The 56,130-nt window shown below is 32.2% G+C and overlaps 3 protein-coding genes and 1 pseudogene across 4 annotated transcripts; 1 reads left to right on the top strand and 3 right to left on the bottom strand.

Moving 5' to 3' along the window:
* The first annotated feature begins 21,242 nt into the window (after positions 1-21,242).
* On the top strand, positions 21,243-22,008 carry LOC131630888 (copper transporter 5.1-like). Its single transcript, XM_058901631.1, has one exon. The coding sequence runs from the start codon at positions 21,441-21,443 to the stop codon at positions 21,867-21,869; it is 429 nt and encodes a 142-aa protein (XP_058757614.1). The 5' UTR covers positions 21,243-21,440; the 3' UTR covers positions 21,870-22,008.
* A 6,232-nt stretch (positions 22,009-28,240) lies between these two features.
* LOC131630916 (G-protein coupled receptor 1-like) lies at positions 28,241-34,641 on the bottom strand. Of its 2 annotated transcripts, XR_009292553.1 has the most exons (10): positions 34,304-34,641; positions 33,023-33,054; positions 32,757-32,926; positions 32,380-32,481; positions 31,498-31,595; positions 31,350-31,406; positions 30,637-30,780; positions 29,720-29,790; positions 28,636-28,829; positions 28,241-28,529 (listed from the first exon to the last, which is right to left on the bottom strand). XR_009292553.1 is itself a non-coding variant. In XM_058901661.1 (9 exons), exons 1-9 carry the CDS (start codon positions 34,484-34,486, stop codon positions 28,724-28,726), a joined length of 963 nt encoding a protein of 320 aa, XP_058757644.1. In that variant the 5' UTR covers positions 34,487-34,640; the 3' UTR covers positions 28,241-28,723. The 2 variants fall into 2 exon arrangements, 1 of the variants encoding a protein (XP_058757644.1); XM_058901661.1 differs by having other exon boundaries at positions 28,241-28,829; positions 34,304-34,640.
* Positions 34,642-37,627: 2,986 nt separating this feature from the next.
* LOC131630915 (serine/threonine-protein kinase RIPK-like) lies at positions 37,628-40,082 on the bottom strand (annotated as a pseudogene).
* A 10,665-nt stretch (positions 40,083-50,747) lies between these two features.
* Positions 50,748-51,618, bottom strand: LOC131630887 (extensin-like). The gene has a single exon (XM_058901630.1). It carries the CDS (start codon positions 51,514-51,516, stop codon positions 50,848-50,850), a length of 669 nt encoding a protein of 222 aa, XP_058757613.1. The 5' UTR covers positions 51,517-51,618; the 3' UTR covers positions 50,748-50,847.
* Between the last annotated feature and the right edge of the window lie 4,512 nt (positions 51,619-56,130).

Below are 56,130 nucleotides of genomic sequence, written 5' to 3'. Positions count from 1 at the left end.
ATCATATTTTTAAATATAATATATATATATATATATATATATATATATATATATATATATATATATATATATTGTTCAAAATAATACACAATTATTCAATTTAACTAAAATTAATAAAATATGAGAAAGTTCTGAAGTGAAACGTAAAATAGTTAAATATTAATTTGATTATATTAATATATAATATTTAATATAAAAAAAATTTAGTGAAGTGAGACAACTCAAATTGTTATTTTTGAGTGAAACAACAAAAATATTAGTAAAATTTTAAAATGTTTAGTTATGCAAATCAAACGAGCTATTTGGAGTAGTATACTTTATTGAGTTAGGTCGGAGAGACGACCTTAAGAAAATCAATCTCTATTTTAAGATATATTTTACCAAGTTTAGGAGTGAGACTCATACAGAATAACTCATTTTGATGACTCTAATTATTAGGGGTGTTCAAATCTGAAACGATTCAAATAAAAACCACAATCCACACACATTTTAATTTCATTTTCTAAAAATCATTTGGATTGGATCAAATTTTGGATTATATTTTCAAAATCAAATTAATAGCTTATATATATTTTAACAATTTTTAATCTTTTAATTACTATTACATACTCTCTCTAGTCCTTAATATAAGAAAAAAAATTGATTTTTAGAATTGTTGAATACTCAATATATCTAGTATATATAATAAGTCAAACACATTCATTATTTAACGAATCTAAATAAATAATTTTTTTCTTATATTAAGGATAAGAAGGATTATTACATTAATCTATTTAAAAATATTTAGATAATTGAATCACTATGCACATGGACAATATGAAGACTAGATATATTATCTATTTAATGAATCTAGAAAGTAAATTTTCTCTTATGAATAGGATCACAAGAGTAATTATTTACTCATTTATTTGTTTAAAATGTCTAGGTGTAAAAATGTCAAACTTGAAAAAGATAGTATAAAGAAGCAAATAAATAGACTTAGAAGACCGTCACTACTAAAAAAATTCACTTTTAGTGATCGAATTGGAGACCTAAAAAGCTTTAAAATAACCTAGGAATCAAACTCATGACCTCCACATATTTTAATAAGACCTTGCCATTACACCACTTAACATCTATTATTATATTTTATATTTAAATATATATATATATATATATATATATATATATATATATATATATATATATACTTATATTTTTATATAAATATATTATTTTTTAAAATAATACAAATGATGAAATTTTTAGTAAAAATTAAAAATTGAAAGATAATTACAATCTTTAAATAAAATGGTAAGGAAATAGTTGGATTAAAAATAGAAAAAGAAAATAAAAAATATTAGTGACCGAAATTTTGGTCTTTAATTTTGATATATAAATTAAATTGTATATACAAATAATTTTTCGTGACCGAATAGGCGGTCACAAAATTTTGGTCTCTAAATCGGTGGCTAATTTTATTTTAGTGACCTCTTAAAATTGGCTCATAAATATCAAACTTTTGTGGCTAATTCGATCACTAAAAACAAATTTTCTAGTAGCGAGTGAGTGAAGAAAGAACCCCTAGGTTTTAACAAATTATACCAACCTCTATGAACCAATTAGGGGGAAATTTTTTTATATATAAGCTTGCTAACGAAAGAGAAAGAAAGACAAGAGATTTGGATCAAGTGAAATTTGTTAAAGATGAATAAGATAAAATTCAAGAAAATGATATAAAGGTTAAGTGAAAAAAGTATTTCAACAATTTATTTAATGAAACATATGATATCACATTGGACTTTAATAGGCTTGACTAGTGAAAAAGATCAAAACCATAATTACTACCGTCAGATTCAAAAATAAAAGGTAATAGAAGTGTAGAAAAAGATGAGTAACAGTAAGACAGTTAGGCTAGAAAATACACTTATTAAAGTGTGAAAAAATTTTAGAGATAAAAAGCATTGAGTAGCTCGCCAGCATCTTTAACGAAATTATGAGATCAAATTAAATATTGGATGAATGGAAAAAGTACTTCAACTCCAATCTATAAGAACAATGAGGATATATGAAATTGTGCAAATTATAGGAGGTTTAAACTTATGAGTCATACCATGAAGTTATGAGAAATAATGATTGAACAGAGATTAAGAAAAGAAACTTTTGTTACTGAGAATCAATTTGGTTTTATGTTTGAGAGGTTGATCATGGAAGCAATCTATCTACTATGACGTGTGATGCATCAATAACAAATGGATAAAAAAACACTTGCTCTTAATTTTCATTGTCATGGAGAAAACATGTGATAGAGTGCCTATAGATATTTTGTGTAATGTAAAAAGAAAAAGGTTGATTGTCTATACTTGAACTGTCCAATATATGTATGAAGGGGTATCGACTAATGTGAAGACACAAAATGGAGAGACGGGCAATTTTCCAATCATTAGGATTGTACCAAGGTTCAACCATAAGCTCTTACCTCGTTACTTTAATTTTGGATGTACTCACATAACACATCTAAGAGTTAGCATCAAGAAGTATTCTTTTGGCATATCATATAGTCTACTTGGAAAGTTGAATGCATGTTTAAATGAGAGGTTGAAGACTTAGAGACGAGTCTTATAAACACATAGTTTTTGCATAAGAAGAAGTAAGACGAAATATATGAAATGTAAGTTCAGTAAAAAAAGAAGTAATTCTAACATAGATGTAAAAGTTGGGGACCATAATATCCCATATGTGACATGGTTTAAATATCTTGGGTCTGTTATATAGAAGGATGGAGAAATAGAAGGAGATGTAAACCATTAAATTCAAGTTGGGTGACTGAAATAGATGATGATCTCAGGGGTTTTATGTGACACCAAAGAACCACTCAAGGTGAAGACTTTTTTTATCGGACATCGTTAAAACTTGTGATGTTGTATGATTCAAAATATTGGACAGCTAAAAATAAACAAGAGAATAAAATAAATGTAATAAAGATGAAGATATTATGTGGGATTTATCGTAAGACTATAGTAAAAATTGATTACCAACTATAGTAAAAAAGATGGTAGACAAGGACTTAAATGATTTCGACGTGTAGAGAGAAAATCTATAAATACAATTAAGTAGAGAATATCATATGGAGAGGTGTCAATCAACTAGGCATGACAACAAAACCCGTATCCGTGGGTACCCACCCGAACATGCCCCGAAGTTGACGGAAAAAACCCGCTTTGACTGAGTTTGAGTTTGGGTTTGGATTTTCCCCGATTATAAAATATGAGGACGAGTCAGGTAATGGGGACACTAGTACCCATCCAAACCCGAACCCGTTTGGATCAGGTTTGGATTTTAATTCTCCATCCCCGTTTGGGTTTGGGGGCGGAGAACAGAGATTGTTTGAGAATTCAAATTTGAATTTGGAGAAGGTGATAATCGTCCTCGACCCGCTTGTTGTCATCCCTACGAGCAACCAATATTGTTATTATTGTCATTATTGTTGAGTGTTGTAGTGTTTATATGTTTCAAATACAATATGTTATTTTATAATATTGGATTTTAATATATTATAAGTTATATTTTATTTCTAACCTATTTTTTCACACTTAAAATGTATGAAGTCTATTTTTTAAATATTATGTCAATTGTGAAATGTAAGAAATCATCCGATAAAAATTATTATAAAAATAAAAAGATAAAAAATATAAATGGCATATCATAAAAAAATGTGAAAAATAAAAATAAAAAACTGTTTGAATTTAAAATAAAAAGACTTGTTTTATAAAGAAGATAAACTAGAATTAAAATTAAAATTAAAGTTTTTTTTTAACCAAAAAAATACTACTTTATAAAAATATGAATATGTACATACGAAGAGTTAAAGCTGAACCAGAGAAAATAACAACAACAAAAAAAAGAGAAACATAAATAAAACCTAGCCCAACTCATAAGAGGGTTTACATTCTATTCTAGCATGTTCGTGTGTCCTCTGATTCTTAAAGACTAAAATCAAACAGATCGTAAATTAGATAAATCCAATTTATTTTAAAAAATTCCTCCATAATAAAATGAGGAAGCAAATCTCACTGCAAAAACTTAAATAGTGTGTTTGGATTCCCGGTGAATAAAATTGATTCTGGTAGAATTGAGTTTGATAGAGTTAATTTTAACAGAATTGAGTTTAGTAAAATTGATTTATATTTGGATACATTTATGTAAAAGTGAGTTGAATAATAAATTTTAGTCTAAAAATCATCCAGAATTAATTTTTGGAGGTAGAAGTTACAAATTCTAGCCTCAAGTAGAATCAATTTTGAAGAGAGAATCAATTCTACTTTTGATAAAGCAAACATCTTAAAATTACTCAGAATTAATTCTACTTCTCTAAAATTGATTTTGGATCTTCGAAAAACAATGCTAAAAATTCGATGACGATAATAAAAAGTTTATCCATGCACATGTTTCCCTCTCTTTATAGATGAGAAATTTTTTTTATTCAAATGAAAATCATTAAAATTAAATCATGTGTTACATTTAGAGATATTCCACATGATTGGTGTCTACTTCTTAATACATTAGAAAGAAAAAAAAATATTCTAAAATGAAATTTAGTCCCTAACAAATTTTATTTGTTGAAATGACATTTATGGTTAAAGAGGTAAAAAAAATTATATTTTCAATTTTTAATTTTTTAATATTATTTAAATAGTAAATTCATTTATTAAATGATATCCATCTTTTCAATATCTTAAGATCTGAGAATTATAACGTGTGCTTTAAGACGTTATTTAAAACATAAGAAAGATTATTTTTGTAATAAAAAAAGACTTAATTATAATTTTAGTCTCTTTATTTTGTCTTTTTCTTAATTTTGATTTCTTTATTTTAAAAATTATTATTTTAGTTTTTTTTTTTAATTTTCAGTGTAATTTTCTTCTTCCTATTTTATTTTTTTACAAAATTAATTTCTATTTTTGTCTATTTTTTAATAAAAAATTCAAAGAGAGACAAAAAATCATTTTTTAGAAAATGGGAAAAAAAATAAAGAGACCAAAATTGTAATTAAAACTAAAAAAAAATATTGCTAGGATAATTTTTACATAATATTCTAAAATATCTATAAAAAAAAAGTGCAACATTGATTTTTTTTTTTACTAAAACCCTTCCACAATATTATAATATATTCCTCAATTATTATTAAATGTAAGAAAAATATTATACGTATATAGGGTCTATTTGATAAAAATAACGGTTGACTGATAAGATAGTTGATAGCTTATAGCTTATAGCTTATGACCGATGACTGATGATTGATGGCTTATAGCTTATAGCGGATGATTGAGACTGATAGCTTATAAGCTAATTGAAATGTTTGGTAAAATTAACGGTTCAATTAACTTATAAATGTAAAATGACATAAAAGATATTTAATATATAATTATTTTATTTTAAATTAAAATAAATGATTAGGGTTAAAAATGAATTTTAATTAAAATAATAAGGATAAAAAAGGAAGAAAAAATAATAAGCTATAAGACATAAGCTAAAATGCTATTTGAAATAGCGTCTGGAAAATAGGCTATAAGCTAATAAAATAAGCTATAAGCTCGTGATGAAAAGACCATTACTAAACGAGTCTAAATTATCATATGAGCTTATAAGACATAAGGCATAAACTATAAGCTCGAAAACATGTCTTACCAGACAGAGCCTTAGTTTTAGAAAAATGTAATGCATTTTTTAAATAAATTTAAGTTCAAAAAAAGTATATGAATTATATTCTCTCTATTTCATATTATTTTTTATTTAAAATAATTTGAGTTTTATTTTATTAATTCAATTCATTTGATAGTTATGTAAATATTTAATTTTAAATATATTAATTTAAAATTAGGACACTGATTGTTAAATTATTCATTATTAATGAACTTTAAATCAAATAATTAAATTTTTAAAAACTAATCAATAAGCCATAAAATTATTTTTGCTTTAATATATTATTCTACAATACAAAATAGTATATGTAATTTATTTATTTTATTTAATAACTTACCTATGGAGGTAAGTTCTTATAGTAGTACAAAATGAGATTTATCATACTAGGTGCAGTGCCAACTGCTAGAAAAAAAAAGTGTATAGTTGATATAGACATATAAAAAAGAGGCTAGATTTGTTTCTGAATCTATGGATCTGTGAAAGAGATTTCTAGATAAATACAAAATTCTTTTGTACTATACCCACGTTATATGTTGCCCGAAATAATAACTAACTAGTTTTATTTATTTATTAGATATCAGTTTTTTAAAATATGTAATGATTAAATTGTAGAAAGAAAAATAAAATAGATGGGAAAAATCAAAGAATTAAAATGAAGAAAAAAAAAACAGAGAAATGACTAAAAAAAAGAAAAAGGAAATAGATTGATAAAATTTATGGTATTTGATATTTAGTATTGTTGTGTCAGCATTTATTTCTTCTTGAAGTTGTATGCTAGTTAGAAGAGACAAACGGACATGTTCGTCTCATTTAGATTCGTTCGGCAAAAGTCTGGAAAAAAAAGGGTTGGGACGGGCTTTGTTGAGAATGCAGAGTTAAAATCTTTTCTCGCCCCACAAAAAAAATGAGTGAGGGGCAGGAAGGACATACAGATTGCACATTTTAAGCCTAAAAATTACAAATTTTCATGTTAATGTGTGTGCCCGCAAAATTCCGCTTAAAACGGTGCGGGGCGGGACGCATATATTAGATGGTGCGGACCTAAAACCTTGACCCACCTTGCAAAAAAGTGCAGACAAAACAGGCATGTCCTACGGGTCGGACTCGTTTTACCTCCCTAGTGCTAATTGTATGTAGCTAATTGCACTCTATTAAGTTTTGGAAATAAAATTGTACTTAAATCTTATTCTATCAAATGAAATGGATATACGTTCATTCAAGAAATTCTTATCTCTATTACTCTCATTAAGTACCTTGGATCCCTGAACCGAATTCTATTCCAATTCCATTAGAATTTCTACTTGAATCCTAGGATCATTCTCAGATCCTCTCCCCAAATATCCAAATCCAGTTACAATTGGTATCATCGAGCCTTTGAATCTGTGACCCTGACTAGAAACTAATCCTTAAACGTGCTTGAACAACGATTGACAAATGCTTAATCATAGAATCAATTGAGGTTTGATAACATAACTACCTGCTTGGATGAAATATGTGAAATGATGCAGCAACTAGCTCGGTTGTCCGCCTGTTCCTCACCTCATGGTGACCACCATCATTGAGAGGAACAACGCCCTCTGAACTCTTCAGTAAACCCTTACTCCACTCGTATCACGATGATTTATTTCCCTCGATTTGATGGAAAAATGGTGAAAGAATGGTTGTATCAATGTGAGCAACTCTTCTCTCTTGACAATACTTCTCCAAAATCTAAGGTTAAACTTGCTTCCACTCACCTTGATGGCAGCGCCCTTAAATGGCATCTCAACTAAACATGTTCTTGTTTTGACAATTACCCTACTTGGCCACAATACTTCACCAACCTCATCATTCGTTTCGGCGGTCCATATGATGACCCACTCTCAATCCTCATACAAGTTCAACATTTTCGAAAAGTTCAAGAGTGTGTTGATTCCTTTGAACTTGCCCTTACCAATACTTCCATTCCACCTGAACACACTCTGATTATATTTCTTTCTGGGTTGGAACATGCTACCTAGATCTAAGTCTGTATGTTTAACCCCACCTTTATTTCCAACGCCACCCAAATCACTAAACTATTTGAAGCCACAAAATCCTCACCCATCAAGCCACAAATTTGACCTCCATTTTCCAAACCCTTCCTTTTAGCCCAAAATTGTTGACTTCAAACTCAACCAATTCTTCTGTTGCATCTTCATTTCTTATGAAACCCTTATTTAACTGCAGTGGATATGGTCAACTGTCGTGCTAAGGGTCTCTGTATTTTTTGCGACGAGACCTTCACCCTAGGTCATCAATTGAAATACGAGTGTTCCTAATTGTTGATCATGTAATTGGATGATGATGATGATTAAACTGATGATGCGGAAACCATAGCTCTTGTGCTGGTTCTAGTTGATAGTCAATTGTCTCAACACACCATGGTAGATGCTCAGAGAGTGAACTCTCCCCAACTTTCCATCAATGTATTCAATGAAGTGATTAATTTTAACACTATATGGGTCACTAGTACATACAATAACAAGCAGATTCATATTCTTTTAGAGAGTGGCATCACTCATAACTTCTTTGACCTTGAAGTCGCACGTAAGTTAGTTTGCAAATTAGAACCAATTTATCTCATGGTTGTGACTGCATGTGGTGGTACCACCTGAGGCTCATTTTATATACCATGAATTATCTTGGTCCTTGTAGCAAACCAAATTCACCACTGATGTTATTTTCCTTCTGCTTAAGTGTCATGATCTTATTTTGGATGTTCAATGGCTGGAATCTTTGGGTCTAATCCTTTGGGACTTTGATAAGCTTCAAATGAAATTTTCATATTCAGGCAAACAATTTATGTTATACACGGAGCCAAACCAGCAGTCTTAAAGGTAATAACAAGTCATTAGCTCATGTATTAAACTATGGAGTAAAGTTATGTTTTCTCTTTATTTCTCAACACCACAATTTTGTGGGAGTTGATAACTTGAAAACATATCACATTTTGCGGCTCGATTTACATGATATTGTACTTTATTTTCGCATATTTATCACGTTTTATTAATGTTTCTTTTATGTTTCAGTCACTTTGCAAGATCGTGAAGAAAAATACATCGGAAGCGAAAAGGAGTAGAAAGAGCAAAGAAAAAGTAGAAAATACACATCAGACTGAGGTGGCGGTTGCCGTTGGCCTAATGACGATCGCCATTTTCTCCGAGACCAGAAATTGAAAGAAACACTTATGTTTCAGAAGCAGACCAATTCTCCCCCACTTCCCTAATTTTTTGCTTGGCAGTTGCACACTATTTTGTACTGGTTCCTCGACTGTAACACTATAAATAGGACTAGGTTTTTAGTTAGAAATATCTTGGAACATATTAGCAAAGCTCTGGCGAATTCTTTAATTATACTATTGTATGCTCTTCATCTCTACTCCCATGAATTCTTCTTTAATGATGAAGTGCCTCGTAGAATGTCTACGAAAATTGGACATCCTCTTAGTAGTGGAACCAGCCAACGGTGAACTTTTTAGTGTTCTTCTATCTTTTTAGGAACAATATCCCACAATACCACTCATTTCACCAATATTTCCAATATACCATACTTTTAAAACTTTTTCCTTTTTAAAATAGAAGCTCTACCAATTGATTGGGCAGAAGTGTGTTACATAAGAGTGTTCTGCCAAATGAATGGGCGAACATGTTGTAAAATTAAGAGGCTCCGCCCAATGAAATGGCAGAAGCCTTTAAAATGAATTTTTTAATACAAATTTATAAATTCGTATTAATTTAATATTTTTTTATAAATAAAAATAAAATATGCATTATAATATATTTAAAATATTTTAAAATAATAACATTTTATAAAATTAACATAAAATTAACATATATTTAATTGATAAATAAATAAAAGTTAAAATAGGATTACAATAAACGATATTTAATGGCGATCTTGATCCGATCGGTGTAACTCTTGGCTGGTTCCACTGTTAGGAGGATGTCCAATTCTCGTAAACATTCTACGAGGCACTTCATCATTTGATAGTTGAGTAGAAGACCCTACGTCATATCCACGATCATACAATTCTTCGACCATTTTTTCACTGATAAAGTCAATCTTCGTCGCATTGCCATAATCAAATTAAGTGGCTGATCTGAAATTTAATAATTAAATAATCAAAAGTTCCGCCAAATGCAGTGGCAGATCTGAAATTAAATAATAAAATTATCAAAAGCTCCACCAAATGTAATGGCGGAATTAAAATTAAATAATAAAATTATCAAAAGCTCTGTCAAATCAATGACGGACCTGTATTTAAATAATTGAATATTAAATGATCTAAATATTTATAAACATAGAAATAAATTTAAAAAATTCATTATTAATTATAATAATTTTTAAATATAAATAATAATTATAATATTTATTTTAATAAATATTAATGTTTTAATATTAATTGTTTATTTTAATTGTAATATATATTAGGCTTAAATGTAGTTTTGGTCCCTGTAAGTTAGCGAATTTTTGATTTTCATCCCTGTAAGTTTTTTTTGTCTGAGTCCCTATATCTTAGTTTTTTCTTGCGGTTTAGTCCCTAAAGCAAAAATCTGCAGGTTTTCTGCAGATTTTTCTGCGGATTTTGATTTTAGGGACTAAAACTAACGCGAAAGTGAAATATAGGGACTCAAACCAAAAAAAAAATTATAGGAAAGAAAATAAAAAACTCGCTAACATACATAGACCAAAAGTGCATGTAAGCCTATGTATTATTATTAAAAAAAGCATAATACATTACTCCGCCCATTCAAAGAGCGAAGGCTCTCTTTTTTACAAAAGGTCCTCTTAATCAAAGGGTGGAGGCACTACTGCATTTTTTTTGAAACTATGGTATAATGGGAAATATGTATAGAAAGAGAGGTATAATGGGATTTACTTCGTTAAAAGATGGTACTCTAGTAAAAAATTCAAGAGGTTACCTACCACGATTTCGTCACGAGAGTGAGAAATTCATAAAGGTTCGAATCGGAACTGCAAGAGCGTGGGGGTCGAATCAGATAGTAAAAACTAGGCATCGATCCTAAAGAGAGCGAGAGCGCTTTAGGTATCGATTATGTCTTAATTAGTTTTCAAAACGTGATCCTTAATTAGAATGGGCGAGCAAAAGCAAAATCTCATGGTTAGGGAACGTGACCTTATTCAAGACCATGAGAGTGTGAGATTTGGCCTTTAGACTGTTATTTCCTACAAAATATCCTATAAGTCCAAACAAGTCAACAAGTTACGAGGTCCTAGAGACGTACGAAAATCATATTCCGGTCTCCTAAGTTTCTTAATTTCTTAACTTTAACTTCTTTAAAAAGCTTATTTTCTCTCTTCGTTAGAAATCAATCGCCTTATCTAAACATAGTAGCAAACTGATGCTACTTCATGTCAACCACCCCTCTTCTCAAAATGTCGATTATTCTGCCTTCTCGGATTCCTCCCACTCCCTAAGAGGATGTTATTGTGATATATAAGGAGGATCTCCCATATCTTAAGAATCTTCCTAAAGCATAGAAGATGGAGGTTTTCTCTGAAACAACTTTTTACTCTTACCGGACTACTCATCTATTTTCCATGGTCGCTACTGGCCGGGGGACGTTTTGGCCATGGGTAATCCTTCGAAAGAAAGGGATACTTAGAAAGAGAAATGTGAACTAATAAGTTGGTTCGAAGCTCAAAAATCAAGCAGACAACGACCTAGTTGATAAATAAAAAATACTCGTTGTCGGCTTGGTTTTTGAGCTTCGAACTAGCTTGTTGGTTCTTACTCTTGCTGTGATCGAACATGATTGCGTTGTAAGTGGAATTTGTCTCATTGGTTACATCCTCTCTAGGTCTTTAAAACTAGTTGTCAGTTCTCCTACTGATAAGAATCAATGTGCTTGTTGAATTCAATAGTCTAGACAGGTGCAAGTTAGAATAACAACTAAGTTTAGTCGTTACTAGTTTTGTTCGAGAAGATTTGATATTGTTCTTCAACATCACTAGGAACCATCCTCGAAAAAATGCGGAGTTCATGTTTTTGTTCCCATGTGTTATCCTTGTGAGACACCAACGTCTACACTCTTGGAATGACTAGTTCCTAAGAGAAGGGTGTGCCAGTTGCGCTTTAAGTGTATTTCACCAAGTGGGGGACCTCCTTTCTGAACACATTCTATGCCATATTTCTAAAGGTTATCATAGAATTTATGTAGATAATATATCTTATAGTTAGAAGATTTATTTATTCAAATTTTAAAAAGCTTCGAGAGATACTTATCAAGGTAAGACATGAGCAACTTTATTTTAACTTCGCCTAATTAACTATGTAATCCAGGGGTACGAATATGTATCCCCCATAAAATTGACTGTCTAAAGTCCGCGTCTGACCGCCCAATGATTTATTTATCTTTGAAAAAATGCGAGTCTTGGTATATCGTCATCCTTATCTATCATCTTTTGGCATGTTGTGTATGGGTACCCTCTACTGAAGGGTACAACCATGTCGCCAGCCTATTTGTGGTTGGTTTACCCGATCATAAGCTGAGTTTGCTCTTTGTCAGGCATGAGTGTATATGTCTGGCCGCTTCTAGAGTAAATGCTCATATCCTGCAACGACATGCGACTGATTGAATTGTTTATTCGCTTGGCTAGTATAACATCAGAGGTTCATCATGTGTGTTTCACTTTAGATATGAAGTAGGCTACTAATAGTCGTTTGAACATGTCAGTGGTAGTTGCGGCTTTGCTGGAGATTACTTCTCTCTTTGTCGTGGTTCGAATCAGACGTTGAGATCGATATTCTATAGAAGGCATGCTATGGTGGAGTCATTGTCGGGTATTTTATATGGAGAAACAGCAAAAAGATTTATAATTTCCTAAAGCCGTCTAATCAATGTGTTCTTTACCTCGGAAGGGAGTCTGTATCCTATCTTCACGGACCTGGTTAAATTATCATCTAGCTAGACAACTTAAGAGTCATCATCCAGAATCAATCTAACTTCTACTTTACACTAGTCAAATCCGAACATATTAACTCTCCTAGACCTCTTTCCGGCATCGCCGTAGTGGTGATGAGGTTTTTAAGAGTGGCTTCTCTAATAAGACTTGCTTCTTTCAAGTTAGTGTTAGTTATGAGTGGCTTTCCATCATTACTATGATACAATACATTAAGTTGGATTGGAGAAGCCACAACATCTAGATTTTCCATAAAGGATCTGCCAAGGATGCCACTGAAGACACTCTTACACGTAACTACTCGGAAGCTAAGGGTCACCTTTCTCCTACTTTCTCCTTCCTCAAGCGATAATGTCAGATCTATAATTTAGCATGGGGGAATTATAGAATCATTGAAAGCCAAAAGATCTCCTCCACTACATGGACTAAGATCTGGCTGATGGAGCCCTAGTTGCTCGAGTGTGTCGGCGTAAATGACACTGCACGAACTTTCATCGTCTGTCAAAAATCTTGCTATTGAGCGATCAGCGACGGCGGCAGTTATAACTAACGGTAACTCAGTGTTTGAGATTCCATTCATCTCATCGCAATCTATAAATCCTAACATTGATCGATCCTTAGTTTGCGATATGGTGTAGGTTGTCTCTTGGATGTGGTACTCCGGTAACGGATCTTCGTCAGAAATTGCTTTCGAGCGAATCTCAACGATGATAGAGAATAAAGGTAGTGCAAGATCGGAGAATTCGGTAGAGTTCTTCGATGTGACGTAGGAAGTTATCCCTTCCATCTTACGGTGGCTACGACAAAGATTTGGCTATGGATCTAGAATGATTTGTACGTGGAGTTTGACCGTGGAATTTCACAGGAATTTGATGTCGCTTCACACAGACGGTGCCACTATTCCATTTTGAAACTAGAATTGGTGTTGATTGATGATGTAGGACTCTAGAATCGGTGATATTGATCTCCAATACGGTGAGGCGCGATGGACTTGTAAAGTTAACACTCCAATATCCTAATTAATTTATATAATCTCATATGAGTACAATGAAGAGTAAAGATAAAAAATGTACTTAAAATATTATAAGATATTGTGTATAATGATTATATAATACATGGAATCATCTTTATTAAACTTATGCATAATTAGGCATTCATACTAGGCCTTTTGGCCAAAGCGAGAACACTTCATATATTTTTGTTACGATAATTTTTTTAACAAAAACATATAACATTATAAAAAAAGCCTTACTAACCAGTGCCCTCAAGGTAATGGTCAAATAATTTTAATTTTTTTTTTATAGAAAGTTTAATATTTTAATTTTTAAGACATTAAATATGGAGATTATCGAAATAAATTTACTATTTTAGAATGTTTAACCATTGTCCTGAAGACGCTGATTATAATTTTCCTATAAAAAATCATTTAAAAAAAAACTAAAACAAACCTAACTTTTATAAAACATACTCTTAAGTAGATAGCATGTTTTTCCCTTTCATTAAGTCTACATTCCATCGTCATTAAGATTCTTTAATTTTTTTTACTTTTAACATCAAATTTAGTTTTAAGTCTTTTACGATCTTTGTTTCAATTTATTTGTATTCCAACCATTTAAGTTTCACATCATAGTTTTTAATTGGGAAATGCTAATCAGTGTTCTTACGGCAATTGTTAATACTTTAAAATAATAAATTTATCTTAGTAATATACATATTTATTGTCTTGGAAATTGAAATATTAAATTTCTTATAAAATATTTTACTTTTTTAAAATATTTAACCATTACCGTGAGAGCACTGGTTAATAAAACCTTTTTAATTTGGTGGTCTTATCATATTCAATTTGTTTAATTTAAGTCAGATGGTCATTAAAACCTTTCATTTAATTCCATCCTTAAAAATTAAAATTAAAATTTACTTCGAAGTTATTTTCAAAATTACACCTTCCCAAAAGATAGTCTACCGATTTACTTGTTCAAACTTTTGCAGACACGTAGATAAAATATTTAGGGTTAATAGTAGTTTAACCCCCTGTAATATGAGCGTGTTTCGGTTTACCCCCTACCGTTGTCAAAGACAGGTTTTGGCAACGATTTTTTTGAAAAAACCGTTGCCAAAAGGTAGGGAGGGGGGAAAAGCAAAATTCGCTAACATTATAGGGGTGTGAATTACTATTAACCCAAATATTTATATGTGATTTAGATCTAATTGATTTTTTTATATTATAAGTCATAATAAATAATACTGTAATAAAAATATTCAAGGAAACCAATCTAATTATTTTTACTTTTAAGTTCTTTAAATAGTATTCTCTCCGTTTTATATTATTTGTCGCAATTAACTATTTTATATATATTAAAAAACATTAATAAAAAATAGAAAGAATAGTGATTTTATCAAATTATCTTAATTAATTATTGATGTATTCAAATTAGCATTAATGTTAAATAAAAAATATAATAAATTAAGAGTCTTTATTAAAGGATACAATTAGAAGATTAAATAAAAATTTGCATTGATAATCTAAAATGACAAGTATTTTAGGACAATTTTTTTTTAGATCTATGCTATGCTTACATAAAAAATTTACACCGTATGCATTACACCGTATATATGTCATTGGTTTTGTGATGCACAAATTTCAAAATAAGCTAAAAAAACTATTATAAAAATAATGAGTATATATTTTTAGTATAAAATACAGTGTAAGTGTCATAAGCAGTTGTACAAATATCATTTCTCTTACTCACATTTAGGTAAAAGTGGCGACATTATCTTTTGACTGCATTTTTAGAAAATATATATATTTACATTGACTATGTTCTTCACAAAATTTGCTGAAGAATCTATTTGCTACTCCACCTTGTTTCCACACTCCCACAAACCATGCAAAATTCGAAAATACAAAAAATCCCTTAAGTAAATTAATATAAATAAATAAATAAATAAAAATCCCTTAAGTAAATTAAAAACTTCTAAAATTATTTGAGTTTTCAATTTCTCAAAAATAAATAAATTAATAAAAATTAGAAAATACAAATTTTAAATAAAAAATGAAAAATATTTAGCTACAGATAAATATAATGGCTTAACCACCGGTCTAAAAGTACATGGTTTAAAAAGCGAGAATAAAATTCATGTTATACTCTTAACTTTAAAATTTTTAATTTTTTGATGAAAAATCTTAAATATATTTTTAGAAACATATATGACAAAAGTGAGATTTAGAGAAAATTTATGGATGTGAGAATTAGCTGGAGAATTCCATTTATATTCTTCAAATATGTTATATGGATTATGTTTGGCCCACTCAGTTTGATAATATCTAGTTGCATTGGTTCAAACTTGTTTCTAAGTGAAATGTATCTAAACTGTTTTTTGTCCAAACACATTTTGTTCTTGTAAAATAAATTTATCTGGACTCTTATTTGTCCAAATTAACTTGTACATTCATTTTCCATATTTGCATATTTTTCTCCAATTAATAATATGATTCTTCTTAATGTATGAATATATTATTTTATAAAGTTATGTATCTAAAGAATCTTTGTTTTGGTAAAATAAAATAAATGTCGGTATAGCTTTTAGATACAACTAATTTTTTTTTAGGGTAATGCTAACGAGTGTCTCCGGAACACTGGTTAAACATTCCAAATAAAGAAAATATTCTATATTCAATGCTTTGAATACACATAATATTTTTTAAAAAAATTAATTATTTATGTTTTCAATGCATTGAATACATATATTTTGGATAAAAACATATCTTTTTACTTTATTAAATAATGCTTAACTTACCTTTTTAATCTCTTAACCAGTTCCCCAATGACACTCGTTAGCATTACCCTTTTTTTTATTATGAACAAAAAAAACCAAGTCATTTGTTGCCTATACACCTGAAAGGTATATACAGCGAGGATGATATTCAATTGAAGAACAATTTAAATTTTGAAGAAATCAACATTAGTAGCAGCAAATTTAATCAACTAATCAACACATTCGTTCTCTTCTTTCGATGTATGAGTAAAGATGATCATCCAAGGACACTAAATGAGCTTTTTAATGAGAGAGAGTAATGTTGCATAGAGATGAAAGTTTGTATGTTGAGTATTAACAATCAAATCCAAAGCTGATTGAGAGTCAAATTCTATGAGGATAAATTTATAACTAAGATCCTAAGCCAATTGAAGACCTCTCAAAATAATGAAAGTTTGGCTACCAAATTAGAAACTCTACCACATGATTCAGAAAAACAATGAATCCAAATAAATATATTGTTTCACAGAAGGTCTCCAAAACCTGCAATACTAAGATTACTAAGAGAAGAACCAACCCCATTGACTTTAATAAAGCCTTCAAAAGGGGGTGTCGACGAACTTAATGAATCACATGTTACTTTTTTGTAGGACCAAGAGCATGGACTATGGAGGAATGATACGAGTGTATATTGTTGACTGAAGCCTAATTATCTTTTTCACATTTTGAAAAAGTCTTTGTTTCTATTATGCAAAATCTCAATGTAAGTTACTATAAACATAGAACCCAGCTCAGTAGTAACATGGTGTTTGATCCAATTTTAAAAATCTTGTAGTAAAAATCATTAGGATAAGTGGGACAAAAATACCTCCAAATAGAAATTACACTAGGAAAATCATGAAGAGTATGCATATCACTTTCCACATTCTCACCACACATATGACATGAGATTTAGGCTTATTTAAGTTCTTTCAATTAACCCAATGACATAAATTCCTACCCCATATAAGAAATGGATTATAGCATAAATATGTTCACAAATACCAAAGGAAGCTAGAGGTTTTGCATAATATAGATATGTATAACAACACAACACTTTTGGCTAATGTGACTCGACCTAATCTACTCAGCCTATATTTGGCTTTTGACAAAAACCACGGTGTTATCATACGTTTTATAGAAGCTTGCTTTTGTATCTTCTAAAAATCACGGTAGGAAGAGGACTAAACGTGAGGTGGCGGTAGTCTACTTGCTTACCAAACACATACTAAAAAATTTGATTTTTCAACCCGCCAATCTCCCATTTATTTTGTCCAAGATATAATGGAAATCCGAATTTTAACTTTACCAGATAACATCAGAAAACCAATGTACTTACCAAGATTAAAAGTATGGTTGAACTGAAGAAAATACTTAAATTTATGCCTCTTAGACCAATACACATTCAAAGATGCCATAAACTTATATTTGTGAATGTTAATCTTCATTCTTGAGGGAAAAAAGTTTTGCAGCACATCGTGAACCAATTTAACTTGAGAATTCTTTGCTTAAATAAAGAGAAGAAAATCATCAGCAAATAGGAGATGAGAGAAAGTAGGACCTTCACGGGAAATTTTAATCAGCTTCCAAATATTGTTATTCTCCTGATATTATATAATAAGAGATTTTTTTCATAAAAATAAAAATATATAATATGAAAGAGGATCATCTTGTCTTAAATATCTTGTAGGTTTGAAACTATAAAGCTTTTCACATTCTAGTTAATAGAAATGAAGGAATAAGTAACGCAACTCATAATCAAATTGATAGTTAAAGAAGGAAACCCAAGTTTATTAAGTATTAATACCATAAATTATCAATCTACTCTATCATATGCTTTTTCAAAATCAACCTTAAACAATAAAAGACCTTTCTTACCTTTTTTTCTTACACATGTGGTGAACTATCTCTTGTGCAATGATGATGTTGTTAGAAGTGTTTCTATTAGGAATGAAAAAGCTTTGAAGAGGGTCAATAAAGTCATCCATGAAAGTTTTAATATATCAAACTAGCACTTTGGAAATAGTCTTCATAAGCACATTATGGGATGAAAATTTTTGAGACTCTGAAGGGATATCAACTTAAGGAATAAGAGCAATCATGGTATCAACAAGATTATGGTCAATAATTCCAGATGTAAAAGCATTAGACACCATTTTCCTAATATCATGACCAACAATATTCCAATAAATTTTGATAAAAATTGATTAAAAACCACCAGGTCCTGGAGCTTTGTAAGAGTGCATAGAAAAAATAACATTGTTAACTTCTTCCTTAGTGACTGGCAAAAGAGGTTGCTCTTTCATATTCGTTCAAATAATTAGAATATTGTCTAATTGTAGACTATAAGGATTACAAGGATCATTGGATTGGAATAGATTCATAAAAAATTTAGAGGCTTCCCTTTTGAGAATACTTGCATCTATGCACCATATGTTATCCGCATTTAGCCTCAAATTTTTATTCCTTCGCCCTTAAATATACTTTTCTTCTCCTTTTTTATAACTAATTTTTTTAATTTTTAATTTTTTTCGATGTTTAATATTTTTTATTTTAAATTCAATTTTATTGGGCAAAATCTTTACTCGAAATCGAATTGAATCTTCCATCTTGAAGAATGTTGCTCTAAAATCTCCATTCTATAGCGATTTTTACCCAATTATACTGGTATCTTGAGCCTTGAACTATCTGAAGATTGAGAAGAACTCTCATTTTATCTGTAGGCTTCCACACAACACTACCAAAATAATTATGGAGAGAAAAACCTCCTTTTTTACTGGACTTGTCAAAACCAGCCACAACCACACACACAATTTGGAAACCTCTAAAATCTCAAGAAATATTCAAAGAAACGTTAATCAAAATAAAAACCTCCTCTCATATCTCACACATCAAAGATGGGAGTTAGATCCAAACAAAATGGATGAAGAAAGAGGTAGAAGATGAAAGATTTAGTTTGCAAACACTCAAAACCAGATTCAAAATTCTTTTCAAAGTTGAGAGAACAAGTTTATTGTGAAAATTCAAATCAATAGTGGAAGTGTATATTTTTCAACATTGTGAAAGGTTTTGAGAAAAATATTTAGATATGTGTTAGAGACCTAGCACAAAATGAGTAAAAAATAGTGTTTGATTCGAGTCAGAATCAAGGAGTATGATTCGAGTCAAAGTATTAAGTAATTTGAGTCAAGAGTCGAAAAAATATGAAAAAACCCATTTTGTGATTTAAGTCACATTTTCTGTGATTCGAGTCACATGATTCAGATCATGAAAACATGTGATTCGAATCAAACTCACAGAATCAAATTCCATAGAAATGTAATCTTGTCTTATTCGAATCAAGCACTATGTGATTCAAATAAAGCTTCTAAGATTCGAATCATGTATACTGTGATTCGAATCATGGCCACATAAAAACAATTCCTAGATATTTTATGACCCTAATTCGATTCAAGCAATAATGAGAATTGAATCACACTTCTAGAATCTCAATTTTTGCACAATCTGAAGCATTTTCTAGATTCTAACATTGTCATCATTCTCAAATGTGGTTCTTGGTTCAAATACATAATTAGATTGACTTGAAGCATAATGCTATAATAAAACAGTTTGATTTATGCATGCATAAAAATAGATTTAAAGCCCAACTCTAAGACGCACAATTGAGTGAGGAGGCTTAGTAATGATATAAACAAAACTAAAAGCTAAAAGACAAACAATCAAAATATAAAACCTTAGGAGGCAGAAGCAATGCAATTTCTACTTCAAATTCAAGAAGAGGTGAATTGTGATTTAAAAATTTTCGAAAGCTTAAAGGGTTAAAAAAAGATTTTCTACATTTTTTAAGAAGAGAGAAGATGACAAGAAAAATATTGTGATAAAGTAAAAAGATAAGGGATAATAAAGAAACACATCAAATTTATCCTAATTCGTCCCAAAACCACAAGACCTATGTGTAGTCCATAAGGATAGCACATTAATATTTTTCACTATATACTTAGCTTTTATGATAGGATTATTCCACAACCTCTTACACCAAACTTTTAACCCACACTTAGTTTGCAACTTTTATACAAATTAGTTCAAGAGAACAATTCTCTCTTGACTTCACAATGTAGATCAGAATGATAACACTAAATTACATAAGTCTCTATATAAGGGTTTCCAGGTCAATACTAAAATATATTTGAAGTTAGAGAAAACATGAAAATGAGTGAGAGAAGTGATGGTTTATTTAAAATGTGTAATAAATTTGTCGTTAAGTAATAATACTTCAAATAAGTTCGTCTCCACGTGAATTGTTTAATTACAACACGTCAATATCATTGTACTAAAATTACTAGTTGGGAGATAAATCGCACGGCGATTTCATTGTATTGCGTCACAATTTGCTACTAAAAAGGCGACATCAATCTTTATCGATATTTCGAGTAATTTTCAAATTCATGACTACCTTTATTTGTTTATCAAAGTGATCAACTATATAAAATCTGTAAAATAAATAATCTCACATTTTATCCTATGGTAAACTTGATAAAAGTGGCCGAGCAAAATAACCATAGTTACAATTTCAGAGATTTTTGTAGTGAATTTTTTTAGACGTTATTTTAGACTAATCTGTGAAAAAAATCAATTAAAAATTTTAATAAAAATATTATGTTTACCTAGAAAAACCACAAAGAATCTACGGAGAAATCGAAGTATTTTGTACACCGGTACATTTCATGTTTTTAGCAGTTTGAAATTCCTAATATAGCCTTGGAAGCATTGAATTAATTGAACCGTAACAAAGGCAAGGTGCATCGAGTAAAGAAAGGCAAAACCGTAATAAATGACAGATCGAACATCGATCGTAACAACGTACCGATTCAACTAAACGTCATAACAACGAAAGACACTTCATCGAACACCCTACAAAAACACCCACAAAAGAAAATTCTAAACCCTGAAATTTTCAAAACATACCTTGCGTTGTTTTCCGACACTGATCGGAAATTTCTGAAGAACTTTATTCGAAGATGATGCACATGACTCTGTATTGGGGAAAAAACGTGACACTTCTATTCGATTCGTGGAAGACGGATTCATGGACGAGTTATCTAGTGAGTTTGTTCGCGTGTTTTTTGATTGCTTCTTTCTATCAGTATCTGGAGAATATTCGGATTCGGTTGAAGTTTTTCTCCGGTGGGAAGGGGGAATCTCCGGTGCCGGAGAATCAGGCTCCTCTTCTGGGGTTGAATAAGGTTTCTAGAAATAAGGTTGCGGAATCGGTTTTGTTTGGTGTGAATTCTGCGATTGGGTATTTGTTGATGTTGGCTATAATGTCGTTTAATGGAGGGGTTTTTGTGGCTATTGTTGTTGGTTTAACGATTGGTTACTTCTTGTTTAGGATTCAGGGTGAAGAAGATGCTGCTCTTGTAGTTGATAATTCTTGTGCATGCGCTTAGTTTGTGGGTTTTTGTGGTGCGAATTTATTTCATGTAATAGTGTTTGTGAATCGATAAATTTTTCTTCTATTTTTTGTGACTTCACTGTTGTATTTTACTCTGTATCATCAAAATTAAATACTAGTAATAATTGTTGGAACTTCATGTTCTTGGTTCTTATCAAAGTAGCAATTGTCTTTTCTTTTCAATTATCAATGTAGTGGCGTTGCTAGAATCGTAAGCAGAAAATGAGTGTCAAAAATCTGTGCTTAATTAGGGTGCTAGTGTGGTTTTCCTTTAATCTGTGTACAGATGATTTGAAGAAGATTCTTCAAATGTTTGCTCCTCCAAGGAAAAAGTGTAATTATCGTAAAAAAACAAATGGCCAAGACAATTTTATTTTAGGACAGATTTGGCCAGCCAGAAGCCAGAAACAGACAGGCAGGGGAAGGACACAATGCTTCCGGTTGTATCAAGCAAGTCTTTTGTTTAGGTCGCCAAATGGATATGGATATAACCACAAAGTAACCCTCAAATCATATGATAGCTGTGGGAGAACAGAGAAGAAGAATGAATGACGGAAAAACGCTACAGGCACAACTATTTCCGGGGATTTAACATGCCACCCCTTGAATTGATTGTATCCGACACCCCCAATTTTAACTCAATTTTCAAATTGCCTATGGGCGTGCGAAAACGAAATCTACTTTTAATATAATAAAGTACAATACATATGAAATCCTTTCAATAACCCTCTAATCTTTCAATTTGAGGGTGATAATCGGAAACACAACGGTAATTGCATATACTTCAATAATTTAATTAAAAATATTTATTCCTTAATCATTGCATTACTTTTCAATTGTCCAATTTCTTTTTCATAATTAATATTATTGTCATGCTTTTGTAGATAGTTGTGCAAATCTGCATGGAATACAGCAATACTTAATTAATTTGTAGATTTTTTATATTAATAATTGGACCGTTGGTTTTCCCCAAATATTGTTTCACGCGTAAAACAAATTATTTTGGCATTTCATCACTTCCAACACTTCCTTCTCATTATATAGAAGGACAATCAACAAAACAAAAAAACAAAAAGTAAAAAAATCCTTCGCTCTCTCATTCGGTTCTCCCAAAAAATTTCTCTTCCCCACTGCTGCAAACAATATTCCTTCATCTTCCTCTCAACTCACCGAACCACCTCCACCCACCGTGAATCACCGTAACACCACCCCAAACTCCATCGTAAACCATCCTAAAACCCAGATGAAGATAATCTTCATCTTCAACCTCCCCCAACCGCGAACCCCCGTAAATCACCCTCCAACAACCCAGAAAGTGCTGCATCCAGATGAAGATCTTCAAGATCTTCATCTTCTACCTTCATCCAACTTTGAACTGAACCCAGAAAACCACATGAACCCTAACCCTACGATGAACCCTAACCCAGAAAGTAAGAACCCTAACCCCAAATAAGAACCCTACCCCTTTGAAAACCCAGACAACAAACAACAACATGCAACCAAACAACCCTAAGCTAAGTTCGATTTAGAAGTTACCTTATATTCTTGAATTATTGGATCGTGTTGGCTCCTCATTCTCCTTCTGATTTCTTTCTGTGTGTGTGATTTGCAGGTATGAAGATGAAGATCGAAAGTTGTGCGTATTCACGGCGGCGCCTCAAATTTTCCAGAAAATTCTCTCTAATTCCTCCGTCCTCTTCTTTAGTTTAGGTCCTTAGTTTATATAGTCTAGGGTTAGAAATTGTTTAGGTTAGATTAGATTCATGATTTGATTTCCAATCTATTTGTAATTGATTCGAATCTTTCAATAAATTTTTTTTTATTTTGTTAAATTCTGATTTCGTTTCAGTTATTTGATTTGATTGTATTTTATGATTGTGAGTTGATTCAACTTTGGGCTTGGATCTTGATCAGATTAGGGTTTGTGTGGGGCGGCGCCGCTGATGGAGGTGGGGGTTAGGGTTTCGAAGGTTGAAGGAGAGTGAACAGGATCCGGGTCGGTTTGACCCGGTCCACTACTCCTGGAGCGTTTGGCCCAAAAATGGATCCGTGGCCTACTACCTTGATCCGGAATGCATACACAATCTGGCCCACTCTGCTTCATTAGTCTTAATCCCACTTAATATTAATTAACCCAATAACTAATAATAAACACCTGATAATGATACTGATGATGAAAAAAAACACAGTTATTTAGTAATAATACTAATATTAATTAGAATACTGATACAAATTAAATTAATACCAAAATTAACTAAAATGCTAACATTAATTAAATTAATATTAATACTAACTAAGAGGCTAATAATAATAATTAAATTAATATTAATATTAACTAGAAAATAAAATAAGAAAATCACCGTCCTTGAAATAAAATAAGAGGCTAATAATACCAATGTTAACCACCGTCCTTGAAAAAGTCATTTAATTTTATAAAATAAAATAAGAAAATCAATATTAAAATATTTTTGAATTTATGTTTAAAATATAATGGATTAATATTTTTTATCTAATATAATCATTACTACGATATTCTAAATATTTAATTTCAAGTTTTAATATATTGATTTAATTTTATTTCATTAACTTTAATTGTTTTTAATCAATATTGATTTTTTTTATGCTTTTGATACTATTATTATCTACTATTATTATTTACTATTTTAATTTAAAAAATTAAATTTGCTTCATCGTTATTACTGCCTTAAACATTTTTTTATATGATCAGGGCAAATAATTATGTCGACAAGTTAAAAAAAATCAAAAACTAAAACCATCATTACATTTATGTCATGATTAATAGTCTGATTTAAGATAGTATATTTATTTTCAAAGTAATCATTAAGAGGTAGTAGTAGTACCATGATTACCTATTATAAGTTTTACTAAAAAAAACCTATTATACCTTTTACTAAAAAGCCTATTTTAATAATTTTATTTATTGCAGACCATTCATTAACGTATTGATAAAATCAAATTCATTATGACCTGTCTCCACAATTCCAATATTTAAAAGTAATCATTATGATTAATTAATCCTAAAAAGGTGGAATTCAAATAACTCTCTATACAATATCAACAAATGACATTAATTTTATACAATATTTAATAACTAATGTCAACTGTTTATACAAATTTTTTTATAAACAAGAAATAATTTACTGTTGATACAATTTTTTTTATAAACGGTAATAAATTATAAGTATTTTTATAAACGGGAAAAAGCCAACTGTTTGTATAATTTTTTTTTATAAAACGGGAAAGAGTTGGTATTGAATATCTTATTCTTTAAAAACTTACTCTTTATTATAAAATAACTATCTTATTTGTAAAAAAATTAAGAGAAATAATTATTTAATATAATATTAAATAATTTTTTTAATTATAATATTCATTTCAATTACGTAAATTTATTTTTTTCCCAAATTCAATTACAAATAAAAATATACTATGTCAACTAATATATTATAGGTAAAATATATAAACAAGCCTATAATATAAAATTTCTTAAATTTTAAGATAGTATATTTATTTTCAAAGTAATCATTAAGAGGTAGTACCATGATTACCTATTATAAGTTTTACTAAAAAAACCTATTATACCTTTTACTAAAAAGCCTATTTTAATAATTTTATTTATTGCAGACAATTCATTAACGTATTGATAAAACCAAATTCATTATGACCTGCCTCCACAACTTCTTGGGAAACCTACACACCTCTTATAAATAACATTGTATATGAACCGTGTGAACGCACGGGTAAATGATTTCTTAATTATTTTCTTTATTTTTTTACTCAAATATACATTTTTCGACGGGACAAAGCTACTTAATGTGTATATATTTTATTTACATTTTTAACCATCATTATATTATATTTATTTACAACTATTATAGATAAATGCTTAATTATTTCCTTTATTTTTTATAGGTACATATTAACCTATAACGGTGGAATTCAAATAACTCTCTATACAATATCAACAAATGACATTAATTTTATACAATATTTAATAACTAATGTCAACTGTTTATACAAATTTTTTTATAAACAAGAAATAATTTACTGTTGATACAATTTTTTTTATAAACGGTAATAAATTATAAGTATTTTTATAAACGGGAAAAAGCCAACTGTTTATATAATTTTTTTTATAAAACGGGAAAGAGTTGGTATTGAATATCTTATTCTTTAAAAACTTACTCTTTATTATAAAATAACTATCTTATTTGTAAAAAAATTAAGAGAAATAATTATTTAATATAATATTAAATAATTTTTTTAATTATAATATTTATTTCAATTACGTAAATTTTATTTTTTTCCCAAATTCAATTACAAATAAAAATATACTATGTCAACTAATATATTATAGGTAAAATATATAAACAAGCCTATAATATAAAATTTCTTAAATTTTAAGATAGTATATTTATTTTCAAAGTAATCATTAAGAGGTAGTACTAGGGGTGGCAAAACGGGCTGCCCGCCCCGCCCGCCGCCCGCCCCGCCTTATGCCCGCCATAAAACGAGCGGGGCGGGCATGCCCGCCAAGTAAAATGGGCATAAAAGTCATGCCCGCCCCGCCAAGATGGCGGGTTGGCGGGCGGCGGGCTTACCCGCCTATTTTTATTTATATTTTTTTAATAGATTAATAGGTTTTTTTTACCTTTTAATTAAACTTTTCACTTATTTTTTAAAACAATTTTTTTTAAAAATAACATTTTAAAAAATTTACTTAAAAAAATATTACATATATTTATAAATAAATGTATAAAATAAACCATCAAGAATTAAAATTACTAGAATTAACTAAAAAAAAGTGAGTTTTGGAAGAGAGGCGGGTTTTGGCGGGCGGCGGGCTTTGGCGGGGCGGGTATGGCGGGCGGCGGGTTTTTGCGGGGCGGGCTTTGGCGAGCGGCGGGCCTAAAATCCCAACCCAACCCGCCATTTGTTGGCGGGTGGCGGGCCGGCCCCGCGAGCCACGGCCCGTTTTGCCACCCCTAGGTAGTACCATGATTACCTATTATAAGTTTTACTAAAAAAAACCTATTATACCTTTTACTAAAAAGCCTATTTTAATAATTTTATTTATTGCAGACAATTCATTAACGTATTGATAAAACCAAATTCATTATGACCTGCCTCCACAACTTCTTGGGAAACCTACACACCTCTTATAATAACATTGTGTATGAACTGAACGCACGGGTAAATGATTTCTTAATTATTTTCTTTATTTTTCTACTCAAATATACATTTTTCGACGGGACAAATCTACTTAATGTGTATATATTTTATTTACATTTTTAACCATCATTATATTATATTTATTTACAACTGTGATAGATAAATGCTTAATTATTTCCTTTATTTTTTATATGTACATATTAACCTATAACTGATATTTTTGGAAAAATAAATCTATTAAATATATTGAAATTTTTATTTAAAATAAGTAAAAAGATTTCAAATGCTTATAATAATATAGGGGTATGAGTGACAATAAACAAAATTTGGACAAAAAGTTTGGTACCTGTTACCAAATCAAATAAATATAATCACATATATTATATTTATTTATTATTTATAATATTGTGCAATACGTGCGAACGCACGGGTAGATGACTACTCACGATAGATTATAGCTATATTGTATAATGTGTGCGTTACTTAATTATTTTATTTATTTTTTCTACTAAACTATATATTTCTAACTAGATTAAATTAATATTTATTTGACAATTTTAATTTCAATTGTTTTTTATTTTTAATTTGTGTATCTTTTATATATATATATATATATATATATATATATATATATATATATATATATATATATATATATATATATATATATATATATATATATATTTATTAACCATCGTTATATATTTATTTATTGTTTATATCGACTTTACGTGACCCGTGCGGGCGCACGGGTCCTTTACTAGTTTCAGATAAATTTTTCAAAATTTCTGGTATGAATTTTTTTAAAATTAAAAATAAATATTTTTTATACAACTGGAAATTTCAAAATTTTAAATTTACAATAATTTTAAAAAAGTACTGTAATTTACCGAAAATTTCTGATAGTGTAAAAAAAAAAATAATTGTCAAAAATGAACTACTAGATTTTTCAAAAAATCCCATAATTTTTTCCAGTACTTTTTTGAAATATATGGCAAAAATAAATGTCAATTTTTTTTTATAAGGACATAAAGTAATAGGAGGGTGCCAAATATAATTTTGAGGGTAGCATGTTAAATCCTCTCTATTTTCACACTGATGTATGTTTCTAGTTTCTACCGTTGGCAGTTAACCAAATAAACGACCCATCAAATTGAGTTGTTTAGCAGATCATAACAATCAGAAATTAAACCAAACCTCTATAAACACGAATACAATCAAGGAAATGTTCTATGGTAGAAATTATAAGATACAAGAACATATACACTAAAGCATGAGGTTAATAGTTGTTAAAAGATGAATTATGACATGAGAAGTTGTTGAGCATGAGGTTAATAGTTGTTAAAAGATGAATCATGACATGAGAAGTTGTTGAGCCTTTCCGGAAAATATAAAAGCGCTGCAGTCACAATGGTCTTCAGTTTGAGGATATTAAAAGCATCCACACGAACAGGTCCATACTCTGATTAGTTCGATAAAAATCATCATCAGTATAAATTCATAGTGTGAAAGTCATTTTTCATGTAATTGAAGCATCTGAGCAACAAATAACCCAGAACTGATATTGCCTGCAGATCCAGTGATGTCTAAAAACAGCCAGCAACTCTGAAAACATGAAAACTGCCAAAATAAGATATGGAATATCATGTTAACACACTATGGTTGATCTTCAGTTTTGAACATGGTGAGTTCACTTTCTTGTGATAAGCTCTTGTACTTAAAACTGTTAGGGAGCCATCTGTGCAGTCTCTCGGGCCATAACCTGACACCCAAGACAGAGAGAAGCAAATTTGGTCATTTATTTTAATTAAATGTGTAAGGAAAAAGCAAAAACAACAACTGCAAGTAAGCCTTATCCAATTAAATAGAGTTGCCAAAATCAATAATAACAAAGCCTTATCCACCCCTTCAAACTCAACACAATGAAGGTGTTGGAGGCTGCAATTAAGGCAAGCCAAATGCCGCAATTAAGGCGACTAGGGGCGGACTGCAATGAAGGCGGAAATTCCAACACATCCCTCACGCACGGGCCTCAAAGAAACCAGAGCGTGGACGATGCAAGAAGCCCAACAGGTGATCTAGGATAGGCTCTAATATCATCTTAGAATTCGGGTTGGGTCTAACTCATCCCAACAAAACCGGCTTGTAGGATGGGGATTACCTCCACTTATAAGCACAACACAGGTCATATCTCTAAGCAATGTGGGACTAAATCCACCCTTCAAACCCAACACAATGAAGATGTTGGAGGCTGCAATTAAGGCAAGCCAAATGGCGCAATGAAGGCGGCTTGGGGCGGATCGCAATGAAGGCGGAAATTCCAACAGAGATGAAAAAGAAGGCGTGTCTGAGTGTTTTACATCACAATCAATATCCGACACTAGTATAACACATGTAGAACACAAGTCGGACAATGATCCAATGGTCGAAATACAATTATTTCTTGGCTCTCTGACACATTTGAAGTCAAGACTTTGACATCTAGTTGACAATTTCATTCAGCTAGACATGAAAAGGAACAAAAATGGCATCTATAGTTTGGAACATGTAATTAATGAGGATGTTGACTGACCCAGAGAACTACAGGCACAAAGAAGAGATGATAGATTCACTTGGAAATTTCTTTGAAAATAGAATAAAATCAGGACTCACTTATCCAGTCTTTCACAAATTGCCCGACGAACAGAAGAATTGAGGCCATAAGCAATTGAGTTAAAGAGGCCCTGCAATAAATAGACAAAAATGAGAAAGTTTATCAAGATGCCACAATAGTATTTTTCACAAGGTAGCAATTGATGTTCACTCTTGGCACAAATTTGAACCAAAGGGATACCAAGTACATAAACTGAAAAACCATTGAACAATTCCGTAAAATGGAAAGCAATTATCTGCAGTTATGCCATGGAATTACCTTGTGTATAAGTTTAAAAAGTTTGCAAGTGCTAGTGCAACTGGAGAAGTTTCTATAATAATTACGAACTCAAAATCATGCTATGGATGACGCGAGGTTGAAAACTAAAATTTCTTAACTTGCCATCTCCTCTAAAACCATTGTGATTTTATCCTGGTCTACTAGTGTTTAAATTGCAAGAATTAAGCTCCTTAAGTTCAAATGCAAAGAAAAAACAATGACCCATGATAAGATGCTGTAAGCTTTTTACATTGAATTATATAAAACCACTACAAAACTAAGACAAACTTTAACTTTTTTCACTTACACAAACACTGGGAAATGCCCCTTATGAGTCAGTAGAATGCCAGCAAGGCACACATTGTTTAAATTTTTATCTTTTTTTTAAAGGGAAATGCTAAGCACTCTTTAAGTGCTTAAAGTGGTAAGGTTTTTTGGAAATGTGTGTAAATATATCAAATATCAACTATTTCAAATGCACCTGGATAACAAATCAATGCATTTGAATATATTATTAAGATATTGCTAAGGAAGATCTGATATTCCTGATTATTGGAGAAAGTAAAATGTTAACAAATGCGCTTTACAAGATGAGCAGAACTGACAATAGATTAGTAAGGAAGATAAAGCTGAAAACAAAATGGATATTTGTAGTTACCATAAGGGCGGCCGTTCCAACATCAAGAAATGAGAGCCAAAATATCTTGTGGTTAGGTTCAAGAAAATCATGAATTCGGTTAATAGTGCCAAAAGCCCATGATCCTATTAGAATTAGTGGATAGTACCCCCATCGGTTCAAAGCCTGCAAAGCAAAATCCAAACTCAAGTATTGATCAATTACAACAGAGATGCTACAGGCAAACAACACATATTGGTTCAGGCATGGATGTAAATATACTCATGAAAATCCAAACAAATAAATGAAAGAGTTGGGCCTCTCTAAACAGCATTAGAAACCATAGAAAAGTGTTAAATGTTAATTTTTTTTCAGTGAAATAATGTGAGGAATACATTATGACAGAAACATTTGTGAAAATATCCTTTCATTCCCAAAGTAGTCAAATAAGGCATTTGAACAAAATACACATATTACAATGGGCACGCCACAAAATAAAATGTAACAGGTCAAATATGAAGTAGCTAGATATAACAGAAAACTTATCTAGTGATTTTCTTTTATTTTTGGTTGTACTAGACTCACACAATTTAAAATTAAATCCAGAAAAAAATATGAAATATTTGGAAAGAAGAAAAGCAATCCCAAGAGATCTTCTAATATACTCTAAAAATGTTTATATGATATTATTTCACGAGGTATTTTATATAGTCTAACAAAAACATAAAAAAAATAAAAAATAAGTATATATATACCCTCATGTTGTCTCTTGAATCTGAGACATAAGATTGGCCTGACATGCCAACTGCCATCTGAAATTTTACAAGAAACAGTCTCAGAAAGTGACTGAACAAGCTATTTGTTCTTAGTTTGAAAAAAAAAACAGCAAAATCAGCTACATACACGGGTTGCATTATTCAGCATGCGTATAACTTGCATGTATGTAAGCCCATTATATAGAATTGCACCCCAAAGTGGCAAGTAAAATGTAATAAAATGAACTGCCTGCATAGACAAAGGAACTTATTTTTAGATGACACAGGTAAAGGAAAAATTACTAGAGTATTTTGATTAGCAAAATACACATACAAATGCAGTAGATATGCAATCCAAATTTTCAGAAACATTGGCAGTGTCTGTTGTTAGTCTGCTATCTTTAATATTCACCAACATTGCGACCTTTTCTTGGATATTGACATAATGGGGACCATCCTAAGCACTTCACAAAAATGCCGATTGAATGTTGATAGAACTTTTAAATAACAGAAAAATTTGCTCAAGTGAATTTTTAGCAGTTGTTAATTTTAGCTGCTTTGCATGTTAATCAACATATTTTTTTTGAAATTTGAAGGTTAAAGTAAAGAATTGCAACATGGAAACCATTCCTACCATAGTTAAACAGGAACTTACTTTAATTTCCATCAGTGAAAGGAAATTCCTGACTTGTGGTTTATTTTGATTTTCCTCAAAAGTTTAATGTTTTATTTTCTCCATGACAGCATAGCTTAATACGGAGGTCAAATTGTTGTTACAAATCAATCAGAGGCCAATAACACTTAAACCCCACTAAAGTTATGCAACAAAAGTTTCATTTTTCAGAGAAGTCAATTTACATTTAATTTTCAGATTTTAAAGAATGAAAACTGCCCCATTGCAGGAGGCCAAGCCTCTCTTAATGAATTAACTGCTTCAAATATCATGAGTAAAACCATATTAATGAGGCAAAAAACGAATTTATAAAAATAATGGGGCGGGAAATGAATTTTAAAAAATTCCTATTACAACTTGCCTTCCCTGTGCGACCTGTTTGAGTCCAACACACTGTACCAAAATGATGTCTGTGGTCATTACCGAAGGAGCGCATGACTGTCATAACCAGCGAAGTACCTGTCAAAAGTTATGAATAAAAACGTCAAACGTGCTCTCTTCAATGCATGTTGTGAATGGAATTGTACAAAATCAAGACTGTAGTTGAAGGTCGTCCGACTATTTATCTATAGCCATAGGCCAAAGCTATTCCATCAGCATCAATTCGTACAAGAAATTCATTTTCAAACTAAATGTCATGGGACTGGTCTGTCACATGACATGGAGATTATCGTAAAAACGGGCCATTTCTCCAAGCTACACTATTAAAGGCTGATTCATCGATAGATGCATACCCCAGACATATAAATGGAACATGCCCTCCAAATCTTCAACATCTGTTTTGTGTTTTACAACAGTGCGGTGCAAGGTAAAAGCAATTGTTGTTGTCCAAAGGAAAGATGCCACGCAAAAGAAATGTGAACTGTATCCTTGAGCATAACAAAAGAAACTTTTGGATGGGTCCCTGTATAAAAATGAAACTTCTATCAATCACATGACGAACAGCTTCAGTTGATACATACATTTGAAGAATGTTGCACTTTTGATCTAGCAAGTATACCCTATTATGCTGAAGAAACTGCAAAGCATATCCTGCAACAGGCGAAAGTGTCATCAAAGAGCATTATCGCATAGAAGAAGAGGACATGACAAGACCAATGCAATAGCTGATCATCTAATGCAAATGAACATACATATATGATTCCTAAAGGAACTACTTCTCAATTGTAAAACATATAAATTCAAATTAAAGTAGCTAAAGGGAGCAAATAACAAGAAACAACAAGTCAACAACCAAGCTTTATCCCACTAAGTGGGGTCGGTTACATGGATCAACTTGAGTCATACTGTTCTATTCAGGACCATGCTTCTATCCAAATTGTTAAACTCGAGATCCTTCTTAATAACTTCTCTTATGGTCTTTCTAGGTCTTCCTCTCCCTCTACTTGTTTGACTTCTCTCCATCTGACCCACTCTCCTTATAACAGAATCTACAGGAAAGATTACAAAAATTGGTATCTCCTTGACTCAAAAATGTTTACTTAAAACCTAATAGTTTTCATCAACCATATGTAGGTTTTATAAGTTACCATCGCCATTGAAATCAATAATAAGGTAACAGCTGATAAGTTTTACAACATATTGAATATAGAATCTTACTCTAATCACTGGCATCTGGCACTTGACATAACTAATATGCCTAAAAATATGAATAAAATATTTTTGGGCTTCTAATTATTGCAATAACAAAGTAAAACCCGGTACAACGGAAACTAAGCTAAAATGGAGGTAAAATAGTCTCCCCGAGATCCAATCTTGGGATTAAGCAGTTCTTAAATAAACTCAGTGTAAGTAAAGATAATATTCTTGACCATTAGAAACCTAAATAGTTCTAAATTGCAGACTGCAACCGCAATAAAAAAGTATTATAGATTTCTGCAACGAAATTGCACTTGCACCGGACGCCTTCATAGCATATTGCTACAATATCAAGGTTTGCAGTATAACCACAACTACAACAGCAATTTAGAACCATACTCCTAACCAAATTCAAGCTCTAGTTAGAATTACATTTGAAATTTAGTGAATTTGCTTAAACCTATCTTCAGCGCAGTGAAAACCTAACTGATAAATCTCCAAATACTCATTTCTGTTGTCATTCGTTCCAAAATCTAACTGATTCATTGCGTCAATAAGAAGCAACAACTAGATGCTAACTACAAAGTTAAGAAACTAGATTGAAAACAACATAACCTAATAAAACATTAATTCAAAGCAAAATTTGAAAATATAAAGAGGAAACACAGTGTTATAGATCTGAGAGGAGGAAAAGGATGCATACTGCGAGTGCGAGATAGAAAACAAGCTTGAAGGAAAACTTGCGGAGCTCCTTGAAGAGAAGGTAGCATAGTACAATGAAGGTGGAACCAGCCAAAGAGAGGCTCGACGCGCCGACGTTCACTGCTGTAAGAATCTCGCGATTGTACGCCGTTAGAGTGCTGCCGACGGCGACGGAGGTCGCCATTGAGCAGGAGGAGTTCGCGATCGCCGATCAACTTGTTCGTTCTCAGTTCCAGTTGAGTGATTCACTGATTATTGGAAATGAAAAACAAAGGTGAAATTGAAATTTCTTTTTTCTCTTTCTTTTTTGGTTTTGTGAAAATAGAATAATCAAAAGAATCAAATTTCGATTGGTGATTACATCATTTGGGTTTTTAGGCATATGTGTGTTTTTAAATTTGTCTCTCTATTTTCGTAAATGTACACCTGAAAGATTTTTTTTTTATATTTGCGTAAAAATCTTTCGTCGATATATATACGGAAAATTTCCTTAAGTATATCTACCGAAAAAAACACATACTAATACATAATACCTAAAAGCAACATTTGTAACGATAAAAACAACATTGATTAAAATCGACATTAGATCGATAATTTCAACAGCAAATTAAACATTACATTTCAATAGCCGGTGGACGCTTGCACATCTCTAAGATTTGCTTGACCGTTCTTTACATCGTCGCTACGAACTCGAGCGGAATTTTTCTTCAAAACCGAAATACGTTCGCCACATAGCCAAAACTTCCGCTCGGTTCTTGCTCAAAGTTGTTATAAATGAAGTTCTCCGTTGTCAAATGAAGGTGAACGATACTCGAGCTTCACAATATTTCGTTTGTCATCATAAGGTAGGCGGTAGTGCATTTCGTCAATGATAACATCGAGCGAGGTGTACTGGTTGAGTTTGAACGTCCGTCTGAGTAGGAGACACTTGCGACATACCAACGGACGCTGTACTCATATTGAGACATATTTCTGTTTGTGTGAAATACAACATTAGAAACCCCAAATTTATAAAAAAACCTAGGTGAATATGGACCATCCATTTTCCGTCACATAATTCTCCGTAGGTATATCCACAGATGGAACCTAAATATTTTGTTTTTGTAGGTGTACCTACGAAAAAAAATCCATAATTTACCAATTTTGAACATTTCGTAGATTCATCTACGGAACTTTCCCTGTTAGTTTATTTAGCAGAGCAGAATTATAATGCAGGCCAAAATTTTGAAAGACATAAACACAAACTAAAAATTCCATTAGAATTTATAATTGACAAAAAAATATTATATTACAATGTTAAAGAGTGCATATATTACATTTTGAAACTACAAAACACATCAAAAGAGCTATCGCCGGCTAAATCTATTGGTGGTTCCAATTTTGACTTTTCCTTATTTGATTCATTTTCGATGTTGTTCGATATTTCGAATCCGTGCATCATATCAATAAAACGATCCGGCCACGTCTTGGCACCTTCAGTATGATGAAGCACCCATTCCGGTGACGTATGTGGTATGGGGCATCGGGGTTTCAAGTAAACTTGCACAAAATGACTCGATTTTGAAAGCCATTCAATACACATGATGCGATCATTTGGATTTGTTGGTGGTGTGGTGCGGAAGGGGGAAAAAGGTTTTCGAAAAACCATAACGCGTCAAGTCAATGCACATCTTATCATATGCACATGCAATAAGATGTCCCATTTCCGAGAATCTCATCCATTTTTACACCAGTGCGTAAGCGCTCAACCAAGGAACAAGAGCTTCATTAAGCGCTTCAAATTTAGCTTCCTCTCCATATAACTGTGTGTATGAGTCTTTATGCGTCTTCAACTCTTGGATAAGTTGATGACGGAGAAGAGTATGGCTATCCCTCCGTTACCAAGCAACCCCGAGATTGCCCGGTAACTGCAATTACCGTCCCCTACAACATTGACGATCTGCTCGATGTATTTGTACATAAAAACTAGAATCTCTCTGATGAATGAAACTTTCGGTGGAATAGGTATCTCTTAAATAATTGGAATTTTCGGCGGAATAGGTGTCGGAAGCGGTTTGCTTATGCGAGCTCCTTTGTTTGAACTTGTTTGAGATTTTTAAGATTTAGGAGTCAATGAGTCGGGAAAAAGTTTATCGACGTGCTCACAATACGAAGGAGCCCGTGTAGTCGAGTTGTCATTCGGTGTAGGCTTCAATTTTTTCTGAGCACCCTTAGTCTTAACCGGTTGAGAAGGTGATTTCAGATCAGTTGTTCTGGATATCCAATCTTCCGTAATTGTTCTTTGATGTGGAGTTTCATGTTGTCACCGACCATTTCAAATAACGGAAATCTATACTTGTTGGTCTTGTAGGTAGAATCGAGAATGAGCACTGTTGAAAACGTGTTGAACAACTTTATCAAATCTGGATGAGTCCAAAATATATCTCGGACCGTAACTCCATTGTCGCAAGTTCGGTACCGTGACACATATTTGTTATCATCCAACAATTTCAACAATTGTTGCATCTCACTTTTTTCTCCCCTATTCTCCTTATTATTACGGTACCGAATGTTATACACTTGTCTCACGTTGTCGGGTTCCTTCCGTTTCAATGTGACAAGTATATTTTTCGGTTGGACAAGATTCAAAGACATGTCACTAATACATGTCTTCTCTTCCGATTTGCGCCAAAATACACTATAATGACCTTGTGAGCATAAATCATGGTTATGCAAACCACAAATAACACTAAATTTCCACTTCTTGCTAGCCAATATAACCACGAATTTTAAATTGACACTCACATTTTCTAGTACCCATGTCGTCTCTTTTAAACTTCCTTAGAGGAGTATGGTATTTTCCGCTTTTTTTGCACAACATTGTTACGAAAGCGTTTCTTCTTGCCGTACCAATATCCGATCTTCCTAAATGACTAGTTACAAATTATCAAGGTTGAGTAGTCATTTATTAAGTTGACCGTCAATATCAAAATTTAAACTCTGACTCTTACAATATGTGAATTTTCCGTGATTATAATCATTTCAATCTACGTTAAAAATAAAATAAATGTATTAACATTGTAAATATAAGATATGACATATTAACATAATAAATTATAGGATATTTCTCATTCATTACTTTTTGTTTTTTTTAATAAATAAATTTTTTTTTTAAATCTAGAGTTTAATGGATAAAATTTCATCTTTTTTATCTTTTAAAAATAAATAAATTAAATAAAGTGAGTTCAAATTCAGGAATGTATCTCTCAAATATTATTGAGGAAACATGTACCAAAAACAAACTCATAATCTAAACCTATCATACTAATATGCCTAATGAGAAAAACAAAAATAACTATTCACATTTATCAAACTGATTGAAATCCCAAATCATCAACACAATCCAACAATAATTTTGTCAAATATATCACTTGTGAATAAAACTGATAAGTTTGTATATTCTGTACTAGATAAGCTTCAAGTCTCCAAACTATAACAATCCAAACATGTGTAATAACAATTATAACATCCATACAAAAACTTGTTTCAAGCCCTTGTACATCATCAAACCTTTACCACTTGAGTTTCATTTCATCTACTATTACTTATTCCATCTCAAACATCTTAGCTTACCTCTAATTCGATCTCAACCATTGATCAAAATGATCAAATGGCTGAGACTTTGTCACCGTTTTCATTTACAGCAACATATACAAATGGACCTACAAAAACATCATCAAAATCTTGAAGTGGTTCCAAGACCTTAACAACATCACTCATACAAGGTCTTGGATTTGGGTGATGACTCAAACATTTAAAAGCCAACATAGCAACTTTCAAAGCTCCTTTCATAGGAAACTGTCCTTCAAGTCTACGGTCTATGATTCTGTCTAGTTTCTTTTGATCTCTCAACATAGGTCTTGCCCATTCTACCAAGCTCTTGCCTCTTTTTGATTCTAAGGACTTGTCCACTACCCTTCTTCCGGTAAGCAATTCCAATAGAACGACGCCATAGCTATACACATCACTCTTTGTTGTAAGGTGACCTATATAAAATCAATCGTGGAAGAGTTAATTATTTTCAAGTTCAACCCTCCGGTTTTCAAGAAAAAGGATCAAGATAATCTTGAATTCGACCAATAGATTAATATAAATTTTAGGCGCATTTTGTTATAAAAATTCTACAAATGTAATTTTGGCCTATACATCATAGTTTTGATATTTTTATGTTTATGGTTGCGACTACATCAACCACATTTGACTTGGTCGCTTCCTAATCTTTGATATTGCAGAGAATCGAACCAGTCAAATGTGGTTAATGTACGAGGAACTAGGTTAGCATTTGGTATGTGGCATAAATACCTGTCATGATGTACTCAGGAGCAGCGTAACCATGTGTTCCCATTACACGCGTCGTGACATGTGTTTCTTCTCCTTCAGGGCCATCTTTAGCTAGTCCAAAATCCGAGAGTTTAGCGGTATAATCCTAAATTATAAGGTAGATATAAAAAAAGTTAGTTTCCTAATATGTCCACATGAAAGATGATTTTGAAGATGAAAAATGATCATTCATCCGAAACAAAAACATGAAGAAAACATAAAGGGAAAAAAATAGAAGAACATACAGAGTCTAGTAAGATGTTTGAAGCCTTGAAATCTCTATATATCACAGGCTTATCTGCTTCATGAAGGAAAGACAAACCCTTAGCAGCACCTAATGCAATTTTCATCCTTGTTGACCATGGCATAGCAGCAGCATATCCTGCTTGTAACATGTTAGAACATCAATCTCAGACTCAACAAAACATATACTAAAAATAAAAAATAAAACACACAAAATTCGATTAAGGAAACGTCGCGGCTACAATACTTTTCTATTATTCAAATTCAAGATTTAGAAAAACAACATACTTCGGAATAGCTGACTCTCCAAGCTACCTCTTGGCATGTATTCATACACCAAAAGCCGGTGTTCATCTTCGCAACAATATCCAATTAGCTTCACAAGATGGTGATGCCTTAGTTGTCCAAGAAATATAATCTCTGCCTAGAAAATAAAAATATGTTCAAAATTGATTCTCCGACTAAACAATTTTGATATTTTTAAATCTTAGCATATGTTTGATTCAACCAAAAAAATTCACGAAATATCTACGAACCACTGTGATTCTGATAGAAGCCATACTTTAGATCTTCAACAAAATCACAGTGCGCCTGTGTGTCTGTGATTCTGTCAAATTCACTGTCAATTCAAACATACAGTTAATAAGCTAACACGGTGTTTTGAGAAAACTAACCAGCCACTCTCTATGACCTTGCAAACCATCCAAATCCAAACATTTAACAGCAACAGTTTGAGCCTTTAAACCTTTTCTAACATTATCATCAACAAAACCTTTATAAACCGGTCCAAAACCGCCTTCACCCAACATACTACTCCAAGAAAAACCATGTGTTGCTTCTTTAAGCTCCTCAAGTGTGAATGCATGAAGCTTAGAACCAGCAAAGAAACTGAAATATCTTCAATAGCTTGAGTTGAACTTGAATTGCTTATATCTGATAAACATAGTCTTTGAAAAGAACCTTGTTTCAAAACATGTTCCTTTGATTCCTCCAAAGGGTTTTCACTCTTGTAACAATTTAAGATCAAGATCATGGATTTCCATGTTACCTTTTTTGTAGTCATCTATATATCTAGAATTTGTATAAAATGTACCTAAGAAGTGAGAAAAATGACATAAAAAAATGTTAATTATTGATGCTATAGGGAAAAAAAACAAGTGAAAGATGAGAAATTTTATAGTATGTGGAGTTTCTTTCTTCACCTACTACCTTATTAGTAGGGGTGGCAAAACGGGCCCGGCCCGCGGGGAAAACCCGTTTTACCCGCACTTTTTTGCGGGGCGGGGGGAGGTTTTAGGCCCGCTCTCTTTAGTATGCCCGCCCCGCCCCGCCCCGTTTTTTTGCGGGCTTTTGCGGGCATGAGCTTTTTCATTCAATTTTACTATTTTTAGGCCTAAAAGGCTCAATGCCCGCGGGCTTTCTCCGCCCCGCCCTCACTTTTTTGCGGGGCGGGGCAAGGTTTTAGACCCGCACTCTCTAATATGCCCGCCCCGCCCCGCCCCGTTTTTTCGCGGGCTATTGCGGGGCGGGCCTAAACGGGGCGGGCATGCCCGTTTGCCACCCCTACTTATTAGAGAACTTGTTTGAGATTCCTTGACTTCTTGATCACTTGAATGTAGATGATAGTGTAGAGTTATATGAAATATGTATGAATATTGATTTTTTATTTTATAGTGAATACTCAAATTCTTTGTAAGCCACCATAAAGTTAATCTATAGAATTAATTAAGAAACTTAAATTTTTTTTGACAAAATGCCTCTACACTTGTTAGTTGTTGATTATTTTAACACAAATGATTTTTTTAGGTAATAGTATTTTAATTTAACCTTTAAAATGGAGAGCCTCAAGTGAATTTATCTCTAATATTACTTATGAATGTCAAATTAGTCTTCTATTATCATTTAATCTACATACTTAAATTTTACTTAAGAAAACATTATTAATATTATTATTTTAAATAAAAAGACTATTGAATCATAAAGATATTATTGTAGAGAGAAAAGACATATCAACTATATTGGTACCACTTGCCTAAAAGAAACTATATTGGTACCCTAATATCTAATAATCACTTGAGTAGCACCACAAAATATATTAAAATAGAAATAAAAAATGACTAATGATAATTTAAATAAAAAATGACTAATAATTTCTTATAATTTAGTGAACATAAAAAATAAAAAATGTGTCATCCACTCGAGAGCACTTAGTTGAAATAGTAAGAGTCTCTTTCAGTTTAATCAGAGATCTTGAATTTAAATTCAATTTTAACCGTTTAAAGTTTTTACTCAACTCATAAAAAAATGGACTAAACGACTAATTCTAACATGTTTCATTTGTAACTTCCGACAAACATATAAAATGTTGAATTAACCTAAAAAAATTAGAGTTATATTAAATATTCTCGTCCCGTTTTACTACTCCTAAATTCTAGAAGCAAACCAACTCTTTCCTCTTTTATTTGTAGTGATTTGTTAAATTTTAAAAAAGCTTTGATCACTGTCGTATATGTTTCCATTTAATTATAGTTGAAGTAACTTGCCTACCTATTGACTTTCAATTTCGATCCTAAACAAAACATTCTCTCCCTAACCAACCTCTTCAAACATGTATGCATCTCCATCCTCCACCTTTCATTCCCTTGCCGTCCACATATTCTCCGGAACGATCGCAAAATGGAAACCTCTAACTTAATTCCATTACTACCAAACAACAATTCCATAATACACTTCAATGGGGGTGTATTTAGCACATACTACTATGTCTAATTTTAACAATAGAAATGACATGATTTGATATTTCCCATTATTCGGTAGGTAAAGATATTAGGATTATTATTGTTTGTTAGAATGTCATGATCACACGTTAGCAAATAGACAACTACACGTTTCTTTTATATTCTTACATGACTACAGTTTCTAGAACTTTGAACTTCAAGCAAGGCATGTTCATATATTATACTAATAATAGGTTTTCATATTTGAAATATTTATTTTTATTAGATGGGTATTTGTTTGTATAGAGTCGTATGTATAAAAGCAATCCAATGTGCCTACCTCAATACAACCAAGGACTTTAGAAAAGTTTTTGGATATTACTATTTTATTTTGAATCTATCGTTAAAAAGTTAATTTTAAATTAGTAATACGATTGGAAGGTCAAAGAAAAAGTTTAAAGTGTTGAACCAATTACACTAACTCACAACCACTTTCATCCCTCATGGAAAATGGATTATACAAATTACTTATAAGGGGAATCACTTTATTAATTTGTGTTTCACAATTGCATGCACTGCCCTTTCAAGTTTCAAAATGATTAATTGCTACAAATAATCGGTTTAAGAGATGAAGTTTTAAGAGGTATATTATAAGACTAAAAGCTTTTGGATGAGATGATTTAGATTTTTTATTTTATTTTTATAATCAACTGTCTCTATTTGAAAACAAAGAAAGTAACATTGTCAAAAAAAAAATTAGGCAGAGTTTTGTCGTAATCATTTAGAGTTTAAAATTAATTAGTTTGTAGTTGAAGATGGAACTATACAATTTGTATAGTCATGTTTATACAATTTTAATGGGGACTGTTGCATTGATTATGAGGTCAACTATTTATATATTTTACAATTTATCTTTATTAAATTAGTGTATTTTTACATAGTTGAATATATAATTTTTTTTAAGTGGATGAAGTAACTCAATCGGTAGTCCGGTAGTCCGGTGTGTATTAGTTGAGTTAAATGACTTAAAATTTTTTTATAGATAAATCTTTTGAAAATAATTGATATCTATTTAAAATATTAACATTTTTTTTAAAGGTATAATTAGTTTATAGATCTCTTAATTTTAACTGAAGTTTCGTTTTGATCCCCTAACTAAAAAATGTTATGTAGTAGTTTCTTAACTTCACTTCCGTTGAACTATTTGGTCCATTCCGTTAGTTTGGGTGAAAAAATGTTAATTATGGTTGAGATGGCATGACATGAATGCAAATAATATAGTGAACACTCAATTGCTGTGTTATAAGTTGTTCTAGGGTTCATGGCTTCCTATTCTTCATCTTCCTTATTTGTTTTTTATTATTCATCCATCTTCTATTAGTTCATGGATTCCTATTCTCCCATCTTCCATCGTGTTCCATCTTCTTCCCCAAATTACGCTTAAATCACCATTTTCCATCTCTCATCAATGCTTCAATGTCAAAGAATGCAAGCAGTGCTTCAATGTCAAACAATCAAAGCTTTGGTACATCTGGATATGTACTTTGTAGAAACAAGAGAATGAAGTGTTTTAGCTAAGATGAAGTATTGTTAATGATGTGAATAGTGTCAACTATGGGAGAAAATTTTGGGGTTATAGAAATTACAGAAACCACATGGATAAGGGATGCAATTTCTTCAAGTGGTAAGGTGATGAATTTGTTGGTGAAAGTGACTTAAAGATTAAAAGGCAGAAGAAGAAAGTTTTGAAATTGAATATGAGGTTGCCTACACAAGAGGATGGTTGAAAATATCCACTAAGGTTGGGATGTTGACCTTAGGGTTGAATCTTATGTTTGTAACAATGTATTTCAATTAGGATTAGGATAATTCAGTGTCCTGTTATCACATTATGAATTTACTCTTCTGTTGGTTTAATGAAGAATATTATTGTCTGTTTTAGCATGTTAGCAATGTTTGTTCATTATTGTCTATTTTAACACTGATACATTACTGATATAAATGTTGGAACACAATGTAACCTGTAAAACATGCAGTTAAATGAACCTTATTATTACGAATCAAAATAGTTAATAGACCAATGTGCAACAAATTATAAAGTTAAAGGACCTAATGGAAATCTTATAGAAAGATAAGAGACAAAATTGTAGTGTATCAGAACATAACAAAGTATACCATCAGTAGAGAATTTCACATAACTAGGCATTATAAGCCATTTCAACATTCATTAACAGATCAAAGGATACTTATATATGAATGGGCATTAGAAGCCTAAACAATATTCGATAACAAAAGGTCATTATAAGGCATATCTATAATATTCCAAAAAATGATACAAAAAGATATTATAATCAATTGTCAGTAAGTCATTATAAGGCATGTCAATAACATTACAACAAGATACTATAAGCCATGTTAGTAAGCCATTATAAGGCATAACAATAACATTATAAAAAGACATTATAAGCTATTTCAGTAAGCCATTATAAGGAATATCAAAATGATATTACAAAATATGACCAACATCAAAACAAACATCATAACAGACATCAGGGTTGACAGGCTTCCTACCCTTTTGAGTTTTTTTTCTTTATGGGTGATGGCTGGCTTAAAACAGTTGGTTGTGGTGGCTGACTTGAAATTGTTGGTTGGAGTGGCTAACTTGAAACAGTTGGTTGTGGTGTCTGACTTGAAATAGATGGTTGTGGTGGCTGAATTTAAATAGATGGTTGTGATGGTTATGGAGTTGTTGTTTGTGGTTCCTGATTTGAGGTTCCTTCTAGTACCTGACTTGGAGGTACTTGTGGTTGTGGTAGTTTAGAGGTGGCATTGTTATGACCATCCTTATGGCAACGTCTGCACTTAATTCCATGTTTTGCCTTTTTCAAGTGTATCTCATCCCTCACCATTTCTCTAGCTTCTTTATTCCTCTTTTTCTTGGGCCTTCTAGGTTGTATCTTTATTGGTGGTGGTTGGAGATCAACAACATCATATTTTATCCTCAAAGCTCCCACATTAACTGGGTAAATAACTGGTGCATAGCAAACTCGATAGAGTTCCTTCTTATAACAGTCGGTATAAAATCATCAATTTGTAAATGTTGATCCTTCATGTATGAAATTTCATGACAGCATGGCAGCCTTGTTAACATCCACATTATACATGATCATTCTTTCTTGGAAAGATTGACAACATACTTTCTCCATCGAGTTATATATGTCTAACCTCATAGTCATATATACCTGCACGCCTGTAAAACACGACGAATATTCAACATAAGTCAATTTAATATTAGACATATAATAGAGTAAAAGGACAACAAATTAATCATATTACCTCACAATCCAATGTTTTGTTTTTTGTGACTCCCTTGCCATCTGTAACGCCCCGAATTTAATTAATTATTTAATTAAATTGATCGAGGATTTATTCATTGGAATTAGTTGAAGTCGAGGTTTATCGATATTATTCTACAAACGTAATGGATTCATATGTTGATTTGAGCAGTTAAGTTATGGTCAGATTAATAAGTCGGATTAGTCAGAGATGTACAATTGCGAGTTAGTATTGTTAAAGTTATGGATCGATGGTAAATGTGGAATATTATTGGAAATAATATTCGGTTATGTTGTGTGGTTATTTATTTATGTGTGTTATTCAGATTAATTGAGTAATTAAAGAGATATTATGAATTGGGCCTAAGTGGAAGGAATATAACACAATGGATGGGTTATGGGTTAAGCCCATTAGTTAGAAAAGATAGTAAGAGTTAGGGTTTTAGAGATTAAACCTCATAACTCATTTTGTGGAAAAAGAAGAGAAAGAAGCGAAAGAAGGGGAGAAAGAAGAGAAAGTTATGGCATGAAGAGGAATAACTCCATTGAAGGAAGTGAAGCTTTTGCTAAGGTAAGGGTGGGGTTCTTACTCTCTAAGGGTTGGCATGATGATGGGTATGGTAGAGATTAGGTTTCATAATTGAAATCCATGATTGTGTTGCAATGTTGATGAATGTGGAATTGATAATGTTGTGTATGCTTTCTATTCTTCAATTTCATGAATTTAGAAAAGTTAGGGTTTATGAACAAATGCATGAATTTATGATTTGAAATGTGTTTTAATTGATGTTTGATGATGTTATGATGTTAGAAGATCCATAATATGTGTTATATTTGTGTTTATAACATGCATTCTATTGTTGTTCGTGATGATTGGTGTTTTCCAACTTGATTGGGTTGAGTTTAAGGGTTTTGGGATGGGTTTCGTATGCTGTTTTCTGTGTTTGGGATTTTCTGAAATTCGCCAGTTCGCGCCGCGAACCTCTGTTCGCGCCGTGAAGTGCTTGGCAGAAACTTAGGAATATTTGATTTACTCAGTTCGCGCCGCGAAATTTGTTGGCGCCGCGAACCCTGTTTTGCAGAACTTTTTCTAAACTTTGAAATGATGTAACTTTTGATTCGTAACTCCGTTTTAGGCGCCGTTCGAAGCGTTGGGAAGCTAACACAATGAACTATACCATGATGCAATAAAATGATCCATATGATATAGTTTCCTGTTATGTTTATTAGGATTCAGTGATGAACTATGTTGTGTTAACAAATGAAGTATGCTCTTTGCGATGAATTGACATAATTGTGTTGTAGTATAACTTGATGTATGTTTTCTTATGATGATACAATGTTATTGAGATGATGATAAGTACCTTCCTTATGATGAATGAGATAATGATGTATGTGATGATATGCATGATTAATAAAGATGTTGTATGCTATATGCGATTAATTGTGCGTATTTGATATGTATGAGTCGACGATGATGTCATGCGATGACTTAACAATATATATGAAATTGAATATAATGTATTATGATGATTACTTGAATTAAGGAATATTATGAATGTGTTGATGTTGTTGGCAATATGATGAATCGTTGATGTTTGTTATAATATGATGAATTTGTGGTTGTTGTTAACATGATGAATTTGTTGTCGTTGTCGCTAGTATGTAGAAATTGTTGTCGTTGTCGTAGACCCTATGGTCAATGTTGATAAGTTGTATTGTGATGTATTTTGAGGTGAATTATTGTTGTATGATGATGCAACATAGTGACGTGATTGAGAAGTGATGCATTCTTATGAATGATGATGATTTTGTTGTTGTTGAAGTTCGACATTATATTGATAATGTTCGATGGTGATTTAGATGATGTCGTGACGTGTTAATTATGTGTGTTGTGTTTGTGTGGATGTTACATTTAATGAGTCACATCCATTGCATAAAGAGACGATGGCCTTAATGGCAAAAGCGACAGTGGCCTTGATGGCAAATAGCGACGGTGTGCCCAATGGCAAATTTTGAGACGGTGGGAGTTTTACTCCAAATGGTACCACATGCATTTGCATAAGTCGAGTCACATGTGAATTGAATTTGAGTCTTATTTGATTATGTTTGTGGTGATGTGTTGACTTGATGATGAGATGTTTATCGTGATGTGTTGGAATCTTACTTGTGAATTGCATATATTGTCATGGTTGATTGTTGACATTGTTGCCATTTCATAAGTTGATTATGTTATTTGAATTGTCGAGACGGTGATATGTTGTTGTGACGTGATGTTAGTATAATTGTGAATTTGAATATGTTGTCTTAATTGATTAATGATATTGTTGCCGCTTTGAAAGTTGTATTATATTGATAAGTTGTTTTGCGATGAAAATCATTGTAAGATGATACGAGATGCGAAGTGGTGAAATTATGTATGATCTATATCTCCTATATTATTTATCATGCATTCCTTTATATTGTAAGATATCTCACCCCTTTGCTGATATTTCCCCTACCATGGGAAATGGGCAAGTACTCAAGATTAGTCGTGGAGGTCCGAGGTTATTTATGTGAAGTCTTTATGTTACTTTATGGCAAGTTGAGTTGGTGTCCATTTCTCTGATACGTAGCACTCGGGGGGATTAGTCGTTATTATATGATTATTGTATTCCATGATGACATTTGTGTTAAGTTGAATTGAAAGGTGTTTATAAGTTTAAGTTGTAAGTGGTGAATGAAGTTTTGTTTCGAATGCTATGTATCTTTATTAAATGCAATATAAGTATGTTTGTTTGGTTTAGTCAAATTGTGACATCCCATATTTGATGAATATTTTTTTAAATGCACTCTGATTTTCGCTTATAATTGCGGGGTAGATTTGGGGTGTTACACCATCCTCTTTTTGATGTTTTGTAGTATTGTGCCTTCACATTTTCCAACAGTCAAGACATAATAAAAGTAATATCAGATTTAATACATTTCTCCATGGTTGTAATTATGAACCATGGTGAAAAGTTATCCTAAACATCATTCAACCCGGTTAATATTTCAACCATGGTGAAAAGCACGTATTATAAATTCCAAAATGTCGTTGCCAAGATTCAAACTCAGGACTAAGCACTTTTTGTTAGAACATAGTTTGGTTCTACATCCTTGTAATAGTTTTGATGATAACAAATACATAATTTTCAATAAGAACAAGTATGCATTCTAATCGTTTTATTCAATATACAAAAGTTCTGAAGTACTTTAAGAAGAAAACAGAGTTATAAAAGTGATCTCTCAGAAGTAGAAGGCTGCATTATGAGAAATTTACAAGAATAAGAAGTTCTAATGATTGAAAGAAGCTTACAAGAACAAGAAGATTCTAAAGCATAAATGAGAAGTGTACAAGAACAAGAAGTTCTAATACTTTGAAAGGGAAGTTTACAAGAACAATAAGTTCTGATACTGAAACGCTTCAAGCACCAACAAAGCTGCAACAAATACTCTGATGATCAAAAGATTGAATTACGTTAATCTATTTAATGCAAGATCAATTAGTAACGGTTGAAACTTAATTATGGTAGACAGAATCTTTATTTTTGGAAATAGCTTTAATTAACATTTCTTCAACCTTCCAAAACAAGAGAACGTGTCTCTCATCGGATAAAAAGCTCCACCATATATAAAGAGGACATCATTAAAGAATTGGAGTAGAACTCTCACGCACGCACAAATTCAAAGAGCGCTCATAATTTTCATAATCATTCTCTTATTTTTATATTGTGCTAAATATCATGTACACATCACAATTGTGATATAGCTTTTTGGAAGAAATTAGTTAACACGCTCAAGATATAAATTTGTAATTGTAATACCTTGAGAAAACCGGATTGTGTTTGTTCTTGAGAAGACTTAGACGGTTTTTTATGTGTAATTATAATCAAGTTTTGATTAGTGGATAAAGACCTCGTCAGAGAGAGGCGAAATCACCTTAACAGGGTGGACTGGAGTAGTTTGAGTTCAAACAAACCAGGATAACCAAACGGGTCTTTATTTGTTTTATTTTTTAAGAACCCAATCCAACCCCCTTATTGTGTTTTTCGTTTCTTCAATTTTCACCTCGGTCAATATTCGGACCATGGTAAAAAGTGACACATTTTCTATGACACCATTCGTTTCCACAAATTCCCAACTGTGGTGAAACCTTTTAACAATCATGGTGATAGATATTGTTTGTAGTAGCTTAGAAATTATACCACTTTATCTGGTTCATCTCATACGTTGGCTATGGTTAAAAAATTGGAAGTTTGAGCGGAAGAATACATTGAAAGTTTTCTTTGGAGATGCGATGAACCAAGAGTGTGCAAAATCCAAAGAAAGAAAGGAACATATAAGATAGGATTTGTTTAGACTCAGAGAAGAAGAATTGGAATTTGAAAAGAGAAGAGAGAAGTCATAATTTGCACGAAGAATGGAAAAGTCCGCTGAAAGGTGAAATAACTTTTCTATAGTGAAGTGAAATAGGTAGATCAATGATACAAAATGAAGAAAAACATGAAGATGAAAAACAATGGGTAGATTTGTCTCGAAAGTACCACAATACTCTTGTACACTTGAGTATCCTATAGGGGAGAGCCACACTCTACCTAAGGAACCTAAGGTCACGCGTAAGGGAAATCATGCGTAGCATCACGATGATGAGACTAGCATTTAATGCGCCTATTTCCATGGTCATTCAATATGTTTATTTGAATCTTTTCCACTTCTACAAAACAAAGGAACTTCCTTGAGGATCCCAGCATAATGCGACGACGAACCGATATTCTAGAAGACTTCCTATTACTACCTTATGGCAAGCCTCAGGGGTAACTATTGTGGACCGGTAAAATACCCAATAATAGAAAGGCCTAATCACCAATCCAAGATCATAAGGTGTTGGAGGCACATTGTACACGCGACTTCTAGGTCCGTATTCGATCCACACCGCATACGGTCCTTCGTCATTGGATATCATCCAACAGTTCTCCGTATACCTCTTCGTAAAGTAAAGGGATCTCTAACAGCTCTTCATATATAAGGGATCACATACAAGACTTAAGGTATGTTCTAACTATAGTTTACTCCCACACTACTTTTCACTCAGCAACTGACTAAAACGTTAAAATTCAAACATTTTAGGTCAGTCATCTCTCCTCCGCATCGAAAGCTTGTTCCACCGTATCAAGACTTTATTAGACATTTCTGATTCTACCACGAGACAAATATTATTCTATAAAACTTATGAAACTTAATTTTGAGCTTCATGGTACTCTAATTCTTTAAAAGGAAATTATTACTTTAAATATTAAAATCTTAGTTTTACATTATATACATTTATTTTGTATAATTTTATCGGTGTAATAATCATATTCAAGTTCGTGGACAGTAAATTGTATTATTGAGGTTTTAGAAAAGTGTGGGGACGTATGAGTTGTGAAAGATCTTTTCAGGCCCATGATTCGTTTTTCTTCATACTTTACAATTTTGTTATTCTGCTATTTCATTTCAAATTTTATCATGAAATTTAGTTTGTCATTGTAATCAATAATGAACAATTTATCATGAAAATTTTATACTTGTATCCGCACATTTTTCATAAATTTCAATTTTTGACTACATTAAATATTCAGAAAAAAAATATTCTAGCAATTTTACAATTTAAAAAATTCCAAATTCCGATTTTGTTTGCTTTTGGCTTCTCAGATAATTTTAAGATACGTAAAAATTATAATAATTCTATTAAAAAATGTTTTTAAAAAATAAACCAATCAATAAGGCAAAATATATGACATTGTATATTATTTCCCCCCGACATAATTCTATGTTTCTAAAAAATCTGTACATTATACATACAAGTTTATTTTTCAACTACTTGTTATCACTTAACAAGCAAAGAATATCTTATGAAGAAACAAAAGTACAACAAAAAAAGGCACAACATTATTAGAAAAATGAGATGCACTTGAAGCATAATAATAGTAGTATGGATATGGATAGTTATGTGGTGATCCACCAATAACTGTAGGCTGTGGTTGTGCTGATCCCGACGAACCCGAAGAAGGCGAGGATTTCAAAGGCGGCGGAGGCGGTAGAGAAGATTGTGTTGAAGGAGTTGGTGGAGACGGCGGTGACTCTGTCAGCAATGGTGGTGGAAGACTTAGTGTTGGTGGAGGATATGATTTTAGAGGTGGAGAAGGAGGAGGTGAATATGATGTTAATAATGGAGGAGGTGGAGGGGTTTGTGTAAGTAATGGAGAAGATGGAGGGTGGGGTGTAATTAGTGGAAAAGGGGGTGCATTTGTTAATAAAGGAGGGGGTGGAGGATTTTGTGTTGGGGGTGAAAGTGGAGGATGATTTGAATTTGATGGAACAAGTTTAGGAGGTGGTGGTGAACATATTGTAGGACATGTAACACATTCACTAATGCATAATAAACCACTTGAAGGCTCTTCTTCAACTTGGAACTCAATCTCTAATGTTAGTGTCACAAACAAAACTAGTAACATGAATACAACTTTTTTGATGTATCCTAGGTTCTTGTTATGTGCCATTTGAGCTAAAGTGTCCTAGGTTCTTGTTGTGGCAAGGTGAATTGTGAGATAGAAAGTGATAAGGTTTGGTTTGGTGATTATATAGATTGAAATTATTATGTGGGAGAATATGGTGACATTTCTTTTGGTTTGTATTTGGCATTTTGGAAGATAGAAGTTTGAGTTATATTCTTTGATGCTTGCTTAGTGATGGAGTGTTGTGTTTGGAAGAAAAGTATCAATTCCCTTACTTTATTTTTGAGTTTAATATAAATTTATTTTGGAGTAATTATAAAATGGATCTAAAAGTCTTCACAAATACTGCGATCATGTGTTAATCTTTTAGAATACAGGATACATTATACAACTACTTGGTATCACTGATCCATAGAAAAATACTTTTATTTTTCTAATATGCAGAATTAATTAGAGTAAAAGTACTCAAAACCCAATACAGCATATAATTTCAAATACATCGGATACAACTAAGTGAGTTGGAACATCAATTTTTGAAAAAAATTATTTTCATATCAATAAGGGAGGTGAATCACAATATTTTTGTAATATCTTTATCAAAATTGAGTTAATATTATTTTATTGTCTATCTTTATTTTAGAACCACTTAAAAAAAAGTGACTAGCCATCTCAACTTGTCCAGGGAATGTTTAATACACAAACACAAATTATAATGCGATTGTGCATTGGACCCGTTTATTTTGGTTTTTTTTTTAAAAATGATTTTTATAGTGTTATATAATTTTATAAAAAAAAAATTACAATCAAATTTTTTATAAAAACTTCAAATAAAATTTTTGTTTGAATAGTTTTTTTTTTTTTGGAATAAAAGAAATTTATTACCAAGAGGGACAAAATACAATAGGTTTGGCTTAAGCAAAGCCAAATAAAAACAAGCCTACTTACATTAATAGAATAGCTAATTTCATCCTATAGTTGGTATTAGGGGTGGCAAAACAGGCCGGGACCCGCCGGGCCGCCCGCGCACCCGCCAAAAATTGGCGGGCTGAGTTGGGATTCTAGGCTCGCTGCTCGCCAAAGCCCGCCCCGCCAAAACCCGCCGCCCGCCATACCCGCCCTGCCAAAACCCGCCGCTCGCCAAAACCCACTCCTCCTCCAAAACTCACTATTTTTTTAGTTAATTCTAGTAATTGCAATTCTCGATGGTTTATTTTATATATTTATTTATAAATATATGTAATATTTTTTAGAGTAAATTTGTTAAAAAATTACTTTTATAAAAAATTGTTTTAAAAAATAAGTGAAAAGTTTAATTAAAAGGTAAAAAAAACATATTAATCTATTAAAAAATATAAATAAAAATAGGCGGGTAAGCCCGCCGCCCGCCAACCCGCCATCTTGGCGGGGCGGGCATGATTTTGATACCCATTTTACTTGGCGGGCATGCCCGCCCCGCTCGTTTTTTGACAGGCATATGGCGGGGCGGGCGGCGGGCGGGGCGGGCGGCCCGTTTTGCCACCCCTAGTTGGTATGCATCCAACCTCTATACACAAGAGCATCTATTATACTTTTTGTACTTCTATCTATATCAAGAGTATATGTATTTTTCTCAAATGTGAATTTGTTTCTTTGTGCCCATATGCCATACAATGTCTCAGCCACAACAGCCTTGAAGAAGTCGTGTTTCCATCCTTTGTTGTGCGTGTATTTACTTATCCACTGAAGATCAATACCGTATGGAGCCGTTATTTGCATTCCTTGCAGCATGGTATTCCAGACGCTGCTAGCATATTTACAATTAAACATACTGTGCTCAAGAGTTTCAATTGGTATGCTGCAAAATTCACAGTTTGTGTGTTGAATCATTCCCATTTTGTGCAGTCTTTCCTTGATCGCCAAACGACCCTGACAAACCAGCCATAAAATCATTTTAGCCCGTGGCCTAGCAATATTATGGCACATCAAGTGATGCCAATCGACAGAAGGATTTTCCTGCATAAAACAATTATAGACACGGCTCATAGATAATTTCTTCTTATTCAGCATATCATTCCAAACCGTAGGGAAACTATCAATGTCTGCTCTCCTATCCATAATGTTTTGAAGAATCCAGGAGCAGCTCTTATTGATACCTGCAGCCAAAGGGTCTTGACCTTTGAGGTAGTAACAATGGACCCATTTAACCCAGAGATTATCCATCTTTAAGCAGATGTTCCATAAGCATTTCAAGAAAGCTACTCTATTCCACACCTCCAAGTTGAAGATATTGAGCCCTCCCTGTTTGTACGGTTTACAGACATTAACCCAAGCTACAGGACTTTTTCTACTATCACTATGACCATTCCAAATAAAAGATCTGCAAATGGAGTTTATTTTCTGCAACACAGTTTTAGGGAGAGGAAAACAAGCCATCCAATATTGAGCCACAACCATTCCAATGCTTTTGACTAGCTAAATCCTGCCAGCACTACTAAGCAGCTTAGAGGACCAATGTCTAACCCTGCTAACAATTATTTCCACCATAGGCATGTAGTGACTTACATTCAGTTTTTTACTGGATAAAGGGACCCCTAGGTATCTTATTGGAAGCTGTCCTATATCAAAACTAGTGAGAGATTGTACCCTCTGGATAATGCTATTGTCCATTTCCCCACAAAACAGCTTAAATTTCTTAGGATTAATCAGAAGACCAGTGGATTCAGAGAATTGATTAAAAGTAGAAAGAATGAGCTCAATAAATACCTGGTCACCTCTGCTGAATAGAAGAATATCATCTGCAAAGGATAGGTGAGTAATAGCCAACTTTCCATATTTACTATGATGATTAAAATTTGGATTCAATTGCATCATAGCCATTTTCCTATTTAGATACTCCATCATAAGTATAAAGAGAAAAGGGGAGATAGGATCCCCTTTCCTTATACCTCTACGGGCCTGCAAAATATCAGAAAAATTCCCATTAACATTGAACCTATAGCTGACAGTGGTAACAGTCTTCATGATCCATCCAATGAACTTTTGAGGAATCCCTATCTCACTAAGCACACAATCCAAGGCATTCCAGTCTACCATGTCATAGGCCTTTTGAAGGTCAAGTTACATCATACATCTAGGAGTCCCTCCTTTTCTATTATATCCTTTCATTAATTCAAAAGCATGCAGGATGTGATTATGAATGACCTAACCAGGTAAAAAGGATGCCTGGCTTTGATGAATGACCTCTTTCAAGACAAGATTCAGTCTATTAGTCAGAATTTTGGACAGGATTTTATAAAAGGTGGTACAGACTGCTACAGGTTTGGAGTCTTTTATAGCAACAACACTGTAAGATTTGGGAATCAGTGTTACAATAGTACTATTGAAAGCTTTGAGCAATTTACCTCTCTCAAAGAAATCCTACACAGTAGCTATCACATCCTTCTTAATTGTTTGCCAGCTGGACTTGAAAAACTTAGCACCAAAGCCATCCATACCAGGGGCTTTAAGATCCCCTAAGCGCTTTATTGCCTTAGTAATCTCCTCTTCAGTGACAGTAGCAGTTAGGGAATCTCCTTGAACTCTACTAACTTGAGGGCCATGTCTCATAACAATAATGTCTATATGTTTCATATTAGTTTCTTTCTCCCCCATAAGGTTACCATAGAATTGCATCACCTCCTTATGGATAGCATTTTGGTCAGTGATGAAGGTGCCATCCTCTTGTTGTAGCTGATTGATAGACTTGTTATGATTCTTCTTTTTTAGAGTGGCATAATAGTAAGCATTTTTTCATCACCTAATCTAAGCCAATCAACCTTAGATCTTTGAATTAGGGTTTTCTCCTCAATCTCATTCAAGTAGATGACTTTGTCAGTGCACTCCTTAACTCTTGTAATACAAGAGGAATCCAACATGTTTTGATTAAGGTTTTGGTGGGCAGATTCCAGATCCTGTCTAGCCTGGGACAACTGGTGTTTGATGCCACTAATATGCTTACTAAGATTTGTTAGAATAAGTTTCATCCTTTGAAGCTTATTCCACAGGACAAACATGGGAGATCCCTTTATAGGCTTGTTCCAACTCTCCTGCACAACCTCTTCATAACCTAACATATCAGTGACACAATTGTAGAACTTGAACCACTTGTCTGGCATCTTGTTATTGGACTTATATTCTACATGAAGTAATGCATGATCAGAGACACTTGGAGATAGGTTAGTGATGGTTTTCTCCATATTCCTTCTGAACCAATTAGTGTTGCACAACATTCTATCAATCCTGGAGTGGATAGTGCCAATAGTATGTTTATTGCACCAATTAAAGTACTCTCCCATGTTATCCATCTCACTCAAATCAGCTTTTTGCATCATCTCTAGTAAGTCCTTATACTCAGACTCCACAACCATTTTACCCCTTTTTTTATCTTGAGTTGTGGCCACATTATTATAGTCCCCTATGGCACACCAGGGGCTAGGGTATTTTGGTTTCAACATAAGCATATCTTTCCATAATTTTTTTCCTTTTCTCAAGCTGATTGTGGCCATAAATTGCAGTTAACCAGTAAAGGAAGGCCCCCTTTGTATCATAAGTCGCACAATGGATATATTGGTCAGACGAGGAGATCAGTTGAACATCCACTTTTTTATCATCCCAAGTTATCCACACTCTACCATTGTTATG

This window comes from Vicia villosa, unplaced genomic scaffold, assembly GCF_029867415.1.
Source record: "Vicia villosa cultivar HV-30 ecotype Madison, WI unplaced genomic scaffold, Vvil1.0 ctg.000747F_1_1, whole genome shotgun sequence".
Lineage (NCBI taxonomy): Eukaryota > Viridiplantae > Streptophyta > Magnoliopsida > Fabales > Fabaceae > Vicia > Vicia villosa.
The sequence above is the reverse complement of the archived record's forward strand: the minus strand, read 5'-3'. Positions and strand labels throughout refer to the sequence as shown.

Excerpts from the sequence above, each read along its gene's own strand:
- LOC131630887 (XM_058901630.1), bottom strand. The coding sequence starts at position 51,516 with ATGGCACATAACAAGAACCTAGGATACATCAAAAAAGTTGTATTCATG.
- LOC131630888 (XM_058901631.1), top strand. The coding sequence starts at position 21,441 with ATGATGCACATGACTCTGTATTGGGGAAAAAACGTGACACTTCTATTC.
- LOC131630916 (XM_058901661.1), bottom strand. The coding sequence starts at position 34,486 with ATGGCGACCTCCGTCGCCGTCGGCAGCACTCTAACGGCGTACAATCGC. Across the intron at positions 31,596-32,379 it reads AGGTCGCACAGGGAAGGCAA|TTCATTTTATTACATTTTAC; the intron begins GTTGTAATAGGA and ends CTATGCAGGCAG. Across the intron at positions 28,830-29,719 it reads ATTTGTGAAAGACTGGATAA|GTTATGGCCCGAGAGACTGC; the intron begins GTGAGTCCTGAT and ends CTTGGGTGTCAG.